Below are 72,089 nucleotides of genomic sequence, written 5' to 3'. Positions count from 1 at the left end.
ACAAAAATTGAAGAACTAACTGCACATTTGGAGGAATTAGAAAAAAAAACAACAAGTAATCCCATAGGAAGAAGAAGGAAGGAAATAACAAAGATAAGAGCAGAACTAAATGAAATAGAAAATAAGAAAACACTTGAAAAGATAAACAAGACCAAGAGCTGGTTTTTTGAGAATATCAATAAAATTGACAAACCTTTAGCGAGACTAACAAAGAAAAAAAGAGAGAAGAAGCAAATACGCAAAATAAGAAATGAGAAAGGACATATTACCACTGACCCCACAGAAATAAAGACTGTCATAAGAGGATATTTTGAAAAAGTATATTTCAACAAAAATGACAATTCAGAGGAAATGGACAAATTCCTAGAAACACATAAGCAGCCTATATTGACAAAAGAAGAAATTGATGATCTCAACAAACCAATCACAAGTAAAGAGATAGAATCAGTCATTAAAAACCTCCCAACTAAGAAGAGCCCAGGGCCAGACAGCTTCACAGGTGAATTCTACAAAACATTCCAGAAAGAACTAACACCAATCCTGCTGAAACTATTCCAAAAAATTGAAACAGAAGGAAGATTGCCTAACTCCTTCTACGATGCCAACATTACCCTAGTACCAAAGCCAAACAAAGACACCACAAGAAAGGAAAATTACAGATCAATTTCTCTAATGAACCTAGATGCAAAAATACTTAACAAAATACTTGATAAACGTATTCAACAACACATTAAACGAATTATACACCACGACCAAGTGGGATTCATTCCAGGTATGCAAGGATGGTTCAACATAATAAAATCAATCAATGTAATACACCATATAGACAGATTGAAGGAAAAAAATCACATGATTATATCTATAGATGCAGGAAAAGCATTTGACAAAATACAGCACACTTTCTTGATAAAAACACTCCAAAAGATCAGAATACAAGGAAATTTTTTGATCATGATAAAGAGTATATATGAAGAACCTACAGCCAATATTGTTCACAATGGATAAATTCTAAAATCCTTCCCTCTACAGTCAGGAACAAGACAAGGATGCCCACTGTCTCCCTTCTATTTAACATTGTCGTAGAAGTACTTGCTCGAGCACTGAGGCAAGAACCAGATATAAAAGGCTTTCAAATTGGAAGGGAAGAAGTCAAAATTTCATTATTTGCAGATGACATGATCCTATACATAGAAAACCCTGAAAGGTCTACAACAAAGCTTCTAGAACTCATAAATGAGTTTAGTAAAGTCACAGGTTATAAGATCAATGCACAAAAATCAGTAGCATTTCTGTACACCAATAATGAGCAAGATCAGGAGGAAATCAAGAAACAAATACCATTCACAATAGTAAATTTAAAAAATCAAATATTTAAGAATAAATTTAACTATAAGATGTAAAAATTTATACACCGAGAACTATACAAGACTGTTCAAGGAAATCAAAGAAGACCTAAATAAATGGAAGAATATTCCCTGTTCATGGATAGGAAGACTAAATATTATTAAGATGTCTATCCTACCAAAACTGATCTACACATTCAATGCAATCCCAATAAAAATCAACACAGCCTTCTTTAAGGAACTAGAAAAACTAACCATGAAATTTATTTGGAAAGGAAAGAGGCCCCAAATAGCCAAAGACTGAAAAAGAAAAACAAAATTGGAGGAATCACACTACCGGACTTCAAAACATACTACAAAGCTACAGTAGTGGAAACAGCATGGTATTGGCATAAGGAGAGACACACAGACCAATGGAATCGAATTGAAAGTTCTGATATAGAACCTCATATATATAGCCATATAATATTCGATAAAGCCACCAAACCCTCTCAACTGGGAGAGAATGGCCTATTCAACAAATGGTGCCTGGAGAACTGGCTAGCCATATGTAGAAGAATGAAAGAGGATTACCATCTCACACCTTATACAAAGATCAACTCAAGATGGATCAAGGACCTAAATATAAGAGCCAAGATCATAAAGACCTTGGAAAGCAATGTAGGGAAACATCTACAAGACCTTGTAATAGGAAATGGCTTCATGAACATCAAACCAAAAGCATGAGCAGCAAAAGAACAAATAGATAAATGGGGCTTCCTCAAAATTAAAGCCTTCTGCACCTCAAAGGAGTTTGCAAAGAAAGTAAAAAGGGAACCTACAGAATGGGAGAAAATATTTGGCAACCATATGTCTGATAAGATACTTAGAGCTTGAATATATAAAGAACTCCTATATCTTGAAAACAAAAAGATAAACAACCCATTTAAAAAATAGGAAAAAGATTTAAACAGACACTTCTCCAAAGAAGAAATATAAATGGCTAAAAAGCACATGAAAAAATGCTCCAAATCTTTAGCTATCAGGGAAATGCAAATCAAAACTACAATGAGATACTATCTTACTCCCATAAGATTGGCAGCTATGAAAAAAACCGAAGAATACAAATGCTGGAGAGGATGTGAAGAAATGGGAACACTCATCCACTGCTGGTGGAATTGCAGAAGGATCCAACCATTCTGGAGTAGTTTGGTGGTTTCTCAAAAAACTAACCATAGATTTGCCATATGACCCAGCAATTCCACTGCTGGGTATATACCCACCAGAACTGAAAACAAGGACACAAACTGATATATGCACACCAATGTTCATAGCAGCATTGTTCACTATCACCAAAAGTTGGAATCAACCCAAATGCCCATCAACAGATGAGTGTATCAATAAAATGTGGTATGTACATACAATGGAATACAACTTGGCTTTAAGAACAAATACACTACAAACACACGTGATAACATGGATGAATCTGGGGAACTTTATGTTGAGTGAAGCAACCCAGGCATTGAAGGACAAATACTACATGACCTCAATGATATGAAATAAGCAAGCTGCCTCAGAGAGCTAGAGACTGGAAGATAGGCTTACAGGAAATCGGGGGGTAAAGATTGTAAGCTGACATCTACATGGGTGAAATCTACGATAAGCTGGAGGTAAGTATGTGCACAAGGAAGAGATAAAATGGGGGCATAGGGTTACCTTTGGGTGGGGCTTTGCGGGTTTGAGGGGTTAGGGATGGGTGGATGGGTAATATTGCCCAAGAAATTGGGGGTAGGGCAACATATGCACATAGGAGATTGTCAGGTGATGGTTGAGAATATAATGCTGAGGAAACCTTTTCAAAATAAAATTAGGAAAGTTACCTGTTTAAGATGCTGAAAAGGGATAATCTGACGCAGGACAGACTCCTAGGGAATATCTGAATGCTCATTTTGCCAGAGTGGGTTATACCATTGGGTAGAGACCCATATAATGAGAGTGAAGGTAGACCCACATCCTGTGGAGGACTAATGCCATCAAATAGAGGGAACTGTATCTCTCAAGAGAAAGGCTGGCTCCCAGGGCATTAGGGCAGTTGAGGAAGTCAAGCCCTCAACACTGTTGCAAGTATCTCTGAACATGGCTCCTCAAGAAATGAAGATTGACTTTCACTGTGGGCCCCAAGGGGAGGGGGAAATAAATATTGAATAGATGGAACCAAAGTAAATGTGAGGGTAAAAGAAGTGTTTCACAAGAGTACACAAGGATGGATATAAAACATGTAATATTACACTAAAAACATATAGGGGATGACAGACTAATAATGTAAACCATAATGTAAAACATAGGATAACTAAAAAATTTAGAAAACTGTATAGCCTAAAGTATAAACCACAATGTAAACACAAATGTCACCTTGTTTGAAAGCTATTGTCTCAATATCTGTACATCAGTTTCAGTAAATATGATATGAATAAGTTAAAAGATTATTGCTGTGGAAGAGAAAAGGTTTTATAATGGATATGTGTGAGTACTCTATATTGTATATATGAATTACTGTGATCTAAGGCTCTTGTGAAGAGAAGCTCAATAATTAGGGAAAAATAAAAGAAAAAGATAGGATGTAGAATTTTTCCAAATCAATATGTATTCTATATCTAACCTTTAAATTCATCTCTATATTCCATTTTACTAGTAGGGGAACCTGACATTATATTGGGCTTCACTTTTCAGGAAGTTTTGGATCACAGAGTGGTTCAACAATGGCAGCGGAGGAATACTGGTATGGTATCTTATTGACAGGCGATATATGTTTGACAGGGAGTTATACAGGGCATGTGTCCAGTGTGCATGGAAATGTTTGCATATACTCATAGTGGAAATAATTAAAAACAACAGCTGGGGGGTACTGGGTTCCTGGCCAGGGGGGGGCTCTGTTGTGGTCCCTAGGGGAGCAGCGGCAGTCCCCCAGGTGCGACAGTAAGGACCAGGAAGGAATGAGGGTCTAACAGTGAGCCCCTGATACTAATGACTATGCTTGTGAGCCTATACGCCTGAAACAAGAACAAGGCCTAGAGCAGCACTGTGCCTAAGAGTTCCCTCCTGACAGCCCCTGTGTTACTCAAATATGGCCAGTCTCGAAACCAAACTCAGCATATAAATGCAATGCCTTTCCCCCAGCATGGGATATGACACCTGGGGATGAGCCTCCCTGGCACCGAGGGATCACTACCAAGTACCAGCTGATGACGTAACTAGAAAATGACCTTGAATTAAAGGTTCAACACAGACCAGCAGAATATCCCTGTCTACATATAATAACAGGAGTTAAAAATGCAGTTTCACCTAAAGTAAAGGGGAAATGGAAAGGACAAATGAGTTTATATGGCTATGAGTCTCTAAAAAAGAGTCTGGAGGTTGTCAGAAGGATTGCCCTTATGCACACCTGAGCAGAGTCTCAGAGACAGATAAAGTAGATACAGCCCCAGGTATTGGTCCTTTTGAGGGCTGAAGAGACCCACAGGTTCTATGGTCATGGCTGATGGGGTTCACTGCCATGTCAGTTGGCCCTTCTTTGGAGCTGGTGTTTCTGCATGATAGAGCTGGACTCAGATGGGATCTCTTTTCACAAGCCTTTCATGCTACTTTACTGGAATTGTAGTTGGTGCTGGGGTTTAAGATATATCTAGGGGATTTGAATCTCTGGACTGACAATATGATAGCCAGGCCCTGAGCCTCAATAGACTTCAGCTCCTACACTCTGATTTATTGGACCTCCCCACTGAGCTATGATGAAGTTGAAGAATGTCAACCACTACACCATGGAGCCTAGAGTGCCTACAACGGAAAGCAGGAGGATTGCATCCAGTATCCATGTGGAATCTAAGCCCCCTCGACATAGATGTGGAATGGACACAACCAAGCCAAGGTCCACAGGAAGGAGGAACACAGTAAGGATTAGAGTGGACTTAATGATATTCTATTCATGAACTATTGTGGCTAATAATTGAGAAAATGTAGCATTGGTGTGGAAAAAGTGGCCATGGTGGCTGCTGGGTGTGTGGAATGGGAGGAAGAGATGAGATGTGGAGGCATATTCGGGACTTGGAGTTGTCCTGGGTGGTGCTCCATGGACAATTGCCGGACACTGTATGTCCTCCCATATTCACTGGATGGAACGTGGAAGAGTGTGGGCTATGGTGTGGACCACAGGCCATGGGGTGCAGCGATGCCCAGAGATGTGCTCACCAGATGCAATGGATGTGTCATGATGATGGGGGAGAGTGTTACTGTGGGGGGAGTGGTGGGGTGGGGGCGGTGGGGGTGAATGGGGACCTCGTATTCTTTGAATGTAATATTTTTAAAAAATGAATAAATTAAGTAGAATTTGGAAAAAAAAAAAAAGAATCTATTGTGAATGGAGTTGTAGTTTAATTTCAATTTGGAAACTTTTTGGCCATGAGTAGGAACACAAAAATTTTTATGTGTATTACTCTTTAACCTATATCTTTGCTGAATTTGTTCATTAGCTCCAGAAGTCTTCTTTTGGATCTATTTGGATAATCTATATGAAATATCATATCACCTGTGAATAGAGATATTTTTAATTCTTTTTTTATTTGGATGTCTTTAATGAATTTTTTATATGTTTTGTTTTGCTTGGCTTAATTTCTCTGTCTTTAACCTGCAATACAATGTTGAATAACAGTAGCAAAAGTAAGCACCATTTTATAGTTTCTAACCTCAGGGAGGTTTCAGTGTTTCATGACAGAGTAGGTTATCTGTCACTTTTTCATGCACTCCCCTTACTATGATGAGAAAGTTCCCTTCAATTTCCAGTTTTCTGATCGTTTCTTTAAGAAAGTGACCTTTACTTTGTCAAAGGACTTTTCTGCATTAGTTGAGATAATCATGTTATTTTTTGCCTTCATTTGATTAATGTGGTGCACCATACTGATTGATTTTTCCATGTGGAACTACTCATGCATTCCTAGGATAATCCTACTTTTCCATTATATAGAACCTCGTTCATATTTTCCCTGATTCGTTCTGTTCATCTTTGGAGAGTTTTTCTTTTTTTAAGAGAGCTATTCCTTTATCTTATAGGCACATATATTAACTACTTATAAAATGAATCAAGTTTACCAAGACTTTTAACATGTTCAATATCCTGCTTATGATCTAGAAGAGATATTATCATATACATTGGGTATATAGGTATAGTACTTAATATTAGTTAATGCACAAATTCCTCTTTGAGTTGCAGTTAATAGATGTACTCTCCAGGTTTGCAAAACCATACATGTTATCTCTCCATAGGAATAGGCCATAATGCCAATTATGTAGGTTTAAGTTCTACTCACATTACTCTGATAATTAATGCTCCACTTGGCATGTCCTCCACAGAGCCAGCCTGTTGCAGCACAGTTGATCCTAGGGAGAGTCCAGAAAGGTAAGGCTCCAGAGTGTCAGTGGCCTGGTACATAGCATCCTTTGGCATTATGAAATACAGTCAGTCTGGAGGCAAAGTCCATTGTACACCTGGGCATATTAAGTCATCACTGGCTGCTGCAGAAATCTGAAGCGGCAACATACTCTCCCTCTGCTTCAGGAGACTAGCCAGAGATATAATAGACACCTTCATTGTTTTAGGAGTCAGAGACCAACCTAGCCAATGACTCAAATGGAAAGGCAACATGAAGTGTCCTGAAGGCCTGGTTTGAATGTACTAGAGAGTTTGACAATATCAAAATTGATCTCTTTTGATTTTTATACACTTTCTAATTTCTAAACACTATCTTTGGAGAGTTTTTACATCACCATTCATGCAGTAAATTTAGTGCATTTTTCTTTTCTTTTTTGTATTTTAAAATTAATTAATTATAATTAATTAAAAAATAAACTGTAGAGTATGAAACGGTTACATAAAAAATATTGGGGATTCACTTGTGCCCCACTCCAACCCCTGTACAGAATTTCCCACAGTAACAGCATCCTTCATTGATGTGGTACATTAGTTATAGTTGATGAACTCATATTGAAGCTTTGCAACTAACTGTGGATTACAGTTTATATTTTAAATATATATATATATTTAATGGTAGTGCTAATTTGAACAGGGACTTCTGCATCAGTTATAAAATCATGTGAATTATTTCTTTCATTCTTTTAATGTGGTGTAGTACATTACTTGATTTTCTTATGTTGAGACATCCTTGCATACCAGGGATAAAACTCATTTGTTCATGGTGTATAATTCCATTGTTGTGTGTGGAATATGGTTAGAAAGTATTTTGTTGAGAGTTTTAACATCCAGGTTCATTAGAGCAATTGGTTTGTAGTTTTCTTTTCTAGTGGCATCTTTATGTGACTTTGGTAGTAGGATGATGTTGGCATTACAGATGCAATGTTCCCTCCACTTCTATTGTTTGGAAGAGTTTAAGCACAGTTGGGGTTTTTCATTTTGAAATGACTGGTAAAATTCACCTGTGAAGTCATCTGGTCCTGGGATCTTTTTAGTTTGGAGGTTTTTGATGACTAATTCAATCTCTTTACATGTGATTGGTCTATTAAGTTAGTCAATTTCTTCTTTCATCAGTGTTGACTCTTTGCATGTTTTTAGAAATTTGTTCATTTTATCTCATTTATCCATTTTGTTGGCATACAGTTTTCTAAATATCCTATTATGAAACTTTTTTTGTGTGGACTCAATGGTGATATCCCCTCTCTCATTTTTTAGTTTATGCCTTTGCATTTTCTTTCATTATTCACTCTTATTCCAGCTATAAGTTTGCTAATTTTATTAATCTTCTCAAAGATACAGCTTTTGGTTTTGCTATTTTTTCTAGTGCTGTTTTAAATACTCAATTGCATTTAGCTCTGCTGTAATCTTTGTTATTTCCTTCTTTCTCCTTTCTTTGGAATTAGTTTCTTGTTCTTTTTTTAGTTCCTCCAGTTGTGCAGTTATGTCTGGTTTTAGCTTGCTCTTTATCCTTAATATAGGCATTTTAGAATATAAATTTCCCCCTTGTCACTGCTTTTGCTGCATCCCATAGATTTTGATAAGGTGTAGCCTCATTATCATTCATTTCAAGTAGTTACTGATTTCTTTTGCAATTTCCTCCTTGACCCACTGATTGTCTAAGACTGTTATTGAACTTTCATATCTTTGTGCCTATCCTGGTTCTCTGCCCTTTATTGATTTCAAGCTTCATTCCATGTGGTCAGAGAAATTATGTTGTTTAATTTCAATCATTCTGAATTTATTGAGAATTGCTCTGTGTCCTAGCATGTGTTCTTTCCTGGAGAATGATCCATGTGTTCTCAAGAAGAATGTATGTCCTGCTGTATTTGTGGGTAATGATTTGTATAGGTCTATAAGTCCTTGATCCTCTAATGCATTATTCAAGGTCTGTTTTTTGACCATCTGTCAAAATATTCTGTATAATGGTGATAGTGGCATATGGATGGAGAAACATCCATATCTTGACTTATTTTTTCATTGTATTTTGGGGAATGCTGTTTAATTGCATAAATGTTTATGATCTTTCTTCTTGATAGATTAATTATTTTATTAATATATAATGTCCTTGTCTTTTAAAATAGTTTTGCACTTAAAGTTGATTTTGTCTGCTATTAGTATTGCTATTCGCACCCTTTTTTCAGTTGTCTATAAAATCATTTCCCAACAATTCACTTGCAAGCACCTTGAGTTCCTGTGTCAAATGTGAGTTTCTTGTAGATTGCATATAGATGGGTCACATTTCCTTATCCATTCTGCCAACCTGTGTCCTTTGATTCAAGAGTTTAATCTAACATTCAATGTTGTTATTGTCAAGGCAGTACTTATATTAGCCATATTATCTTTAGTTTTATATACATCATATTTTGCTTATATTTCTCTTTTTATCCTTTTAATTATTCTTACTAATAATCTTCCTTTCTATACTCTTCTCCAATCCTCTCTGTCCTGTGTTTTCCTTTCAACTTGCAGAACTCCCTTTAATATTTCTTGAAGGGCAGGTTTCTTGTTGACAAACTTCCTTAATTTCTGTTTATCTGTGAATATTTTGAACTATACTTCATTTATGAATGCCAGCTTTGCTGGATACAGAATTCTTGGTTGACTGGTTTTGTCTGCATTTTCTCTTGAAGACCTTGTTTATGTCATACCATTGCTTTCTCACCTCCATGGTTTCAGATGAGAAGTTACAGTTTAATCTTATTGACCTTTCTATTTACATAATGGGTCTCTTTTCCTTTGTTGCTTTCAGTATTCTATCTTTTTCTAGAGTGCTTGACAATATGATAAGTATATGTCATGAGGCAGTCCTATTAGGATTTGTTCTGCCTGGATTGTGCTGTGCTTTCTGGACATGAAAGCCCATATCCCTGAGAAGAGCTCAGAAATTTTCAGGCATTATTTCCTCCAGTGCTTGTTCTGCTCCCTTTCCTTCTCTTCTCAGCCTGGAATGTCTATAATGCATATGCTTGTGCATTTAATGTTGTCATTTTTTCCTCAAGTCCATATATTTTTATATACCTGTTTCACTTTCTTTCTGATTTTAGATGTACTGTCTTTGATTTCCCTAATTCTGCATGTTCAAATCTCCTATCTTGTTCTTCCAGCATATTTTTGTAATTTCTTGCACTGTGCTTTTCATCACCATCAGATCTATTATCTTTTTCTGCATATTTATGATTTCTTCAGTATATTCTGTGAGTTTTTTAATATACTTTATCTCTTCCTTTACGTAATTAAGTTAACTCATGATATTTCTTTGGAAATCCTTGATTAATTTTTCTGCATTATATTTTCTTGTTTATAAGTTTGTTATTAGACAGGGCCATTTCTTCATGTTTTATTGTATGGCTTGTCATTTTTTGTTGTTGGTTTCTAGAAATCTGTTTATCTTAATGTGCTTATTCTGATGATTTGGTCTCTTTCCAATAGAAGTTTTATTTTATTTTGTTTGTTTTAAGTTTCCTTTATAACACCTTTTTCCACTTTTTCTATATCCTTTTAGTTGTCAGTGTTCCATGTATTAGTCAGAGTTCTCTAGGGAAACAGCATCAACAGGAGATATCTTTCAATAGTATGTGATTTTATAAGAGACTCTCACATGACTGTGGTGATGCACAAGCCCAGTTTCCACAGGCAGGCTGCAAACCAGAGTCCCAGTGAAAGTCCAAAGAAGGTCCTTGATGAGTTTCTGGGAGACATTGGCTGTCCAAAGAGGATCTGATATATTCTTCCTGAATGCTGAAATCACTTCCCCTTTTAAAGGATTCAACTGATTGGGTAAATCATCACTCATTGCTGATGGCAATCTACCTGGTTGAGGTAGATGTAATCAGGTCTCTATGTAGTAAAGTCACTGGTCACTAAAATCCATAAATGTCTTGTATTACAATTAGTCAAGTCTTTGGCCAAACAACTGGGCACAATTACTAATCAAGCTGACACATTAGTTTAAAAATCACATCTCTTGAAAAAATATTAAGATCATAGAAAAAGGAATAGAGAAGAAGAGATAAATTACAGTCATAATAAAGAAGATAGACCTGGAACCATAAAAGTTCCAGGAAAATAAGTAAAAAAATAAGTATGAAAAATCATTGAAAGAAAACCCTAAAGGAATATGAATAAAAAAGTTGGAATAAAAAACAAAAAATAGAAAAAATAAAAGACCTGAATGATGAGAAAAGAAGAGATGAAATGAAATCAAATGAAAAAAATAAAATAAAAAGACCAAACAAGATAAGGTGGAATGAAAGGAAGTAGATGAGGGATAAATTAAAGAAAGAAAAGAAATAAACCATGGAGAACATAGTAGAAAAAATGAAAAAGCAAAGAAAGTGTAACAACAATAACAACAAAACAACCCAGGAAAACTGGCTTTTCTCTTTGGCCCCTAGGAACTGCCTCAGGCATCCCATGCTAATCAATGTATCTTGCTGCAGCTTGACCTGGAAGATTTTTTTTTATCTTCCCCCTGCAGCTTTTTGCATGCTGTCTGCTCTCTGTGCTCGTTCACTGTGCATTCTTCTGTGTCTTTTTTATTTTTATTTACCCCTCTTGCTGCTTGTTGTTTTTTTTGCTGTCTGATCTCTGTGTCTGTTTACTGCACACTCTTCTACATTTTTGCTTGTCTCCCTTTTTGTTGCATCACCTTGCTGAGTTGGCTCCCCACAGTGCTTGCAGGCTGGGCAGCACTCATGGTGTGTGGGCAAACCTGCCTTCACTAGGAGGCCCAGAGATGTGATCCCAGGGCTTACCATATGGTAGCTAAGAGCCCAGTTGACTGAGCCAGAGCTGTTCTGGGACATTTTTTATGATTAATTCAAGCTCACTACTTGTACTTTTTTTTTAAGATTTATTTTATTTATTTCTCTTCCTCTCCTCCTCCTCCCACCCCACCATTGTCTGCTTTCTTGTGTCCATTCACTGTGTGTTCTTCTGTGTCCACTTGCACTCTCAGTGGCACCAGAAATCTGTGTCTCTTTTTGTTGCATTATCTTGCTGCATCAGCTTTTTGTGTGTGCAGTGCCACTCTTGGGCAGGTTGTTCTTTTTTGCACAGGGTGGCTCTCCTTGTGAGGTGCACTCCTTGTGCATGGGATCACCTATGCAGGGGACACCCCAGCGTGGCATGGCATTTCCTGTGCACAGCAACACTGTGCATGGGCCAGCTTACCACATGGAGTAGGAGGCCCTGGATTTGAACCCTGGACCTCCTTCATGGTAAGCAGACACTCTATGAGTTGAGCCATATCTGCTTCCCACTACTAGTAATTGTTCTGTTCATTTTATCAGTCTCTTCTTTCATTAAGGTAAGTTGCTTGTGTTTCTAGAAATTTATGAATTTCATCTATTTATCTACCTTGGTGGCATATTATTTTTCAAAATAATTCTATGATAATCTTTATTTTTGTGGTATCAGTGGTGATATCTTCTCTTTCATTTATTTTATTTTTTTGCTTTTATTTTCTTTTTCCCTTTGTAAGTATAACCTAGGGTTTGTCAATTTTATTTATCTTTCCAAAGAACCAGCTTTTGGTTTTGTTCAAATTTTTACTGTTTTATTTAATACTCAATTTCATTTAGCTCTAATCCTTGTTATATTTTGGGGGATTAATTTATTTTTCTTTTTTCTAATTCTCCTAAGTATGTAGTTAGAATTTTTTTTAACTTTTTTTCTTCTTAAATATAGGCATTTATGGCTATCAAATTCCCTCTCAGCACTGCTTTAACTGCATCCCTTAGATTTTGTGAAGTTGTGTTCTCATTTTATTCCATTTCAAGGTAACTAGTTACTTCTTTTGTAATTTCTTACTTGAACCACTGATTTTTGATCATGTATAGCCATGTTTCTCCAAATAATTGGGAAATTTTGACAATTTTCCTGCAACTCTCCTTCTGCTCCTTTTCCCTTCTGTTCTCCCTCTGGCAAGCCCATAATGCATCTAGTTGTGCTTTTCATGTTGTCATTCAATTCCAAGAGCTCCTGCTGATTTTTTTCTATATTTTTATCTATTTGTTCTACCCATGTAATTATATATGTTCTACCTTTGATTTTACTAGTTCTTTGTTCTGCCCATTCACATTTGCTCTTATGTGCTTCCAGTATATTTCTCTATCCCCAAGATGCCTCCTTCATCTGTTTGGTCATTGTTTTTGCTTGTGGATTTTGCTTATTTTTTGCTTGTTTTCTGTTCTTTTTTTCTTTAGGAAGCACTGGGAACCAAATCCATGACCTCCCTTCTGGGAGGTAGATGCTCAACTGCTTGAGACACATGCATTTCCTGCATGTTTGTTTCTGCTTGTTGTCTGCTCAGTGTCTTCTTGTTGGTCCCACATTGTTTGTCTTCTTTAGGAGGTACTGGAAACTGAACCCAGGACCTCCCACGTGGTATGTGTGCACTCAGATTCTTGAGCTATATCTGCTCCCTACAGTTTATTTTTAATTTCTTGAACTGTGCCTTTCTTCACCATGAATCAGTTATGCCAATGTCTTTTTAATATCCTTTATCTCAACTGTCACTTCATTAAATTTTTCTATGATATTTGTTTGGACATCCTTCATTATTTGTACCTCATTTTGTACTCTTTCTGTTATTTAGGTTGTTCTGTAAACTGGGCCATGTCTTCCTGTTTCTTGTTAAGGCTTGTAATTTTTTGCCCTGGTCTAAGCATCTGTTAATATTGATAGACTTATTCAGTTCATTAGCTTCTCTTTCCAGTCTATGGTTTTATTTTATTTGTTTTGTTTTGTATTAAAGGCTTTCTTTGGTGCTTGATTCTATTTTCTTTTATATTTAATCTTTGCTTCCAGAAAACTACTTCAGAAAAGTGTCTTGTGAATTTCTTATTATGCATCTTACAAAAATACTTAAAAAACAGTAAACAAAAGAAAGCATATATTTCTGAATTCAACCCTTATGAGCTATCAATATTCTAGCATTGCATGCTAGTAGATATTTAAAATAAAGAAAATCTATGTTTGCATATAACCAAGTTGAGTCACTATTCTGAAAAGTTGATTGCAATTGTATTTTGTAAGAGGTTTCCTTGGAGACAGATTTCAAAATCATTTTGTTAACAAGATTTATAGAACGTGGGTTTTTTTCTTTTTATTAAGGAAAAAGAAAGCAATTTTGCCCTAAGATAAAATGGCTGGTTATTAAGAAAGAGGATAATATGGGACAAAACCTGAGTGCATACAGAAAGCAAAGAAGGTTCACTGAAAATTTTTGTTGTCAAAGTCGAGTAAGATTTGATCATTTTATCTATAAAATTTTAAAAGCCTTAGTATCAAATAGTATACTGATACAAAACAAAAATTGTGTTCTTTTTATGTTAAAGTAACAAAATTTCTTATATCACTAGTTTGTTTTAGTAAAAACTTATATTCTCCTGAATAACCAGTATACAAAGCAGAATGTGTGTTTTATCAAAACAGCATCTTGTATTTTATATTAACTTTATTTGTTTCTTTGGTTATGTAAGAAACAATACTCACTTTTGAAAAAAACCAAAATGTTCAAATTAAACAACTTTTTGTTTTGTGTTCTCAAATTCAAACCCTAGAAAATTTATTTTTATTTATTACAAACTATTGGAAAAAATTTTGTTCCTTCACCGTGAAAAATGTGAAGTACTAAAATTAGTTAAGTTTTTTGATATGCTACAAATTGCATGGGAAGTACTTAAAAAGTGTATGAAAATTAAAAGGGGCTGTCTAACCTTTGGTTAATCAAATTTACATGAGTAAAATATTCATATAAATACTTAAATATTATGGAAAATTTGTAAAGATTTGATGTTTCTTGCCTAATATTAGTTAAAAGTTTAATGTTTTTAATTATGGATTTATTTATTTTAGCAATGTTATGTATCTCAGAAACAACTTTTCCACCTGGGAATCAAGAGGGAGATTCTCTGGCCCTGTAGCAGCTTATTAACCCCATACTTGTGAAAGAAGCAGTCTTGTGGCCGCACAAAAGAGTGGTGATCAAGATGGATTTCAGTGTTGTTAGATCACCTTGTATATTTAAACCAGGCCCTCAGTACCATGCCTGGTGTCTCTCCATTTGAGTTATTGGTTAGTTTTGTCACTATGACATCTAAATTTAAAAAGGTATTTGCCATATCTCCTGGTCATGCTCCTGAAGTAGATGGAAACACATTGCTGCTTCAGATTCCTACAACTCTGCCAGCTGGCAATGGCTCAATATTGTTAGATCTACATTGGACATTGCTTCCAGTCTGTCTCTTTTCATAGTGCCAGAAGGCATTATGCATCAGGCTGGAGAATTATTGGAGCCTATCTTCCTGTTCACTTATAGACAAATGGTGCTCAGTATGTTGGCTGTGTGAATGATTTATCAAGTGGAGCAATAATTGCCAGAGTAATGTCAGTAGAATCTATAGAAACACAATTAGCAATATGGCCTGCTCCCATAGAGGGATAACATGTATGATATTGCAAATCTAGTGATCATCTATTGATGGTCCATAGCTTAGGGCATTCGGGAGAAAGTTCAACTATTTTGCTTTCTAGAGATTTTCCTATCTGTATACTCACTAAACACTGGTATTTGTATCCTTAGGCTAATCTTCCTGCTTCACATAAGGTCATCCAGTGTCTTCTTCAACTGGGCTGTCACCATGAGAGCGCCCCACTACCAGACTGTTACGTATACAGATATGTTACAAACCTTCTTTGGAACAACCTTCCCTTATCTTTGACTAATTGGAGTAATTGGTTAACAACTGTAAATCAGAGCCTCTCTTCTAGGTGGCAACTCTCAGAACCTCCTTCAGTTAAATATGTCTCTTCTATTGTCCAGGAGCATGTCAACAAAACTAGCATATCTCTGATATCAGTTTGGGATAGACTCACTTGGATGGTGGCAGAACATGGAATCCTAGATGCTCAAGCAGCCTTTTGTCTCAAAAGAAACAATGCCTCAAATCAAAGAACCTATGGCTATATAGAATGGCTGCCATCACAATTGTGTGACCAAGTCATCACTGCCTGGTAGACTGAATGGACTAGATGGCACAATGCAGACCTGTGTGTGGGAGCTTATATACATGTTTCAGCAGTGGGTTGGTAACACGGAACATACTTTTGGCTGTATCTACCCTATAATTGGAGAGGAAGATGTACACTAAATCACCCTTTCCTACTGGGAAGTATAAATAAAATCTTGCCCAGTTTGCTCCCAAATCTCCTGGCTTTACAAAACTGTTTTGGCATGAGCCTAAGTACTTTCTATCAAGGTGGGAGTGGCCACTTAGTATTTTCCTTCTTGGTTCTGGAGCTTTGGATGCTTTAACACAAGTAAAAACCCTGGTTCATTTCACTGCTCAAGCACCTACTGACATTAAACATAATATTAGTTTCTTGAATGAAGAAACAGCTCAAGTGAGAAAAGTTGTATTGCAGAACCAAAGGGTAAAGGAATGGGCCATGTTTTCTTGATTATTGGTATGGTTTGTAATTTTTTGTTACTGTCTGGTCATTTTATCTTGATGGGTTTATTCAGTCGATTAGTTTCTCCATCTAGTCTTGGGATTTATTTAGGTGTTGTGTGTGTGTGTTTGTTAAGTCTTCTTGCTGACACTTTGTTCTTATTCTACTTTCTTGTTGTTGTCTAAGACTCCCGGGATGAGCCTCATTGGTACCGAGGGATTACTACCAATCACTAACTGGTGATTCAACTAGAAAAAGACCTTGAATGAAAAGGGGAAATGATAAAGAAAAATGCGTTTATATGGCTAAGAATCTTTAAAAAAGAGTCAGGAGGTCATCAGAAGGGTCTCACATATGCACACCTCAGCAGGGTCCCAGAGAAAGCCAAAGCAGATACAACCCCAGGTACTGGTCCTCCTGAGGGTTATGGAGACACACAGGTTCTAAGGTCATGACAGATGGCTCTGGAGCTCAGAGCCTTGTCAGTGGGCCCTACTTTGGAATTTGTGTTCCTGAGTGTGATGGTGTTGGACTCAGATGTGAACTTTCTACACATGCCTCTCTGTCACTTTTATTAAACTGTGGCTGGTGCTGGGGTTGGTGTGTACCCAGGAGACTTCAATCTCTGGACTGGCCATGTGCCAGCTGGGCCCTGAGACTCAGCAAAGTTGTAGCTCCTACTCTCCAGGTTGTTGGACTTCCACAGGTCGGCTACCAAGGGGGTGAAGGTGGTCAACCAAGAGTGCCTACAACTCCAAGCAGGAGAATCACATCCATCAACCATGTGGGATCTAAATCCCCTCTCGATGTAGAGGTGGAGTGGACATCACCAACCCAGGGTTCAAAGGATGGAGGAGTAAAATATGGATTAGAATGAACTTACTGGTATTCTACTATAGAACAATTGTGACTAGTAATGGAAGAAACTGTAGCATTGATGTGGAGAAATTGGACATGGTAATTGCTGAGGGCAGGAAGAGGAAAGAAGCGATGAGATGTGGGGGCATTTTGGGGACCTGGAGTTGTCCTAAATGATATTGCAGGGACAGATGCTGGACATTATATATTCTGCTACAGCCCACTGAATATACTAAGGGAGAGCATAAACTACAATGTAAACTATAATCCCTGTGGTACAGCAGTGCTCCAAAATGTATTTGCCAAATGCAATGAATGTGCCACAATGAAAACAGAGGTTGTTGATATGGAAGGAGTGGGGGAGTGGGGTGTGGGGTATGTGGGAAACTCTTACATTTTTTAATGTAACTTTTTTGTGATCTATGTATCTTTTTTAAAAAGACAATTTAATAATAATAAAAAAGAGCCAAATGGCTTTAGGTGAGCTTACTCCTGCACAAGGAAGCACTTGTACTATAATCAGCACTGCTTGCTGTACAATGTACTAATTGAACAGGCTAATATTCCCAATGCTTTGGATCATTTCCAAAATTTACCTATCATATGAAAACTCTAAGCTTATTGGGCTTTCTTTTCTCCTGGCTCACTAACCTACCCTCAAGTTGGAGTTACCTTTTATAGTTTGGTAGTATCAGTGTACTAATCATTTGCTTGTCTTGCTATTGTTTATATTGCAGCTGTGGACTAATAGTACAATACTATCATTTGAACCCCCATTTCACATTCAGGCTTTATGCAGAAAAGGTGGCAGAACGATTGTAAGAGTTGTGGGATGGGGTGGATTGAAGTATACATGGTCTTTGCTTTTTGCCCCAACATTTCCAGTTCTTTCCCCTTCTAGTCATAGCAGCATTTCATTTCTGAATAGTTACAAAGTCAGCCTTGAAAAATAAGTGTTTTTGAGCTTGTGACTAAGTAAAACTTGTATGTTTAGACTTTCTTGCAGGAAGCTCTAGGAATAAGCTAGTCTGTGAACTTCTTGACCACATTCATATCAATAAAAAAGATGTAACAGCTTAAATGACAAACAATGTCTATGATTATTTTATGTAGTTACAATGAAAGTGTAATTTCTGCCCTGCTGGAAAACTCTGTGAGTGCTCAGTCCTTTATTATCTGTCCTGAGCCCTGCACTTTTGAATCGTGCTATCCCCTCACATGCCTTCCCCTTTCACATATAGTTATGTAGTATAGAACACATGCCTTCCCCTTTCACATATAGTTATGTAGTATAGAACACTTCCCCTGCTTTGTGGCAAGTGCAGCTGGAGTCTTGCAAGAGCAGCACTCTGCTCATCACCATGGAATAGGATTTAGGTCCTGACTGAGCTCAGAATCTCCAAGAGAGAGGATCTCCCGTACAAACCATTGAGGGCAAGACCTCATATATGCCCTCTATTAAATGCCTGTGTACACAAACCTGGGATTATCCTAGTCTTTCATTGGTCTGATGTATCCCTCTCAGTTTGGTGGGACGCATTTTACACAACTCCCTCTTATACTTGAAACAGAACTGGATATAGAAAAAATTATTCTGAGCACTCGCATGCCATTTAATATTCATGATGACATTTTGGAAAAGGGTCAATATTTTGTCCTATTTTTAAGCATATTTTTATTGTCTTTTTAAAAAGGATACATAGATCACACAAAATGCCACACTAAAAAGCATAAGAGGTTCCCATATACCCCACTCCTCCCACATCAACAGCTTCTTCATTAGTGTGGCATATTCACCACATTTGGTGAATGCACCTTGGAGAACTGCCATATTGCATGGATTACAATTCACATTTTAGTCCACACTCTCCCTCAGTTCACTCAGTGGACCACGCAGGATATACAATATCCTGTGTCTGTCCCTGCAATATCATGCAGGACAACTCCAAGAAGGAAAGGAGTCCTATTTCTAGGTCACACTGGATGTTTTCATGTGAATACAAGACAATGGTCCAAGAAAATAAAATAGAACATGCAACCAAGTCACACATCTTATTGGATATTTCACCTTAAAAGTGTACACAAGGGTTTCATACTACAAGTTGTAGTGCATCATCAAAAACAATATTTTCTATTATAATACACTGTTTGATTTAAAGTTTACTTCATGGGACTTTAAGGTAGGTAGGTTCTATTACCAAGATCCTATCAAACAAACAAAATTACTGCCATGAAGTCTATGGAACCTGCTAATGCTGTCTTTTCATCAGCCCAAGAACTATCCCTTTAAAGGCTCCATTTTGGAAGAACTTTTTCAGAGCTGCCTTTATGTCTTTGTTCCTCAGGCTATAAATGAAGGGATTTAACATAGGTGTAACCACAGTATACAAAATGGAAGCTGTTGCATTTGAATGTGCACTGTATGAAGCAGCAGAACTAAAGTACACACCTATGGCTGTACAAAAAAATAGAGTAACAACTGAGAGGTGAGACAAACAAGTGGAAAATGCTTTATACTTCCCTTGAGCTGATGAGATTGCACGTATGGAGGAAACAATTCTGGAGTAAGAGTAAAAGATGGCAGTGAGTGCGCCCCCGCCCAGTAGCCCAGCTCCAAAATATATCATTATCTCATTGATGAAGTTATCAGAACAGGCAAGTTCTACCATCTCATTAAGCTCACAGAAAAAGTGGGGAATTTTGAAGTGTGCACAAAAGGACAGCTGCAACATCAGTAAGCTTTGTAGTAAGGAATGCAGGACACTTATGACCCAGCACACCAGAACCAGCAGCCTACATAACCAGGGGTTCATAATGACCATGTAGTGCAAGGGGAAACATATGGCCACAAAGCGGTCATAGGCCATTGCCGTTAGGAGGAACACGTCCAACCCCTCAAAGAGTACAAAAAAGTACATCTGTGTGATGCAAGCTTCATAGGTTATGACTCTGCTCTGTGTCTGTAGGTTCTCCAGAACCTTGGAGACAATAGTGGATGTTAAACAAATGTCTACAAAGGACAGGTTTGAGAGGAAGAAATACATAGGTGTATGGAGGTGGGAGTCTGAGATGAAAGCTATTATGATGAGCAGGTTACCACAGATGGTCACCAGGTACATAGATAGGAACATTCCAAAGAGAAAAGGTTGCATTTCTGGTTCCTCTGATAGTCCCAGGAGAAGAAATTCAGTAATTTGTGATTCATTACCTTGATCCATTTTGTTGATGAGACTATCAGGAAAGAGAAAAATATTTTAACTAGTTTTCACCCTAACAAACATTATGAAATTAGTAGAAATCCTATATATCATATTTTGCAGTAAAAACTGATTTCTATATTTGTGGTGTCCCATTCCCTTAGGGAATTTCTTTGCCATCTCTGATTAGGAATTCTAATTCTACATTCAACTGTTCAACCAAGCATTCATGAATTCTACAGTTTTTGAGGAATTATTTTTGCAAAATGTATATTGAGTTTTATGCAAGAAGTATACTATGCTGAAACACTTTTCTTATATTTTGTTGATGAAGAAAGTATAAGCAAAAATATGTAATCATTTGCTTGTAAAATAATTAGAAGTCCTTTATGGAAAAGAAAGCAGGTAATAAAGTGAAAGTGCAATAAAGTTGTTGCTTTGTTCTCATGGTCATGAAAGAAACACTAACTGATAGAACAGAACTTCAAGGAAAATGAGACAGAAGCCACAAAGATATTAGGACTAGAGTCTGCATTAACAGAGGAAATATCTAAGAAAAAGGCCCTTAAGAAAGGATTTGATTCAAAAGTTCAGTCCAACAAAAAGCAGTGTGTCAGTGAATGAGTAAGACAGAGTGACAAGGGACATGGTGTGGGGAACCAGGATCCACAGGATGGAGGAATAAAATATGAGCCAGAGTGGACTTACTGATATTCTACTATAGAACTATTGTGACTCTAGCAATGGAAGAAACTGTAGCATTGATGTGGAGACAGTGGCCATGGTAGTTGCTGAGGGCAGGGAGAGGAAAGAAGAGATGTCATGTTGGGGCAATTTTGGGACTTGGAGTTGTCCTAAACGATATTGCAGGGACAGATGCCGGACATTATATATCCTGCTATCACCCACTGAGTCTACTGGGGGAGAGGGTAAACTACAATGTAAAATATGCAGTGCAGCATGCTCCAAAATGTATTCACCAAATGCAATAATGTGCCACAATGATGAAAGAGATTGTTGATGTGGGAGGAGTGGGGGTGTGGGGTGAGGTATACAGAACCTCTTATATTTTTTAATGTAGCATTTTTTGTGACCTTTATATCTTAAAAAAAGACAATAAATAAAAAACATTTTAAAAAGAAAAAAAATGACTTTTTGGAAATTTCTCCATCCATTTTGGGTCCAGTTCACTGGACAAAAAAAAAAATCACTTTATATGCTTGAATGTGGTTAAAAGGAGATATTTTAGGTTGTATATGTGTTACTAGGATAAAAAAATTTTTTAATTGAGGAAAATAAACAAAAGACATGATGTCAGAGAAAGATTAAGGTTGAGGTTGTCTTAGTGCTAATAAAACTTCAAAAGACGAGTCATTTATCCACGTTATAGGTCTTGTTTTTTAGTAATTAGGTTGCAAAGGTATCCCACATAATGAAATGGCCCAGCCCTATTTCCATTTATAGGTTTGTGTTGTGGGCTCTGTATTATAGAAGATACCCATTGAATTACCCTTCTCAGGTACCATTGTTTTGAAGACTCCTCACCTCCTTCTGAAATAAACTTTCTCTCTCACACACACAATCGGTCATCACATTCAACACAACGGCTTCCTGGGACAGTGTTACTACCATGCACTTCTCATCCCCACAACCACTAACTAGGTTCACTCAATGAAAGGTAACAATATCACATTGTTTATTCCCAAATTAACTAGAAATGGTATTCAGAAATTCCAGCTGGGAAGTTTCCCCTGGACATGTACACTCAGGATTCAATTTTTTAAAATGTATTTCCCTGTCCTATATTTAAACATACATAAATATCTTCTCAATAAACAGTAAGATTGGAATTAAATAAATATAAATGAAAATAAGAGACATGCACTTTTTCAACCCTGAGATGCAAAACCTTCTGTGGTTCTGGCAGCATTTTCAAGCATGGTTATAACCTCTCAAAATCCAGATAAAAGAATGAAAGAGCAAACAACAAGTCATCTTGGCACTGTATAGAGTGATATCTTACAGATTGAATGTTCCAAGAGTAAGATGAGGAAAGAGGAAAAAGCAAATATTCCACAAAGAAAATATTTCAAGTAAAATTAGTGACATTTTTGTCAAGTGATTAAACGTGTTAATGAGTTTAAATTCAAATTTTTTAGGATCAAAAATGAAAAATCTCAGCATTGTTCCTTTATGTTATTAAGTTATGGTTATCACTCATGAAGGAAAGAGGCTGCTTTTTCATCTCCTTCTTAGTTGTGTCATTCTTTCCTCACCACTCAGTCCCAATACCACGGTCCTATTAACAATCCTTAGGCTCCCTCCCAGGAATATTAAGCTGAGCTCCCTTCTAGATTATGAAAAGGATACTGATGACCTGTGTTCGTTTGGTAAAGAAGAATTTCTTCCAAATGATAGCATATACTGATGCAAATGTAGAAGTAGATCTCACAAAAAAATGCCAGGGTCTTACAGTAAGAACACAGACACGTGGAAATAAAATGTCAATAAGTGTAAAAGGTGATTTATAATCTGAAGGAACCAGAATTTTCAAAGTGTAAAAACCAAGAGGAGAAACTCAGTAAGAAACAGTGATAGATTGGACCAGGGAAAATTTAATATAAAGACTAATATATTCTAATAAGATACATCTATACAGATATTTTTTTAAAATAGCAAAGTTTGAAACAATAAATCTATAGGGGATTCTTTGAAAGAATGTAATCAAAATTAAGAATAAAAATGATCTAATCCCAGTATGTGAAATCACAGATTTGAAAAAAAGCAATTTGCAATGGAGAATGTCAATGTCTAGTAAATGAACATTAACTTCACCAATATAGGTGTGATTGTGTCATGATTTTATGATATTCTTTTCCACTTATCAAATAATTTTTTTCAGGTGTGTATTGTGAAAATCTTGTGTGATGAACTGCTTCTCCAAGCTAAAATCTAACTCCCTTGTAATGGCTCTTTCCAATCAATACAGAAACATGCTCAAATTTGCCTCTCCTCCTTCTCCTCCACCTTTCCCTTCCTCTTTCTCTTCCTCTTCCCCTTCTCCTTTTCCTTCTCTTCCTCATCCTACTTCATAAAAGCCCTCAAAAAACTGAAAAAATTTAAAAATGCAAATAAATGCCCTGAGTTCACTGTATATCCATCCACTTTTAGCACCCCATTTTCTCTGACTTCCCAAATCAGCAAATCTACTTGAGCAGATTTTCTGCTTTTTTGGGTACTACTTTATCTCTCACAGCCATCTTCCAATTGTCTTCATATTCCCATCTTTTAATTCTCAATAATGACTCTGCATTGATAATTCCAATGGATATATTCTTTTTAAAATCATGAATCAATCCGGTCTTTAATTTAGCAAATGGGAAAATAAGCACTGTGATCTCTCACCTCAGGGTTAGGCTGTATTGGCTCTGAGATGACCATAGGTAAAATTCTTGTCTTCAGATCTCACTGCCCCTTTTTGAGCATCTGCTGGGCTCTTTGACTCACTTAGCTGGTATGTTTGATAGAAAGGTCTCTGAGTGGAACTCTGAAATCGTCTCGGGGAGGTTGATGATTGAGACTGAAATTTTGTTCCAGACAAGACAGTAGAATTCGAGTCAGGCATTGATTTCCCAGCCAGACTTGGATTCCAAATGATATAACCATGTTCTGTCCAGCCAATATTATGTAAATTGAGGAGGGCAGCAGAAAAGACATTTATTGCTTTTCTATCAATGCTCATTAGCACTGTTGACTATTATTTCTACAACCACTGGGCCACTGTTTACTTGTGGGACACTACTGTGGACAGAATGGAATTTTTTCTGGCTGATATTCTGTTCCCAAGGGAACAGTGTGTTATGAAGTCAGATGAACCCAGTTTTATTATTCCTTCTCCATGAACTAATTTCTCTTCCACAGAGCTAACCTCTTGGAACTTTTCCCACCTACTGTATTAATTTTTACTCCAAAGTTTAACAAAGTTTAGCTCCATAAACTCACCTAGACTAGGTCTCCTATCTCCAGAGTACTGAGTAGAAGGAAGAAACAGTCTTGAATACCTTTGGGTAATTTCTATTCTCCATTTCAACAAAGTGGAGAACTGTGTTCATTAGTAGTAAAATAATGACCACTACACTACTTTGATTGAAAAAACTTGCAAAAACAATAAGAATGTCATGTTGATTCACAATTAGTATTTGTATTAGTCACCAAAAGGGGTGCTGATGCAAAGTACCAGATATTTAGTGGCTTTCAAAATGGGTACTTATTTGGGGTAAATTCTACAGTTACAAGGTCCTAAAGAGTCCAGCTCAAGGTACCATAAGAGGTACTTTCTCACCAAAGTCTTTGACACATAGTGAAGTGAGATGGTTGCTGATCTCTGTGAAGGTTTGGTCTTTTTCTTCCTTTTAAGGCTTCATGGGCCCAGCTTCTTCCACTCTTAGCTGTAAGCTGAAGGGCTCATTTCTTTCCCAGCTTTCTAAGCTGCTCAGGGCTCTGGTCTCTTCAGCTACAAACTATCAGATGAATAGCTCAATTCTTTTTGTGGCTTTAGCTGTTTGAGCCACATGACAGAACCAAAATAACCAAGCTCTCTCCTCTTCCATGTCTTCTCCTGTGTGTCTTCTTGAGTGAGTGTCCATTTCCATCGTCCCAACAGGGAGCAGGGACACAGACCTGAGTCATGCCCTACTGATGTGGTCTAACCAAAGTCCTAATCTTAAAAGGTAATTTAATCAAGAAATGTCAGTTAAATCTAATACAACCCAGCATGATACAAACATAATTGATATATATTTTGGAATTCATGAATAATCACAAACTGTTGCAAAATTCATTTAAAAATGTTTACTAATAGAAGAAATATACTAAGAACTCTTTATGCACCCTGGCCTTAAGCTAGTGCCCTGTAGGAGTTATCTCATTCATTTTCCTTCAACATGTTAACTATTGCTCAAATTATTAAGTTTTTCATATTTCTATACATTTAAAGACTAAACAAGAAAAATAAACTTCAAATATATATATATTTGAAGTTTTATTGTATTAATATAAATATTCTTTATAATGTCTAAGAACCCAATGTAGGCATCAGTAAAGCAAAAGAAGTTGATAAGTACTGACTTAAATTCATGGAGAGAGGTGAGTTATAGGTGAGGTATAAATCTCAGAAAAGAGAGAAACACAAGGAAAGAGTATACTCTTTACTAATAATCATATACATTCAAGCTGCTAGCTCTAGATGGGGTTTCTGCATTCAAAGCACTCCATTCTGTATGAAATAACATGTACGTTGCTCATTCACAAATTCAATGCCAAGAATTGTCATCATCATCACCTAGTACTGCCAGACCCCATCATGTTTGTCTTTATTTGCCAGCTTTGGACAGCTTCCCTTTGCCTCTCTTCATAAAACATATTTACAAGGAAGCTCAATGCAACATTTTGTGATAGCTACCAAATGGAAGCTATACAAATTCCTGTCAACCCTAAAATTAGAAACATAAGGTGAAGAACATTCATACAATGGAATGCAATACACATATTAACATGGTTATCTTACAACCACATAAAACACTAGCCAGATTCAATACAATATATATTAGTTTACACTATAATTTGCACTTTGCACCACAGAATTATATGTTTCAGCAAAATGTACTCTATCCCTCATTGCAATGTCATGCAGAACAATTCCAATGTCCCCAAGTTGCCCCATGGTTCCCCTATTCTTCCTTCTCCAGCCTGTCAGAACCCCCGGTGACCACTGCCTTTGTATCAATGTTATAAGGTCTTCAATTGCTGGAATAATAATTAGTATACTTTAGTATATATTTTGATTACCCTCTTACATTTGTTCATTTCTCAAACTTAAGGATTTTGGGATTCTGATGCCCACTCTATTTCTGAAAGAAAGGGGCTTAGATCTCATGGGGCAGATGGATGGAACTAACTTGGAGTTGTAGATATTTTCTGTTTTTTCAAATAAACATTGTCCATCATCATCCTTTTGATAGCAGTCTTTGTAGAAGAGCCAAATTAAATTAACAGTAGGTGTTGCAAATCTGCTGAGATTCAGGGCTCAAATGACATGTATAAAGACTAAAGTCTAAGTCTCTGCAACATATATTGAATGAGTATTCTGATAATGATAGGTTCAAATAAAAGGGACAGAAGAGCCATGTGTAAGGGAATTATAGATGAGTCTAACTCTGTTACAGATTTGAAGGACAGTTCTACAGGATATAGAATTATTGAAAGGCAGATTTTCTCTTTTCAAAATTTAAATTTTGCTGCATTCTCTCCTCCACAGAATATATATTCCAAGACAAGAGCCATTTCAGGGTGCTGAATTCCTTAGACTTTCTGCCCTGACTTTAGGGTCTAGATGTCTCTAGAGCTTTCAGGAGCACCCCTACTTGAGGTACAGTTTACTATGGTAGTCAATAAGATCCTCCTAGATGTGCATAATTTTAAGCTCTGTAATGACCTCTTGACTCATTTTGAAACTTCTTAACCAAAAAAAATTAATTTGTATTTAATATTTACCCCTTTAGCAATGCTTCAATACATGTCCATCAATTGTACCAAATGTGCTACAACAATGAAAGCAATTGTTAATGGGGAAAAGAGTGGGAGCGGAAAGTGTGGGGTATATGGGAATCCCTTATATTACTGATGTAACATTAACATAATCTATAGCTTCTTTAAAAATAAAAGTAAACAAAGTAATAAAAGTAATATAGTTTATGATTGATTTGTATAATATACATGACCCAGCAAAACTAATCTATATTGTTAAAATCAGGACAGATGTATCCCACAAGTGAGGAACATGTCTAGAAAAATCAGAGTTCAGGGTGATTGTATGATGTTTATTATGCAGGCATAATCAGTTTGCCAACTTTATTGAGCTATATACTTAAAAATACATTTCTATGCAAGTACTGTATTTAAATAAAACTATTCTCAATATGAACAAGACAATGAATGCCACCAATGAAATAATAGTTAATGACACAGTGATAAGAATCATAATGTATAACAAATATCAGCCATACAGTAGGAAAACCCAGATAAAGAATTTAAAAATAACTAAAATTTGAGCCTAGGAGAGAGAATTTAGAGCAGAGTTAGACTGAGAATGAATGAATGGCAGGAAACTCAAAGACCCTTCCTTAAATAAACATTTCAGAATGTTCTATTGGAAGCCATGCCCATACACGTCCTTCTCTGTGCCTCTGGAATTACTGCAGATAAATCCATCCTTCTAGCTGCCCAGATTTCCAAGCATTGCCTGGGATTCTCTGGATTCCCAGCATTATGCCAGTGAAACAACAGTTCTCTAAATCCATTATTCAGTGAATGGACATGAAGCCTGGACTCAGTGAGCTTTCTAGAAGGAAAAAAAAAATGTTTTTTTTTCCTGCCTAAGAATGGTATCTTGGAGACCGAGGTCAGCAGAAGAGAGTTTATATTAACCGGAACTGAATTTATCAAATAGGATTTCCATAATTGCTTATTAAGTGTATGTACCGACTCACTCCTCCCAGAAATACATTCAGTTGTTATGACTGAAAGAGGAAAGCATCATCATTCTAGCTTCAGTCTTCAAGGATCTGAATAAAAGTTTATTGCATAGAAATGTATACATTAAATAGAATGTTTACAGAGATGGACCAAAATATCCACATTTCTCTGAAGTCATGTCTTTTCAGTATGGCTTTGAATCTCCTATGATCATGAGGTTAATTGACTTTTTCCATTTGGTTCTGGTCTGGAATTAAAATGTCTTATCTGCTTTGTTTAATAGAATATGGAGGAAGTGAAAATTTGCCTACATATTCTGCTGCTCTCTCTAAGTACACTGTCTACCATTTGAATGAGTCCACACTCACCTGATGCAGGATGAGAGAACATGTGGCACAAAGGCCAGGTTTATCAGCCGCGCCTCTTTAATCAAGCCAGAACCCCAATGTGCAAGCGAGTCTACCAAGATTAGCAGACCTCACCAGCTGACTCATATTGTTGACACATTCTTAAGACCCAGCAGAGATAAAAACAACTCTCCACCATAGACTTGTTGTGGTAAAAAAAAGTTTATCTTTTATTTTCTAAAAGAAGTTTTAGATTATATAAATGGTACATAGAAAATATAGTGTGGGAGAACAGATGTGGCTCAAGCAGTTGAGCACCTGTCTCCCACATGGGGGCCTCAGGTTTGATCCCCAGGCTCTCCTGAAAAAAAGTAAAAAATAACAAGCAAAACAAATAAACAACCAATAAAACAACTCAGGGAAGGTGATCTGGCTCAGTGGTTGATCACCTCCTTCTCACATACTAGGTCCCAAGTTCAATCTCTGGCCCCAGGTACCTCAAAAAAAATATATAGGGGATTCCCATGTGCCCTAGCCCCTACCCTTCTCATACCAGATCATTTGTTATACTACAATTTTTAAATGACACAGTAATCTATATGAGCAAAAGTCAGGGAATTCAGCATGTAGTCAATATACTTTAGCTATTATTCTTCTCATATATTGACTATTTGTAGGTTTCTATAGATCTCCTCTTCCAGGGGTGTTGTGTTTTTGCTTGTTTTTAAAATGACTGTCTTCCATACTCTAGAAGGTTATAACAGTACATAAGAATGCTCCTGTCCTTCACATATATATCTGTATGTATCAAGTGCCTTACTAAAATCTTACACTTTAAAATAAATAATAACCTGCCATCTATAATTTGAACCAATATACTGTTTTTAAGGGAGTTTGATTAACATATATGCACATACCATATAATCCATTGAAAGGGTACATTCAATGGCATTTACTATAATCACAGATTTGTTCATTCATCACCAAAATCAATTTTAGAACATTTGCATTACTCCAAATAGAAAACCCTATCCAACTTACCAGTCACCTCTCAATCCCTCTATACTTTCCTGGCACTATGTAACCACTAAACTATTTATATCTATAGATTTATTTATGTTTACATTTTATATAAATGGAAACTTACAATATGTAATATTTTATCTATTTTCTTCAATTAGCATAATGTTTATTATTTTAAATTATTTGTTTTCCTATTAGAGAAATAGTAGGGTTACAGAAAAATCATGAAATAAATGCACCATTCCCATATCTCCCCCATTATTGACACTTTCATTAGTGAGGTGACTTTGTCACAAGTCATGAAAGAATATTAAAATATTATTGCTATTTATAGCAATAGGTTGCATTTTATATATATATATATATATATATATTCCCATATACTACCCTATTGCCACCTTGTGATAGTGTCATACTTTTGATATAATTCATGAAAGACCTTTCTTAAACTTGGACCAGTAACCCTAGTCCATTGTCCACAACAGGATTCATTGTTTTATATTCCCCCGTTTTGCCTTCTTTCTTTCATTCTAGTAGCACACATGCCTCACAACTTCCCCTTTTAACCACATTGACAAACATAATTCTGTGCTATTTATATTCAGTTTAGAGTACAACCATCAGCACTATCCATTTCCAAACTTTTACAATCAACCTAAGGAGAAATTCTGTACAAATTAAGCATCATGTCACCATTCTCTAATACCAATCTATCTCTTCATACCTATATCCTATCTCTATGAGTTTTCTTATTTTAATTAATTCACATCAGTGAGATCATACAGTATTTCTCTTTTATCATCTCGCAATTTCACCTGACATTATGTTCCCAAGGTTCATACATATTGTTGCATGCATAAGGATTCAAACTCTTTTTACAGCCAAATAATAATCCATCATACGTATATACCACATTCAGTTTATCCATTCATTGGTTTATGGACCCTTGGGTTGCTTCTATCTTTAGCAACGGTGAAAAATGCAGCTAGGAACATTAGTGTACAATAAACGTTGAATGCCTGTTTTCAATTCTTCTCAGTATATGCCTCCTAATGAGATTGTTGGGTCATATGGTAATTCTATATCATCTTCCTGAAGAACTGTCCAACAATCTTCCAAAGTGCACAATTTTACAACCCCACCAGCAGGGAATGACTGTCCCAACTCTTGTCCACAATCCCTCCAACTTTTGTAATTTTTTTTCTAATAATAGCCATTCTAATGGGTGTGAAATATCTCCTTTTAAGCATTTTATTAGAGAAGTTGAATGACAGTATAGCCACTTTTTAAAGAAAATAGAATTGCTGCTGCTCTTTCAGTATCTTAAATGTATCCTACCACTACTTTCATTCCTCCATGGTTTCTAATGTGGCGTCAGCGTTAACCTTGATGCATTTCCCTTCTTTGGGATGAATCACTTTTCTCTTGCTGCTTTCAGGATTCTGTCTTTATCTTTGCCATTTGACATTCTGATAGTATGTGTTTTAGTATTACCAAGTAGGATTGTTTTCTGTTTAGACACATTGCACTTCTTGAATATGTATGTTTATGTCATTCATAAGAGTTTGGAAATTTTCAGCCATTATTTCCTCAAATATTCTTTCTGTTCTTTTTCTCATCTCTTCCACTTCTGGGGCACCTGTGACACTTATGTCTGTGTGCTGTGTTGGCATTCAAATCCCTGACACACTGCTCAATTTTTCCCGTTCTTTTTCAATGTGTTCTGTCTATGAAACTTAAGCTGTTGTTTCTTTTAGCTTACTAATTCCTTCTTCTGCCCATTCAGACCTGTTGTTGCGTGTCTCTAGTGAATTTAATATCTTCTATTTTTTCATTCATTCTGAACATTTTTGTTGTTTACCTTGATTTTCTAATTCTTCTTTCTGCTCACACAGAGTCTTCTGATATTCTTTATCTTTTAAAATTTATTTATTTATTTATTTGCTTGTTTTTTATTTTGGCATCTTTTTATTGTCTTTTATTAAAGAAACATATGGGAAGCAGACTTGGCCCAGTGGTTAGGGCATCCATCTACCACATGGGAGTTCAAACCCCGGGCCTCCTTGATCCATGTGGAGCTGGCCCACGTGCAGTGCTGATGCACACAAGGAGTGCCATACCACACAGGGGTGGCCCCGCATAGGGGAGCCCCATGTGCAAGGAGTGCACCCCATAAGGTGAGCTGTCCAGTGCGAAAGAAAGTGCAGCCTGCCCAGGAATGGCACCGCACACACAGAGAGCTGACACAACAAGATGACACAACAAAAAGAAACACAGATACCCGTGCCGCTGACAACAACAGAAGCGGACAAAAGAAGAATACGCAGCAAATAGACAGAGAACAGACAACCTGGGTGGGGGGGAAGGGGAGAGAAATAAATAAATAAATCTTTTTAAAAAAGATACATAGATCACAAAAAATGTTACATTAAAGAGTATAAGAGGTTCCCATATACCCCACCCCTCTCCTTTATCTTTTTAGGATTATTTTCCTTCAACTCCTTGTACTGATTATTTGAATATATCTGATCATGTTTTTTCCAAAATCTGTCTCTAATGAAGTTTTAATTTCCTCCTTTTATTTTTTTTTATTGACTTTGTAATAATATTACATCAAAAATATATATGTGAGGTCCCATTCAACCCCGCTCACCCACCCCCCCTCTTCCCCCCCAACAACACTCGTTCCCATCATCATGACACATCCATTGGATTTGGTAAGTACATCTTTGGGCACCTCTGCACCTCATAGTCAATGGTCCACATCATGGCCCATTCTCTCCTCTATTCCATTCAGTGGGCCCTGTGAGGATTTACAATGTCCGGTGATTGCCTCTGAAGCACCATCCAGGGCAGCTCCATGTCCCAAAGACACCTCCACCTCTCATCTCTTCCTGCCTTTCCCCATACCCATCGTCCACCATGTCCACTTTTCTCAATCCAATACCACCTCTTCTATGTGGACATTGGATTGGTTGTGTCCATTGCACCTCTATGTCAAGAGGAGGCTCAAATTCCACATGGATGCTGGATGCAATCCTCCCATTTTCAGTTGTAATCCCTCTAGGCTCCATGGTGTGGTGATTGTTCTTCTTCAACTCCATCTTAGCTGAGTGTGGTAAGTCCAATAAATCAGATTGTAGGTGCTGGAGTCTGTTGAGGCTCAGGACCTGGCTATCACATTGTCAGTCCAGAGATTCAAATCCCCTAAATATATCTTAAATCCCAACGTTAACTGCACCTCCAGCACATTAGCATGAAAGTCTTATGAAGGGAGATCCCATCTGAGTCCAGATTCATCACACATAAACACCATTTCCAAAGAGGGGCCATCTGACCTGGTAGTTAACCCCATCGGCCATGGCCATAACTCTCATGGGTCTCTTTAGCCTTCAAAGGAACCAATTTCCTCCTTTTAGCACTTCAAATACATTCTACCACTGTATTCTCACTTCCATGATTTCTAATGAAAAACTGGCACTTAATCTCATTGAAGATTCCTTGTAAATGAAGAATGGCTATTCCCTCACAGCTTTCCCAATGCACTCTTTGTCTTTGGCATTTGATGTTATGAATAGAAAGTTTCTTGGAGTAGATCTATTAGGATTTATTCTCCTTGGAGTATCTTGTGACTCTTGAACATGTATATATATGTGTGTCTTTCATCAGAGTGAGGAAGTTTTCAGTCATTATTTCCTCAAATATTATTTCTGCCCCTTTTCCCTTCCTTTCTCCATTTAGGACACCTATAACATGTATATTTGTGTGCATTTTTCTACAGCTCAAATCCCAGAGACAGTGCTCAATTTTTTTCTACTGCTTTCTTTATTTGTTCTTTTGGTTTTATTTTAATTGTTCTGTCTTCTAGTTCCCTGATTCTTTCTTCTACATTTTCATATGTTCTGTTTTAAGACTCTAGTATATTTTAAATATCCACTATTGTGCTTTGATTCCCATCATTTCTGTTATGTTTCCTCTTCTACTTTCAACTTTCTTATTTATGCTCAGACATTTTTTTCCTTTTTAATATCTTTTTTAAAAGTACATAAATCACACAAAATGTTACATTAAAAATATAAGAGGCTCTAATATACCCCGCTCCCCACACACACCCCACTCCTCCCACATCGACAACTTCTTTCATTAGTGTGGTACATTCATTGTATTTGATGGGTACATTTTGGAGCACTGCTACACAGCATGGATTATAGCTTATGCTGTAGTTTGCACTCTCTCCCAGTCCATTCAGTGGGTTATAGCAGGAATATATAATGCCCTGCATCTGTCCCTGCAATATCATTCAGGACAACTCCAAGTCCCAAAAATGTCCCAATATCACACCTCTTAGTAGCCTGTTATTTTGTATCTATATTTTCCTCCTTCTTCTTGAATTGATTTAATTTTTGAAATTCTTTAATTAGTAATTTCAAATTATATGTTGTCTCTGAATTTTTATGTCATCACTTGAGTGAGCCATACATTTTGCTTTCTTAGTATGATATCTAAGCATCTAATTATCTTGATGAGTTAATTCTGAAGGTCACTTTCTCCCTCTTGTTTAGGGTTTTATTGTTGATTGATTTTCTGTTAAGGCTCTTCTTTGATACTTGGTCCAACTTATTCTAGATGTTTAAAATGACCTGCATTTAACAGATCAGGTTGTTGAAGCTCTTTTTCCTCTTATTCTTGCCTGGATATGCAGTAAAATTACTAATATTTCAATTGTTGTGTAATTGTTTCACCTCCAGAAGAGTGCTTCATTTCCTTTCTTCCTTCTCTGGGAATCTTTATCTCTTCTGTTTGTTTCTACTATTTTCCACAAGTTCCTATGATTTGTTTAAATTCTCTCTCTCTCCCATACATGTTCTCTCAATTTTCCTTACACTTTTCACATCTTGAAGACTCCTGTCTTATGCTAGTTAAGTTTGCCTGTCTTTTGAAAGAAATTAAAAGGCTTTTCTGCTACTTTTTTCTTCCCAATTAGGGTTTCAGGGCACAGAGACTTGAAGCGAGTCAATCCACAAAAACGGGTCACTCCAGAGAAGTCAACTTTCACTATGGCATCTACCCAACTGTAACTGGTTTGATTGTTTTCAGCACTTCACCATAGAACTCCTGTGGTTTCATCTAACAGGGAGGTAAAGATGGTCAACCACCGCACCTGGGATCTAAGAGTGCCTATAACTGCAACAGGAGAATGGCATCCATCAACCATGTGGGATCTAAGCCTCTTCTTGATTAAGAGGTGGAGAGGATATCACTATCCCAACATCCATAGTATGGAGGAATAAAATATGGATTAAAGTGGATTAACTGGTATTCTACTATAGAACTGTTGTGACTAGCAATGAAAGAAATTGTATCATTGATGTGGAGACAGTGGCCATAGTAGTTGCTGAGGGAAGAAGAGATGTGATGTGGGGCATTTTCAGGACTTGGAGTTGTCTTAAATGATATTGCAGGGATAGATGCTGGACATTATATATCCTGCCATAACCCACTGAATGTACTAGGAGAGAGTGTTAACAACAATGTAAATTATAATCCATGTAGTGCAGCCATGCTCCAAAATGTATTCACCAGATGCAATTAATGTGCTGCAGTGATGAAAGAGGTTGTTGATGTGGGAGAAGTGGGGGGTGGGGTTATATTTATAATGTAACATTTTTGTGATCTATGTATCTTTTATTAAAAAAGGAAATTGAGAAAAAAAATCCCTAGGAGCAAGTGAACAAAAAAGTTAAAATTTAAAAATCTTTAATGAGATATTTCACAGCCACTAGAACGACTGTTTTTAAAAATTAAACCAAAAAACTACAAATATTGGGAAGGATTTGAAGAAATAGTAATATTCATTTCTGTGAAATTATGAAATAATGCAGTTTCTATAGAAGACAATTTAGCAATTTCTAAGGAAGGAAATTATAGAGTCACCATATGACTCAGCAAATTGCTACTAGGTATATAATTAGAAGAATTGAGAGCTAGGATTTGAATTGATATTTGTACCCCAAAATTCATAGAGACATTGTTCACCATTACCAAATGATGGAACAAACCAAGTATCCATAACCCAATGAATGCATAAAAAGGTGGCATTATACATACAATGTATACAAGGGAACATTATTTACCCATAAAAAGAAATGAAGTCATGATTCATGTCTCAGCATGGATGAACTTTGAAGATATTTTTCAAAGTGAAATAAACCAGTCAGAAGAGAATAAATATTGGATGATCTCACTAGTATGATCTAATTATAATAAAGAAATTCATAGAATTAGTGTCTAGAATATTTTTTTCCAGGAGGTAGAGTGGTGTTAGGCAATGCAGAGTTGGTGCTTAATTTGTTTAGAATTTCTATGTAGGTTGATTATAAAGGTTTGGAAATGGACAGCAGTAATAGTAGCACCTTACTGTGAGTGTAATTAATAGCATTTAATTAGAGTTGAACACGTTTAAAATGGCAAACCTAGGTTATATATGATACTGTAAGAAATGGAGATTAGTTTAGTTTTCACATAAAGGAAGAAAATATTAATTAATGTATCCTGGCAACCTACTATCTCAATCTCCCACTCCTGGGTTAAGAAGGAACAAAGAAAACCAGCTTAAGCCAGTCCTATAGCCAATAAAATGAATGCACAAGAAAGAGCATTCATATTGAGTCAATACCAATTCAGCACTAAATTCTATTCCTTATTTGACAAAAGGAGCAGGTAAAAGCTAAAATGGTTGGAATGTGATGGGGGAAATGGTTAATCATAAACTGAAAAACTTACATGGGAAAGTTCGACTTCTTGGATAGGCTGTAACCTCTGAAGTACCCAGTCTATGGAGAAACAGAGGAAGGGCTGATGTGCTGTACTTAGGGGCATACATTGTGTCATTTTTCTTTGTTCAGAGTGCCAGCCACATTTTCTGGTGGTGCACCCCTTCTTGCAGGATTGAGAATAAATTCTTTTCTTCTCCACAATTGAGTGAGCCTTATTTTCTTCCAGAAGAAGATTTCTTTCTTACAATACTAGAATAAAAATTAAAAGATAAAACAAAGGACCATATAACACAGTGAATCCTGTTATAGATGATGTACTATAGTTAATAGTAAAAGTAAAATAAAAATGTTCTACCATGAATTACGGCAAATATAGAGCACTAATGCAAATTATTAAGATAGATCAGGAGACATGTGGAACTAAAAACCCTAATATAAACAATGGATATTGTAAATAGTACTATTTTAATAATCTTTCATTAATGATAACAAAGGTAAGTACTGTTAAAAATAGTACAGTTACAAAAAAATGTCATCATCAATTTTAAAAATTGTTTCACACTAATGTAAAGTGATTGTGGTGGACTGGTATATGGGAACTATGTTTTTATGCATGAGTCTTCTGTAAATCAACATCTCTTCTGATAAAAAGTTTTAAAAATAATTATTGAAAGACAGAAAAGAAAAAAGTACATGATAACACAGATACAATACATGCCAAGGGCGTATAGGAAAAATTTTGTCCTTATTGGGGCATAGTGAATCTTGCTGACCAATACTGGAAGAACTTAAAAAGAAACACAGAAGGAAAATCTAAGAAGTTATTTGAATATTCCAACCTGGCATCACAAATTATACAAGAGTGTTTTAGGGGCAAAGAGAAAACAGCTAAATAACCAATATCTGCTGAAGTGTATAGTGTAAAAGAAGATGATAAGTGAAATAATCTTCAGGAATGTTAAAATGCCTGTCACTACAGTTAACTCTTCCATATATTCCTTTTATGATGTCTTATCACTTCATGATCTTCATCATCACCACGTGAGCAATTAAGGATCGAATGGCGATTAATCATTTTTGAAAAATTGTTTGATTTATTAATTTTCAACCATAACTGCACATGAGAAACACCTGGGTGCTTTAAGAAATCTTCCTCCCAGTTCACATGAGTCTGGATAAATTAAAATCTCTGGTGGTAGGGCTCGTTCAGCAATATTTTTAAAATGGAACATATGATTCCTAAATACACTCAATTTTTACAATCAGTGATATGCATCCTCACATTTAACCTACATAAGTAGATATGACAGATATAAATGTATATGGTCAGTAGGTATGAACTTTGAAAAGGGTTGGAAAATGTGGGTTTTTAAAAGTGTTGTGCATTTAGTAAAAAGTGTAGTTAGAGAAGATGAATCCAAATGTCTCCATAGGTGTTATCAGACTAAATCAAGCAATGATTAGGACTTATTTTGGTTCCCAGAATGCTCCCACACACCCAACAAGATGTGCCCATAGGGCAATATTCAGATATCAAGAAAAAAACCGTGAGGACTAGAAAAAATTTTATTCCCAAAAGACATTTCTAGATGTCTGGTTTTGATGTGTTTTTAATACACTATCAAAACATTTGGCACAGTAATTGAAATTAGGTGTTCTACTTGCCTTTCACCAAATTTATTTAGCAATTCCTATTCTTCTATTAAAACACCTGCTTTCAGTAAGTATTTCCTAATCTTCCTCAGCACCACCCCCATTCACACGTCCTAACTCTCCTAATGAGACTGTGAAGATCTTTTAAAACAGCTACAGCCTGAGGCTATTTGGACCTTCTAAAGAGATTTAAGAAGTGCCTTGTATGCTGAGAAGGAGCTTAATAAGGGAAAATAACAACACTCTAAAAATTCATGCTATGGACACATGCAGACTTATTTTCTAAAATTGCATTAAACTCTGTTGAGACATCCCTGGAAAGGATGAAAACACAAAAGTAAGGTACCCAAGATGTGGAAACCATTTTGCTTCTTTATTCTGGTGAAGGAAGGAAGGATAATAAATAATTAATGGATCCAATGTGGATACCCCAGGAAGTCACTCTCCCTGGGCTCTGTCCAGGTGGCCCAGGGGAGCACAGGACTCTGCCCAGTGATGTACGGTCCCATTCCATGATGTTGGAGAGGAAGCTGGGCTCAGGCCTGCACCTGCATATTCTTACAGCTTCTCAGTCCTATGGACAATGCCTGAAGAGACAAAGCATGCAGGAAATATATCTCATATTAAAAATTAAAATTCAAAGGAAAAAAATAATAATTAATGGAGATTTTTTCTTATTAGAGAAGTTGTGGGTTTATAAAACAGTTGTTCATAGAATGTAGGATTCCTACATACCATCCCACCAACAACACCTTGCATTGTTCTGGAACATTTGTTACAACTGATAATAAATATTTTTATGATTGTACTGATAAAATCCATGGATTAACCTAGGTTTTGCTATCTGTATATATACTACAGAATAACATTTTTTTAATCTTAATAACTTCAGTGAACCCTAAGTTAAAGATTTTTTGATTGATTGGCTACAATCTATCAAGCATTGTATAGCTCTGGGAATCAGAAATGATTGAGATGATTTGGTTCCCTTCAAGCACTCGATGTGGAGTGGCCGAGGAAGTTAAATGACACGTTGGAATTACTTGGTGCCTTGTGTCTAGAGTCTTACACCCTAGATTCAACCTGGCCTTTCCAATTTCTTTCCAGGACCTGTTAAAAATTAAACACTATGCTCTTTCCTCAACTGTTAAATTATGATAATATGGATTCCTCTTGCGTGGGGATGCTTATGGATATGAAATGACACTAGTTTCATAGATTAATTAGCTCAAAGCCTAGAACTAGGAAGTCCTCAATATGGTTCATGATATCGTGGTTACAGCCATCCCCCTCTTCCTCCTTACCGTGATCATTTTGTGATCATTTTGGTGTGCACATGGACTGGGTTAAAGGGACCTATTTTTTGCTAGGGAGTGACTCTGCCTATGGAAGCTAGGGCCTGTGGTAGAGGAAGCAAAATTCTGGATAAGACTTCTGAATTCCTAACTAGAACTACAAACATAATTCCATAGGCCTCAGAGCTGAGACATTGCTTTAGAGGGATTTCCAATATGGGTAACTCAATGACCATAAATGTATGCATGATTAGGAAATATTCCCAAAAGTCCCCTCTAATTCATACATCTCCCATGACACTCATTGTGGTGCATCTTGTTCCTGCTGGTACATGACAAGGAGTGTGATTGTGATGCCAATACTTGACAGGATGAGATAAAAGGCTGAGGCTCTGACTTTAGGAGTAGCAGAAAGACAGACTCAAGCCTGGGCATCCTGAGACAGATGATAAGTCATGGAGGAGAGAACATCTATGGAGCACATTTTCCCATGACAAGTTGTAGAACACAGGTTAACTATTTATTATTATTGAATGACTTTAGTGCTCAATTTCCAAAGATCTTCATTAGCCAAATTGTCTGTGTCATCCATGTCTGAGGATTTGTTACTATTAATGGAACAGGGTTAGGGTTAGAGGAGTTGTCCTGGGTGGTGCTGCAGGGACAGTTACCGGACATTGTATGTCCTCCCATGGCCCACTGGGTGGACTGTGGGAGAGTGTGGGCTATGGTGTGGACCATTGACCATGAGGTGCAGCGGTGCTCAGAGATGTATTCACCAAGTGCAATGAATGTCTCATGATGATGGAGGAGGTTGTTGTTATGGGGGGAGAATTAAGGTAAGGGGATTGGGGGGTATATGGGAACCTCATATTTTTTGAATGTAACATTAAAAAAAATAAATAAAGACAAAAAAAATAGAACAGGAGAAGGAAATGTCAATGACCTTGATAGAGCTGGGCCTGCCCTTTTCTCACAAAGAAGCTGGCCTATACTCCTCAGATCTGGCTTTCAGCAGAAAAGATATTAATATACAATTTTAACTCTAAAAGATTCTATCTATGTTTTGATATTTGAAAATGCAGTGAATTGCACAAGTACTTTAGGAAGAATAAACACTTTTAATACCAACAATATTATAGTATTTATACTTTCTTATTTACAATTTTTTGTCTCTAAGACAAAAAATTTTCCTTTCTATATACCTTTGATGTGGTTTGGGGTTTTATGCTTTGAGATAGGTAATTTTCCTAATTTGAATTACAGCTGAAGTTATTTTTTCCCCCATTTTAGAAAACAATTGAATTTTATACTTATTTGAAAACTTGGCATTTTACTTAAATATTGAAGGGCTCTCACAAAGTTGTAAACAACCTATCAGGCTCAATTACAATCATATCAATACTGTAGCAGGGGAGGTTATGCCTCTAATCTCCCTGACATGCAGGTTTTCAGAATTCAGTTTCTCGTGGGATGTTAGACAGAGGATTTCTTCACATATATGCCCCCTGGGTCTCTCTGTGGGGGAACTGACAACATAGCAACTGGAGCTATTGTCTGTACAATGATCAGATTCTGAATACCTGAAAAAGTTTAATGCAGAGAAATTCACATGAAAACCAAATACAGAGGTACACGTGGGAAGATTACATCAAACTAAGAAGACAGGTTTCACTTCTCACAAAAATCATGGAGAAAGAACCAAAAGCTTTTGGGGTCAACAGACTAGGACAGTACTACACAACTCCAAGGTGGGTGTGGGACAGAAAAACAAAGACCCTGAAACAACAGAGTTACCAAATGCCCAGAATATCCAGATAGGACAATGCTCCCCCACCCACAAGATATTAAGCTGGGGTAAAACCCATCGCTCAGCACACCTGACTGAGAAGGGAACAGTGCTCCAAAATGTATTCACCAGATGCAGTGAATGTGCCACAATGATGAAAGAGGTTGTTTAGGGGAGCAGGGGGTATATGGGAACCTCTTATATTTTTTAATGTAACATTTTTTGTGACCTATGTATCTTCAAAAAAATACAATTAAAAAATGATGGTGGTGGGGGATGAGGGGTGGGGTATTTGGGAAGCTCTTATGGTTTTTGTTTGTTTGTTTGTTTGTTTTTAAAGATTTATTTAATTCCCCCCCCTCCCCTGGTTGTCTGTTCTTGGTGTCTGTTTGCTGCATCTTGTTTCTTTGTCCACTTCTGTTGTCGTCAGCAGCACGGGAAGTGTGGGCGGCGCCATTCCTGGGCAGGCTGCTGTTTCTTTTCCCGCTGGGCGGCTTTCCTCACGGGCGCACTCCTTGCGCTTGTGGCTCCCCTACGCGGGGACACCCCTACGTGGCACGGCACTCCTTGCGCGCATCAGCGCTGCGCATGGCCAGCTCCACACGGGTCAAGGAGGCCCAGGGTTTGAACCGCGGACCTCCCATATGGTAGACGGACGCCCTAACCACTGGGCCAAAGTCCGTTTCCCTCTTATGTTTTTTAATGTAACATTTTGTGTGATCTATTAACTTTTTAAAAAAATAATTAAAGATAAAATTAAATTAAAAGTAACAAACAACACAACTCAAGTGAGAAATCAGCCTTCAGAGAAAATTCACCAACATATACAGATGCCTAGACATCAGCAAAAAATTACAAGCCATACTAGGAAACAGGAAGAGATGGACCAACCAAAGGGGCAAATCAAATATCCTCAAGAAATACAGGATTTAAGACAGTTATTCAATGATAATCTTAGTAATTGAATGGCATTCTGAAATACAAAAGCTTGGGCCTTATAAGTGCCTGAGAAGGAGGAAAAAAATGGAAAAAGGGCAGAAAAATATTGGAGGAAATTAAGACTGAAATCTTACCTGCCTTTATGAAGCACATAAATATCAATATTCAAGGACAACATGCCACAAACAGAATAAACATGAATAGATCTATCTTGACACCTACTATTCAGAATTACAAATATCAGAGATAAAGACAGGATTCTGAAAACAGGAAGAGAAAAGCAAAGCATCACATACAAGGGAAACTCAATGAGATTGTGTCAACCTCCCAAAAGAAACATGGAAGACAGAAGAAAGTGGTACAGTTACTGAAAGAAAAAAATGACAGTGTAGAATTTTGTATTAAGCAAAACTGTCCTTCACCAATGAGGGTGAGTTCAAATCTTCACAGACAAACAAAAACTGAGAGTATACATTACCAAAAGACCAAAATTACTAGAGATATTATAGGGAGTGCTGCAGCCTGAAAGGAAAAAAACAAGTGAGAGAGGCTTGGAGAAGAATGAAGTAATGAAGATTATAGGATGGTAAATTAAAAAATAAAAAGGACTGATGATATGAAAAGTGAAAGACAAAGGACAAAATGAATGAAGGAAATAATATCATTACAGTAATAACACTGAATGCTAATGACTTGAACTCCCCAATTAAAAGACATAGACTGATAGAATGGATACAAAATATAAGCAATCTATATGCTGTATACAATAGACTCACCTCAGCTGTAAGGATTCAACTTTGCAAAAATGAAAGGTTGGAAAAATATATTACATGCAAATAGTAATAAAAAATGAGTTGAAGTAGAAATACTAATATCAGAGAAGATAGATTTCAAATGTAAAATTGTTATAAGAGATTAAAAGGGGCAATGCATCAAGAAGAAATAACTAACCTAAATATTTATGCACCTAACCTGAGTGCCCCACAATACATGTTGCACACACTGATAAATGTAAAGGAAGAAATAATTGCATGTACAATAATAGTTGGATACTTCAAGACACCATTCTAATAATAGAATAGAACATTTGGAAAGAGAATAAACATAGCAACTGAATAATATGATAAATGAAATAGACCTAACAGACATTATAGAATGTTGCACACCAAAACCGCAGTATATACTTTCTTTTCAAGTGCTCATGGATCCTTCTCCAAGATAGACCATATGTAAGGTCACAAGACAAGTCTCAATAAATTTAAAAAGATTTAAATTATACAAACATAATTGAATGAAGCTGGAGATCAATAATGGGTGGAAAAAGGGAAAATTCATCAGTACTTGGGTATCAAACAACACGCTTAAATAATCAGTAGATCAAAGAAGATTTTGCAAGAAAATTCAGCAAATATCCTGAGATTGAATGAAAATGAAAATACAACATATCTAAAGATATGGGACACTACAGAGCCAATGTTGAGAGGGAAATTTACTAGCCCTCAAAGCTTACATTAAAGCAGAAGAAATACTTTTTTCATTTTTTCTTTCATTACCATAAATTATGTTATCTTTTATGTACAGTTACAATTTCTTCTGTATGCTCCCACAGTGTCTTATTTTTTTCACTTTTTACAAAGAAGCTTTCATTTACAGAAATATTACATAAAAAATATAACAGATCTCTTCACATTCTCCACTATTGATAACATCTTACATGCACATGACATATCTGCCACAAATGGTGAACAAATATTGAAACATTGCACCAACCATAGTCAGTAGTTTATATTATGTATTACATTTTGCATCACACACTTTCATAGGTTTTACAAAATTTATGAAAGTTCATATACATTATTTCAAGATCATGCAGAACAATTCCAATTCCCTAAAAATTCCTATGTTCTATCTATTCTGTTCTTCACTCCCCCTCCCCTCAGGACCTATTGTAACCACTAAATTTCAATTTTTTAAGAATATCATCCATATTTACATGCATTAATATTGAGGGTTTGACACACTGTTCTGTTTTCTTTTATTATGCACTGACTTTGTTTTCAAAATATATGTGCTGCTCTAAATGAGAATGTAGCAGGGACCCGCAAGATGGGAGTTTCATAATTTCTTGCTTATTTTGTGGGTCTCCACCTACTCTGAAGACAGACTATGACAGGATGGACATTTTCCTATTCCATAGAAACCTGGCCCTGGTGAACCTTATACCGTATATCACCCCTTCCCCACCACCCTGCATCAGTAACACTCCCCTGCCATATTTACCAGAAGAACCTCCCCACCATTGTAGCTTTAAACACAGTTACAAATCTCCAGAGTTCACCTGCTGCTTCCTCCAGCCCTATACCCAATTCCATGGATAATCCAACCCTACTCCCACTCCACTCCCCCTCACACTCCAGCACCACTGACTCCCTCACATCCTTGCACCATCATCATCCTCACCCATTGCCAAACCACCCCCTTCTGCCTTCTTGATTTTGCCCATATTGAGCATCAGATCACCACATTCTCTTCCCTTTCTGTTTCCTGATAACCTGTCTTCCAGATTAGTTCTAAGGGTCTTCACAATTTGTTTAGGTCATAATAGTGAAACTATGTAATATTTGCCCTTCATTCAGTAAGGTCTTCAACATTCATCCATTCTGTCCCATGTGTTAATAATGGACTCCTTCTTACAGCTGAGTACTATTCCATTTAGGTATATACCACATTTTGTTTATACAGTCATCTGTTGATGGACACTAATGTTGCCACCTATTGGCAATAGTAAATAATAATTCTGTGAATGTTGATATGCATGTATTTGTTCATGTCACTGTTCGCAATTCTTCTGTGTATATACCCAACCATGGGATTATTTAATCATATGCCAGTACTATAATTAGTTTCCTGAGGAACTGCCAAACTGTCTTTCACAATGGCTGAACAACTCTACTTTCCAACCAGAAGTGGGTGAGAGATCCCTTCCCTAAAAACCCTCTCCAAAATTTGTAGTTCTCTATTTCTTAACAGACACCAGTCAATAGTTGTAAGATCATATTTCATTGAAATTTTGATTTGCATTTCCCTAAGAGTTAGTGATGTTGAGCAAATTTTCATGTGCTTTTTAAAAAGATTTTTTAAAATATATTTTTATTTATTTTTAAAAGATATATAGATTTCATAAAATGTTACATTAAAAATATATAGGGGATTCCCATATGCCCTACTCCCACACCTCCCACTTTTCCCACATTAACTTCCTTCATTAGTGTGGTACATTCATTGAAACTGATGAACACATTTTGGAGTCATTTTTTATTTCTTCTTTGGAAAAGTGTCTATTCAAATCTCTTACCTAATTTTTAAATGGATTGTTTGTGCTTTTATTTTCAAGATCTAAGTTTTGGTTTAATATATGCTGGAAAATACATGCTTATTAAATAAGTGCTTACCAAATATTTTATACCATTGACTAGGCTGCCTTTTCACTTGCTTGACAAAATTCCTTTGAAGCACAAAAATAGTTAAACAGATCAATTTTATTGAAACAAATTAATAAAGCCTAAAATTCATCCAAGATGTACTATCAGTGGCATTTGGCATAGTTACATAGTTGTGTGTTTATCACTTCCATTATTATTAAAACATCATTATTTCAATAACAATAATAAACATAAAAAGACAAATAAACAAGAAAATGCCTCAACTCTGAATCTGTTTCCCAAGCTGTACATAGCCACTATTTCTGGCTATTCTTGAACAAATTTTTTGTTGTTTAAGCAGTTTCATTGGAATAGATTCACACACCATATGATCTATCCAGAGTTTAAAATCAACGGCTTCTTTAGCTGTTAAAATTCTGTTATTATAAAATATATAGAAAAATAGACTGAAATAAATCACAAATTTTAAAAGAAACTTCAAGATCTGGTTAAATTTAATATAATCAGTTATAACAAATGGATAGCATAAAAACAAACCTTATGAAATATAAATAATTCAAATATAATAGAAAATAATTATAACAATTCTTACGTTTTATATTCCAGTTCTAACTATTTGACTTAATCTCTAAGAATGAAAAAAATATTGGTTTGATTATTCAATTCCAGTTTAGGCCATATTCATTTATTTATTTCTAGGTAATCAAATTCCTCTTTGGGAATTCTCCACTTCTTATTGGAATGAATAACCACAGATAACTATTAACCAACTCATAATTTTATGGGGCAGAAAAACTCCAAATCTTATTCAATAGTAGTCATGTTAAATCATTGTTAATCTATTTTAAAGTATATGAATTAGAAATGGTATTATTATTATTTTAAAGTATATGAATAAGAAATGGTAAAAGAAAAATGAAGTATCCAAAAATATCTCTTCTCCAGTCCTTCTCAATTAAAAACAAGGGTTTGTTGTGTATGAAAAAAAATTACAGAACACTGATCACTGGAATAATTTGCCAGTTCCACTGAGTATTTTTCATATATTATGCACATTGCACCTCGTACACTTTATTAAAGCAAAGCTTTCCCACAAATAGTCACTCCTATTTCCAGCTGTAGTTTTACATCTAGACCCTGTTTTCTGGAACATTTACACTGGAATTTATGAGATCATTTATTGCTCCTCTAGGATTACTAATACCGCACTTAAATGCAAACACACACTGACACTAGGAAAAAGAACATACAATGGCCTGCTGGATCGCCTCTCAGCCTTTTGGCTAAGCTCAATTGTAATGGCCTGCTGGGGAGGGGTTCTTACTGTGTTCTCAACCACAGCCTTATGATTTGGTCAGGAGTGATTACAATTCAAGCTGACAGCACCAGATTGTCCATTCCCAAAACAGTTGAAAATGGTACCCAGGAATTCCAACTGCCATACCTGCAATGGACATGTAAACAAGGGGCTTCATTTTTTGTGGTCATTTTCTGATGTGTATTTTAAAAAATATAAAATCTGATCAATAATCAGAGGGATACAGAGAGCACTTAAATGGACATGAGGATTAAGGAAAAGTTTTAAGCTCAGGTCAAACTTCAAAGATTGTGATGAAGAAAACCTTACTTGGTTTTGGCACATTCCAATTCAAGTTCTATTCTCTGGACATCCCAAAAGACAAATGAAACATCAATGTTCAAAAGCAGTGATATCTTGTTTTTTTTAAAATAAGATTTATTTTTATTTATTTCATCTCCTCGCCTCGCAGCTTGCTTGCTCTCTGTGTCCATTTGCTGTGCGTTATTCTGTGTCTGCTTGTCTCCCTACGTTGCATCACCTTGCTGCCCCAGCTCTTCGTGGGCACAGGCTGTCAGCTCTCCACAGGCGGGGGCCATCAGCTGTCTGTGGGCATGGACCAGCTTGCCTTCACAAGGAGGCCCTGGGTTCACTTCCCACGTGGTAGATGGGAGCCCAGGCACATTTGAGCCACATCGCTTCCCCCAGCAGTGATATCGTTTTACAGCGTCAGAATCATACAGATTGCACAGCCCAAAAGTAAAATGAGCAAAGGTAATATACCAACATTTTACAAAAAAAAAACACAAGTACCACATATGATGGGATTTTTTTTTGCAATAGAAGAGTTTTAAAATGATATTTAATATAAAAATACTGTAATCAGGTAAACCTGTTTTAGGATCTCTGATAACCACATAGTACGTGATGAACTGTTATAGGAAGCCAAATATCGTGTCTTTTTAAATTTTATTTTAAAACACATTTATTTCATATTTTTTACTCTGACATCTGGGATATGTATTTCACAGGCTGTGGTGTCACACAGGTACCATCAGAGAGGTTCAGCTGACTTGGACAGAGCTGTTCATTTTGCCATCAACTGGCTTTTGTGCATTATGTTAAATGTATGGAGTTTAATTGCTGTTTAAAATGTCTTCAAAGGATGCCCTGTTATGTGGTTTGGCATGAAAATTTAAGATTAGCAAAACAAATATTCATCACAATAAGAAAAGCCACTTTCATGTTTCTTGCAAACAACAAGAGCTTTCTGAGACCTAAAACAGGAGATACCCACAAGTAGGTGATACTGTGTTACACTTTGTTTCTGAGACATGTGCAGTGTAAAACAGAAAAAACTGCCCAATCTCTTAGAATAGATGAAATAAATTTCAAAGCACAGGGAGGTGGGTATCACTGATCTCTGTACTTCACAGGGTACTGTTAAGATATTATACCATGGTCTAAATGGTGGTTTCTCTTTCTTATTGGTCCATAAAACTGTTAATATGTTGTTCAACATAGTAGATATTATGGCTTCCATCATCCCAGGAAGGTTGACAGACTTAAACAATACCTCTAAAAACTTAGCATTGTAGTTTACATTCTCATTCTTTCCTGTAAGTAAATGAATGTCTTTCACTGGTGATGAGATGAGGTTGTTTTTTCTTATACTTCAATTTTCTCATTCTTTCTGCACCTACCTATCCCAAATACATGTTCCTATTTCATTTCCTTAGCATAACTACCAACAATTGCAAAGTGAGCAATCTTCTAGCTCAGGGATTCTTAACCAGGAACCCATAAGCTTGAATTAAAATTAAAAAAAAAAAAGAACATCATTCTTGTGGGGATGTGTTGGTGCTGGTGTGTTGAATTGATTAAATAATAGGCAATATAATGTAGACTTAGTAAGACAACCAGATATTCTCCTACCTGAAAATGGTCCATGGAACAAAAAAGGTTAAGAACCCCTGCTCTAGCTAATATTCACATTGAACCTGAGGGATCTTTCTACATGAAAAAAGGAATGTTCAAATTCCACACCTTAAAATGTCTGTGATTTCCATCTGACAATGAAGTCAAACAACATCGTTACAAGGCAAGCTTGACCCTCTCTGGTCAATTTACTACCATCCCCTCACCCTGTAGGGTGCTGTCAGTGTCACTGATCTCCAAGATCTTGAACCTGACTAGTACTTTCACCAGATCTCCATATTTTCCATACAGTGAGGATTTATATAGATTCCTCCCAGTGTATAGGTCTCTGTGACAGTTTCACCTAGGATTTTTCACTCCCTTTCCTTCCACAAACTCCAACACCCATTCAGGCTAGCCTGGAGTTATCACCTTTCTGAAACTTATCTTTAACATCCCATTATTAATATGACATTCCTTTATCCACCTAATTTGTGTTGTGGAGATTGTAGCTTTGTGTTACTTTTATTGAACTCCAAGCATTTTCTTCCTGCTAGATTGATTACATGAGGGATGTACAGATGTTCTACATACATTTTATTCTGGTGACCCTGATCAGGTGGTGCCTGGTTTATAAAGGAAACAAAATAAATATGTGGTGTGTTAATGAATGACAGAAGGTACTTCATAGTTATTAGAAATAATGAAAGAGAAGAAGCAGGGAAATATTAAAGACCTATGCAGACATGGTATGGATACACACACACATTTGGAAATGAGAAACCATATGTAGTACCAAACTACAATTTTCAAGAATTATAGAAGAGAATAAATGAGACACCATAAGAATTGGAGTGCCTCAAACATAGTATGGGTATATCCATTGTCCTCTCTGATCAGTTCTGTCTGTGTATGCACTGGGGATCACAAGGCTAAATATATTTATGACATTATTTTATATTAATGTCCTTTCTAAAGATACATAAATCACAGAAAATATTACATTAAAAAATATGAAGTTCCCATATACTCCACTCCCACATCCCCCACTCCACCCACATCAACAACTTATTTCATTAGTGTGGTACATTCATTGCATTTGGTGAATACATTTTGGAGCACTGCTACACAGCATGGATGATAGTTTATGTTTTAGATTACACTCTCTCCCAATTCATTCAGTGGTTTATGGCAGGATATATAATGTCCTGCATGTATCCCTGCAATATTATTCAGGACAACTCCAAGTCCCACAAATGCTCCAGTGTCACACCTCTTTTTCACTCCCCTTGCCTTCAGCAACTCGTATAGCCACAGTCTACACATCAATGATATAATTTCTTCCATTGCTAGAGTCAAAAGAATTCTTAATAGAATACCAGTATTTCCACTCCATATTTTATTCCTACATTCTGAGGACCCAAGAAGGACAATGTGCGACGGCTTGCTCGGTCGGTAGAGGTGGGGTCTGGCTGCGGACGAGGGGTCGGTCCAGCTCTGGACGAGGGGTTGGTCCCGCTTGGGACGAGGGGTCGGTCCCACTTGGGACGAGGGGTCGGTCCGGCAGCAGACGAGGGATCGGTCTCACAAGGGGTTGCGCGGTTTGGCTGACAGGGTCGCCTGGCGAAGCCGGCGACGAAGGGGTCGCCCGGAGAAGCAGGCGACGAACTGGGGACAAGGGAGGCCAGGCCCTTGTCAGGGGCTCTCAGGACTGGAGGGCGCACGGCAGAAGAACTACCGCGGAGACAAGGTAAACACGCAAGTCCACTTTATTGAGGGAGAGGCAACAGTTTTATAGGGGCTGGGGAAGGCTGATTGGTCGAAGCCACGCCCCATTCTGATTGGTTGCCGGTGAAAGGTCAGTGGGCGGTACTGGACGGGGGAGGGGTGGTGGTTAGGGATTGGCTGTTGCTGTTGCTGGGGGAAGGGCCAGGGTTTAGGGATTGGTGGCTGCTGTTGCTGGGGTGGAGGGCAGACTTGAGTTTCCCGCCCACGCCTGGCTGTTGCTGCTGTCCGGGGAGGGGAAAAGGGCAGACTGGAATTTTCCGCCCTGCGCCTGCGCAGGGAGAAAGAAGAAGAAGGGTGCCGCCCTACAGGCATCGTGTGGTGCCATCTGGGAGGAGGGGCGGCCGCGGAAGCATGGCTGCCGAGAAGGGGAGACCCGAGGGCACTCTGCGCCCATGCCGAGCTCCCTTCAGGGGTGGCGGTGAGTCCGACCAGCCACCCTATTATGGGGGCAGCTGCTTGGCCTGCCGCGGCTGCTCCCCCGCCAGGCCAGCAAACCACACTCAGCCCGAGGGGTGACCGCAACAATGCCCACTCCACCTCTAAATTGGGAGGGGGTTTCAATCCCACATGGCCAATGGATGGGATTCTCCTGCTTGCAGTTGTAGACTCTCTGAGTTCCTTGTTGTGGTAGTTGACCATACTCACCTCCTTGTTAGCTGACCTGTGTAGGACCAACGAACTTAAGTGTATGTGCTTCAACTCTGTTGAAGCTCAGGACCTAACTGGCACATGGAATGTCCAGAGAATCAAGTCTCCTGGGAATACACCAATCCCAGCATCAACTATAGGTTCAGTAAAAGTGACAGTAGAGGAATATGTGAAGAAATCATGTCTGAGTCCATCTCTATCACAATCAGGAGGACAAATTCCAATGTAGGGCCCACTAGCCAGACAATGAATTCCAGAGCCATCTGCCATGATTATAGAACACGGGTGACTCCACAGCCTTCAGGAGCACCATTACCTGGGGTTGTATTTTTTTGGCTGTCTGAGATTCAGCTGAGATGTACATAAGTGCAACACATCTGAAGACCTCCCAACTCATTTTAAAGTCTCTTAGCCATATAAATTCATTTGTCTTTACTATAACCCCCTTTTATTCAAGGTTGCTTTCTAGTTGCATCACAAGCTGGTGCTTGGTAGTAATCCCTCAGCAAAAGGGAGGCTTATCCCTGAAAATCATGTCCCACTCTGGGGAGAAGGTAATGCATTTATATGCTGAGTTTAGCTTAGAAAGTGGCCACATTTGAGCAACATGGAGGTTTTCATGAGGTAATTCTTAGGCACCCTGCAGCTCTAAGCATAGTTGAAATTTCAAGCACACAGGCTCATAAACATAGTCATCAGTATCAAGGGTCTATCATTGGACCATCCTTCTTCACTGGTCTTTGCTTTTATACTTGGGGGATTTTTGCTGCTCCATTTGGGAGTGTGACAGAGTTTCCTGGAATGGGAACCCAGCACTCCCACAGGCGTCACGTGAAATTCTATCCCCTATGTCAATACCCAATGAACATATGAACTATATGTCACTCTAGCAATGGAAGAAATTGTATCATTGATGTGGAGATGGTGGTCACAGGAGTTGCTGCTGGCAGGGAGTGGGAAGAAGAGATATGGGGGCATTTTTGAGATTGGAGTTATCCTGAATGATATTGAAGGAAAAGATGCAGGACATTATGTATCCTGCCATAGTCATCTGAACGGACTGGAAGTGAGTGTAAACTACAATGTAAACTATAATCCATGTGTCGTAGCAGTACTCCAAAATGTATTCATAAAATGCAATGAATGTCACCCTGATGAAAGAGTTTGTTGATGTAGAAAGAATGGGGACATGGGGGTGTGTTGAGTGGGATATAGGGGAACCTCTTATACCTTTTAATAACATTTTGTGTGATCTAAATATCTTTTTAAAAAGACAATAAAATAAATATGAAGAAGAAAAAAGAAAATATAACAAGTAAGGGTTACTGGTATAAGCTGTTTGCTGGGTATGCTGTCTTTTCACTTTCTTGATAAACTCCATCGAGATGCAAAAGTTTTTAATTTTGAGGAGGTCCCATTGATCTATGTTTTCTTTCACTGCTTGTGCTGTGCTTGTGATGTTCATGAAGCCATTTCCTATTACGAGCTCCTGTAGATGCTTCCCTACATTGTATTCCAAAATCTTTATGGTCATGGCACTTATATTTAGATCTTTGATACATCTTGAGTTGATTTCTGTACAAGGTGTGAGACGGTATGCCTCTCTCATTCTCTTGCATATGGATATCCAGTTCTCTGTGCACTATTTTTTGAAGAGGCCATTCTCTCCCAGTTGAGTGGGCTTGGTGGACTTGTGAAATATCAGATGACTCTATAGGTGGAAATCTACATCAGAGCTCTCTATGCAGTTCCATTTGTTAGTATGTCATCCTTGTGCCAAAACCATGCCGTTTTTACTACTATAGTTTGTAGTATAACTTAAAGTCAGGTAGTGTGATTCTCGTGATTTCATTTTTCTTTTTCAATATGTCTTTGACTATTCAGGGCCACTTTCCCTTCCAAATAAATTTCATAGTTAGCTTTTCCAGTTCATTAAAAAGCCCTGTGTTGATTTTTATTGGAATTGCATTAAATGTGTAGATCTGTTTGGGTAGAATAGACATCTTAATGATGATTAGTCTTTCTATCCATGAGCAGCGAGTGTTCTTTCATCTATTTAAGTCTTCTTTGATTTCCTTTAGCAATGTTGTGTAGTTTTCTGTGTATAACTCTTTTACATCTTTAGTTAAATTTATTCCTAGGTACTTGATTTTTATTTACTCTTGTAAATGTTATTTTTTCTTGATTTCCTCCTTGGATTGCTCATTATTGGTGTACAGAAATGCTACTGATTTTTTGCGCATTGATCTTATAACCTGTGACTTTACTGAACTCATTTATAACTTCTGTAATCTTTGTTGTAGACTTCCCAGGGCTTTCTATGTATAGGATCATGAGGTCTGATAGTGACATTTTGACTTCATCTTTCTCAATTTGGAGGCCTTTTATATCTGTTTCTTGCCTCAGTTCTCAAGCATGTGCTTCTAACACAATGTTAAATAGGATGGGTGATAGTGGGCATCCTTATCTTGTTCCTGATCTTAAAGGGAATGATTTTATGATTTCACCATTGTAAATGATGTCAGCTGTGGGTTTTTCATATATATCCTTTACCATGTTCAGGAAGTTTCCTTCTATTCTTATCTTTTGCAGTGTTTTTAGCAGAAAAGGATGCTGTATTTTTTTTGAATGTTATTATTGCATCTATAGATATGATTGTGTGGTTTTTCTCTCTCATCTGTTTCTGTGGTTTATTACGTTGTTTGATTTTCTTATATTGAAACTTCCTTGCATACCAGGGGTGAAACCCACTTCATCGTGGTCTGTAATTCTTTTGATGTATTAATGAGTAGGATTAGCAAGTCTTTTGTTGAGGATTTTAGCATATAGGTCATTAGAGCTATTGGTCTGTAATTTTCCTTTCTTGTGGTGTCTTTGTTTGGCTTTGGTATTAGGGTAGTGTTGGCTATCAGAGAATGAATTAAGCAAAGTTCCTTCTATTCCAATTTTTTGAAAGAGTTTAAGCAAGATTGGTGTTAGTTCTTTCCAGAATATATGGTAGAATTCACCTGTGAAGCCATCTGGCCTGGGGCACTTCTTCTTTGGGAGGTTTTTAATTACTGAATCGCTTTACTTGTGATTGGTTTGTTGAGAGCATTAATTTCTCCTTTCATCAATGTAGGCTGCTTATGTATATCTAGGAATTTGTCCATTTCCTTTAAATTGTCTTTCTTTTTGACATATAGGTTTTCAAAGTATCCTCTTTTGATAATCTTCACTTCTATTGGGTCAATGGGGAAATCCTCTTTTTCATTTCTCATTTTGTATATTTGTATCTTCTCTCTTTTTCTTTGATAGTCTAGCTAAAGTTTTGTCAATTTCATTGATCTTCTCAAAGAACCAGCTCTTTATTTGTTTATAGTGCTTTCTTATTTTATATTTCATTTAGTTCTGATCTGATTTTTGTTATTTCTTTCTTTCTTCTTTCTTTAGGGTTAGTTTGCTGTTGTGGTTGTTGTTTTGTTTTGTTTTGTTTTACTATTTCCTCCAAGTGTGCAGTTAGATCTTGAACTTAGCACTTTCTTCTTTTTTAATATATGAATTATGGCTATGAATTTCCTTTATTCGAGATTTTGCTGCATCCCATACATTTTGATATGTTGTGTTTTCAAGATAGCTACTGATTTCTTTTGAGATTTCCTCCTTTACCCACTGTTTGTCTAATAGTGTGTTATTTAACTGCCATATCTTTGTGCCTAATCTGGTTCTCTGGCCCTTGCAGATTTCCTGTTTTATTCCATGTGGTAAGGGAAATTATTTTGTATGATTTCAATCTTTCTGAATTCACTGAGACTTTCTATGTGTCCTGGCATGTGGTCTCTCTTGGAGAATGATCCACGTGTTCTTGAGAAGAATGCATATCCTGCTGTATTTGGATGTAGTATTCAGTATATGTCTATTAGGTCCAGAACTTCTAATATGTTATTCAAAGTCTTTGTTTCTTTTCTGATTCTCTCTCAAGATATTCTGTTTAATGGTGATAATGTTGCATTAAAGTCCCCACTATAATTGTAGGGACATCTATTCCTCCACTTAGTTTTTCTAAGGTTTGCCCCATCTATTTTGAGGAACCCTGATCAGATGCATAAATATTTATGATTATTCTTTCTTGTTGAAATATTACCACTTTTACTAATATATAATGACCATCTTTGTCTCTCACAATAGTTTTGCATTTAAAGCCTATTTTGTCTGATATTAGTATAGCCACCCCTGCCCTTTTTTGGTTATTGTTTGCTTGTAAGATTGTTTTCCAGCTCTTCAACCTCCTGGAATTCCTGGGTCTAAAGTGGGTTTCTTGTAGAGAGCATATGGATGGGTTATATTTCCTTATCCACTCTGTCAATCTGTGTCTCTTGACTGGTGAATTTATTCCATTAACATTCAGTGTTATTACTCTCAAGAAGTTACTTACTTTAGTCATATTTTCTTTGTATTCGTATATGTCATATCTTGTTTTTATTTCTCTTTTGGTCTTTTTACTTGTTCTTATACTGTCCCCTAATTCTGCCTCTCCTATTTTTTCTTTCAAGAGATGGCAATGTGTATGAAAAGTGATTTATAATTTGAATGATGAACACTTTTCTATGCTGAAAAGAAGTTGAAGCAATAAAATATGTAAAACTGATTTGATTATTCAAAATTTTAAAACTTGGGAGTCAATGTGGCTCATTGCTTGAATGCCAACTTCCCAAATAAGAGGTCCTGGTTCAATCCTGGCCCCAGTACCTCAAAAAAAGTTATGAACTTTCACGCATTCCTGCTACTACATCTATACAAGTATAAAAGATCTAAAAAGAAGACTAAGAAGTCAGTGATGAAACCTGCAGATTATGTTTGACAGAATGCAAATATAAACAAGAATAAGAACTGAGACCAAAATTTAAAAAAAAAGAGAACAAAATTATGCAGCGAAGAATATGAACGGATAACAGGCCTATTTAACAGCATGAAAAAAGGAATATTTGCTAGGTAAATTTTTATGTGTAAACTCAACCTGAGAGCTTATGTATCAGGAACTGATGTAGCAAGGTAAAATCTGCCTCCATTAGATTGGATCTCTCCCATCAATACAGAAACATGCTCCTATATATGTCATCTTAAAATTAAAACATGAATTGCCCTCACTTCACTGCACATCCCTCAACTCTGATACCCACTTTCTCTAATCCTGTAGAAATGCATAGCTTCTTGGACAGATGTTTTACTTTTCCTAGAATCATTTATAGTCCCATTCCTACTTCTAATTCAGCATCCATTTGCATCACTTAATTGTCAGTGGAGATCCCTGCATGCTGAATCTAACAGATATCTAATTTTAAAAAATAATTTGCAAGAATTTATTGCAGTATTTGAGGACATCGACAACTGTATAATAAGGCATTCAGCAATATTTGCATCTAACCAATAAATGCTGTAATTGTGTTTAACTTATATGTAAGATATAGTATTGCCTTAAAACAACAGAGACAGAGACAGAAACAGATTTTTTTGAAGAATTTAATGCTCCTTTTTAAGAATCAAACTGATATGTCTATGCAAGGACTCTATAAAAAAGTATGTTACAATGGACGAAATATGCCCAAAACAAACACCATATTTTTTAATTGGATACATTCTTAGAGAACATGCAGTCATTTATAATGATGATTAAATAATAAAATAAGAATTTATTTTATTTTTTATAAAGCAATAGTTGCTATATTCCCTTAGTAGGTAATGAGAGATGTAAATGTACCATAATGCATAATACATCAGTTAATTAGGCAAATGGGAGAAGAAATATGAGGATGTTTTTGCTCTGGGTTAGTCTGTACTGGCTCTCAAATGACCTTTAATATCTCAAACCTTTGATTCTCCCCCACATTTTGCTGCCTTATCTTTTGGGCTTTCTGGTCCCCTGCATTGCATCTCTGAGTGGAAGGTGTCTGAGTGAAAGTCCACACTTTTCCTTGGATGGATTATGATACTGAAGCAGATCCCCATACAAGAAAGCTGGAAGGGTTCAGGAATCAGTCCCCTAGCAGGACTTGGAACCTCAAGAGAAACAAATATGACCTGGCCAGCCTAAGGTTGCACAAGTTGAGAGACAACAGCCAAGGAGATATTAAAACTTTCCCTATAGCATTTCATTAGGCAATTTTCTCCTGTTTCTCCATAATTTCCTGGTGGGATATTAGTCTCAACAGAAAGAAAATGTTTCTCCTGATTCTGTGTTCCCAAAAGACCATATTATGAATCAGGTAAATCTAGTTTTTGTGAATCCTCCTCTGGGACTCTCCTGCTTTCCATATGTCTAAACTCTTTGGACATTATAGCATCATTCAAATTAAAGGTTACTCCAATGTTTAAGACTCAGGAACATGACCTGACCAGGACCTTGGATATCAAAGCCTTGACTTGGTGTGAAAATAGAAAATATTCCATTTATAATAGCATCTAAAAGAACCAGATATCTAGAAGTGAATTCAACTAGGAAAGTAAAGCACTTGTACTCAGCAAACTAAATGGCACTGTTAAAAATTCAGAAGAGACCTAAATACATGAAATGATATTCTATGTTCATGAATTGAAAGGATAAATATCATTAATATGTCAGTTCTATCCAACTTTAATTACAGATTCAATGCAATTCCTATAAAAATTTCGACAGCCTCATTTGCAGAAATGGAAAAGCCAATTATCAAATTTATTTGGATGGGGAAGAGGACCCAAATAACCATGGACATCTTGAAAAAGAAGAACAAGGATGGAGGACTCGTGGGTGGGGTGAGCACAGGCTCTCAGGTGCCCCTGAGACCCCACTCTGACAACCCCACAGACTCAGACTCCTAGGACCACCCAGCATCACCCTGGCACATGCTCAGGCACTTGGCTGTCACCCCGAAGTTCCATACCCAACCTCCAAGGACCCCAAACTCCCCTGCAGTCACCTCTCAGCACCAGCATTTCTTCCATCGCAAACCAAAGCCCCACCCCACCCAGTCTACCGCATTGGCTCTTCCAGGCTCTTGCTCTGACTTGCTGCCCCAAGGACTCCCAGAGCTCCCGGCCCTAAAGTTTCCAGGGGAGCAGTCATGGAAGGGAGGTTCCCTGGGCTCAGAGGCCCAGGAGGGATGGGTGGGAGGGGGACCCCATCCTGACTTGGAGGCCACCTGCCTTGGCCCCCGGCATGAGCCACACTCACCCTTTCCTGCTGCTGCTACTGCTTCTGGGCTCTGTTGGGGTTCATGTCCAGGGTGGCAAACTCGGGGTTCTCCTCCTGCCAGGATTGAGCAGGTTAGGGTCAGTGAGGCCCTCAGCCCTCCCCGTTGCCCCTGGGGTCGTGGACCCCTGGGCCAAGTGGGCAGGTGGAAATCTGCAAAGCCATGGACCCCAGGTAGGTGGGGCCAGGGCCCACCTGCTGCACCAAGCAACATGCAGCCTAGGGACTGTGCAGGTCCCTAGTGGAGAAAGGTCCTCGGACTTCACACTGAACCAGAGGTGAGCAAATACCCAAAAGACAAGATCCATGACCTGAAAGGGTGGGTGTCTGGAGGGTCCTTGGGGGAGAAAGACCCCTGCAGGCCTGAGGGTCTGAGCAGACCCTGGGGAACTGCAGACTCTCCTGGTCAGGAGACGACCTTCTGGACTGCACTGTCACAGGGCCAGAGGAACAAGTTGTTGCCGTTTGCCACCCCAACCCCACATCAGGACAATGAAGGGAAATGCAAGGGCCAGGTCCAGGAGCTGCAGGGACGCACCCCCCACAGACAGCCGGTAGTCCCCTACTGCTGCCCCTCCACGAGGTCAGCTGGCCCTCGCTGGAGAAAGGGAGGTCTGCATGTCCTCTGCCCAGTCGTCCCTTTCCTGGAGCCTCTGCCAGGGCCGGGAGGACCACTGCCTGGGGGCCTGTGGGAGATGTCCAGGGCAGCAGAGTTGGCAGGGTCCCAGGACAGGATCTTCAGTTCCAGCATCCCCGAAGGCCAAAAGCCTGCTCGGTGCCGCCACCTTCCTGGAATCATGGGCAGCCAAGGCAGGGCCCAGCTCCTACCCGGGAAGGTCAAGGGGGCGGTTATGGGAGACGGCGAGAACCCTCCTCAGCAGGAGAGCTGGACAGCTCGGAGCAGATGGGCAAGGACAGTCACGGAGATGCCGCCGGGGACCTGGGGCTGAGGAGGGGACTCGCAAACACAGCAGCACAACGCGCACGTGCCTGCGGTGCGCTCACCCTCCAGCCGACCCTGAGGGGAATCCTGCTAAAGACCCTCTCCCGCCCCTCTCCACGTGTGCAGGGACCTTCCCCCGTCTGTGGAGTGGCAGTGTGCTGGGTGACTGGTGGGGTCCCAGGTTCCTCGGGAAGCGGGATATGGGGCCACTTGGGTGTGAAAGCCCTGAAGAGCGCGCAGGCAGTGGCCATGGTGGAACATGGCCCTGGGGTGCTCCCCGGCTGCTTTGGGTCCCCCATCAGTGCCTGCTCTCACCTGGAACCAGCGCTGGCCCTGGCCAGGGCCCCAGTGGGCCAGCACCTTCCTCAGAGAGACGGTGTAGACCAGCCCCTCCTCCAGCTCCTCGCCGACCACCTGCGTGGAGCTCTGCGAAAATAGTGCCTGGCAGCCATGCCGAACGGCGTCAGCGAGGGGCCTGTCCTCCCCGCAGGGGAAGCTGGCCCTCCATCGGGCTGGAACCCAGGGCAGGTCCAGATAAGGTCTGCCTTCCCCTCCAGCCTGGTGGAGAGGAGAGGGGAGCTCGAGGCTCAGGACTGACATGGTCCACATGTATGCCCCCAAGCTGCCTCCTCCCACCCCCACCCGTGACCTGGCAGGGGACAGGGAAGGCCCTCCAGGTCCCCAACCCTGATGGCCACTCCTGCCTGCGGTGGTCCCCCTGTCCATACCCCTACACCCTGGGAAGAGGATGGAGTGGGGCTGCCCAGGAGGAGCACAGTGGTGGCCTGTGCTGAACTGGCTCCCCTGGGCCACCCCCTGTCACCTCTGGGTGCCTCCTGGGTGCCGATGGCCAGCGGCTCTGTGACTAACGCCTGAGCCAACATCAAAAGCGGAATGCAGCAGGGGAACATGTTGCTCTCACAAGTGTCTCCTGCCAAGAGAGCTGGGAAGGGGCTGCCTGCGGAATCTGGGTGCCTGGTTACCAGGGTTCCAAGTTCTGTTGGGGCCTGTCACCAAGGAAGTGAGGTCACCTCCTTAGATCATCTCCCCTGGGCCCCTCAACTGTAAGACTCCACCAAAGTCTCTCTGCATGGCTGTCTGTCCATCCCCTCTCCTGGATCACCTTGTTCCCTGGATGCAGTTCTGCCAACACATCCCCCCCAACACACAGCTCCCTGGGAAGGCTGTGGGCAGCTTGGGCCCCAGCTAGGGGCAGACCCAGCTAGGTTCAGAGCCTGCTGCTCCATCCTTTCAGTTTTGGGAGCCCAGGCTAGTCACTGAGCCCCACCCCCTCCCCCACCCCCCCAGTCTCCTCACCACACAGTGGGAACCATTCTAGCATCGGCATCCTGGGACAGCATTACATCCACGTGGGGTGGACACTGCAAGCCATCTACAGCAAGCCTACAAAGTCCACTCAAATGGGACAGAACAGTGTCTTCCACAAATTGTTTTGGGAGTACTGGATATCCATATCCAAAAGAATGAAAGAGGACCCCTACATTAGACTGTATACAAAAACTAACTCAAACTGTATCAGTGACAAACTGTAAGAGCTATGACCGTTAGAGTCCTAGAAGAAAATTTGGGGAAGCATCTTCAAGGACTTGGGGTAGCCAGTGATTTCTTAGAATTTACATGCAAACCATAAGCAATGAAATAAAATATAGATAAATGAGATCTCGAACATAAATACTTTTAACTCAAAAGAATTAGTCAAGAAAGTAAAAATGGGAGAAAAATTTGGAATACATTTCCCATGTCCAATAGGGTTTAATTTCTAAGATTTATATAGAGATCATATAACTCAAAGACAAAAAGACAAGAAGCCCAATTTAAAATTGGGCAAAAGCCTTGAATAGACATTTTCCTAAAGGAAATACAAATGGCTAAAAAGCACATGAAAAGATGCACAAAATCATGATTATTTGGGAAATACAAATCAAATAAGCTATGAGATATCACTTCACACCTACTAGAATGGCCACTATTAAAAAATAAAACAGAAAACTGCACGGATTGGAAAAGATGCATGGATATAGGAACACTTAAGCATTGCTAGGGGAATGTGGAATTGTACAGTCAATGTGGAAGACTGTTTGACTGTTCCTCAGGAAGCTGGGTATAGAACAGTCATATTATATAGCCATCCTGCTACCAAGTATAAACTCAGAAGAACTGAAAGCTGGGAGGTGCACAGACCTCTGCACATGAGTGTTCATAGTGGCTTCATTCGTAATTGCCAAAAGATGGAGAGAACCTAAGTGTCCATCATCTAAAGAACGGATAAATGAAAATTTGCATTTATAAAGGATGTAATATTATTCAGATATGAAAAGGAATGAAATCTTGATGCATAAGGCAAATTGGATAAACACTGAGGACATTGTTTTGAGTGAAATAAACCTATTACAAAAGGACAAATATTGTATGATCTCACTAATACAAAATAATTATATGAATCCAATTAATAGACAATATCTAGAGTATAGATTACCAGGAGATAGAATGAGGGTAGAGAATGGAAAACTTATGATTAATGTGTGCAGAAATGTAATAAGTGTTCAGAAATGGATAAAGGTGATGGGAGCACATTATAATGAGAGCAATTGATAGTACTAAATTGTGTGTATGACTGCAGTTGAAAGGGAAGTTTAGGGCCTTGCATATCACTAGAAGGAAAGTTAGAGGAAGAGACATGGGACTGTATAACATAGTGAGCACTCTGGTAGATGATGAAAATGTTTAATAGCACAAAAAAGATTGTTCTTCCATGAAGAGAAACAAACTTATGTCATTATTATAATGTATAAATAATAGTGTGGTATATGGAAAAATACACATTATATATACCAGTAATATTTTAATATTCTTTCATCATTTGTACCAAAGGTACCTCAGTCATGCTGTGTGTTAAATAAAAGGGGTATAATTAAATCCTGATTTTAATTCTTCCAGGTGCACAGTTAGGTGTTTGAATTTAGCTCTTTCTTCTTTTTTTATTTTTATCTTTTAAAATATATACATAAATCACACTAAATGTTACATTTTAAAAAATAAGAGATTCCTCCCACATCAACAACTTATTTCATTAGTGAGGTGTCTTTTGAGGAATACATTTTGGAGCACTGCTACACAGCATAGATCATAGTTTACATTGTACTTTATACTCTCCCAGTCCATTCAGTGGGTTATGGCATGATATATAATGTTCTGCATCTGTCCCTGAAATATCATTCAGGACAACTCCAAGTCCCAAAAATGCTCCAATGTCACCCCTCTTTTTCCCTCTCCCTGCCTTCAGCAACTCCCACGCCACTGTCTCCACATCAAGATATAATTTCTTCCATTGCTCGACTCACAATAATTCTATAGTAGAATACCAGTAAATCCACTCAAATCCATATTTTATTCCTCCTTCCAGAGGACCCAAGAATGGCAATACCCTCTCCACCCATAAATTGAGAGGGGGTTTAGATCCCACATGACTGATGGATGGGATTCTCCTGCTTGCAGTTATAGACTCTTCTGTTCCTTGGTGTGGTGGTTGGCCATCCTCATCTCCATGTTAGCTGAACTGAGTAAATTCAATAAACTCAAGAGGAGGTGTTGCAACACTGCTGAGGCTCAGGGCCCAGCTTGCACACAGGCAGTTCAGAGATTCAAGTCTCCTGGTCATGCACCAACCCCAGCTCCAACCACAGGTTTAGTAAAATAACAGAAGAGGCATGTATAGAGAAGTCACATCTGAGTATATCTCCACCAGACTCAGGAGCACAAATTCCAATGCAGGGCTCAATGGCAAAACACTGAACTCCAGAGCCATATGTCATGGCCATAAGGCCTGTGTATCTCCATAGTCCTCAGGAGCACCACTACCTGGGGTGTGTCTGCTTTGGCTGTCTCTGAGATTCTGCTGAAACATATGTAAGCACAACCCCTCTGATGACTTCCCAACTAATTTTGAAATCTCTCAGCCATATAAATTCATTAGTCTTTACCATTTCCCCCTTTTATTCAAGGTCTTTTTCTAGTTGCATCACCTGCCATTTCTTGGTGGACTCATGTCTCACACTGGGGGGAATGGGGAATGTAATGCCTTTAGAGGCTATTTGGCTTAGAGAGTGGCCACATTTGAGCAACATGGAGGTTCTCAGGAGGTAACTCTTAGCCACCTTGCAGTTCTAGGACAAGTTGAAATTTCAAGCACACAGGCTCATAAGCATAGTCATCAGTATCAATGGCCCATCATTGGACCATCCTTCTTCACTGGTCTTTGCCCTTGCACTTGGGGGTGGTTGCTGTTCCACTGGGGAATGTGAGAGAGCTCCCCAGGATTGGAAATCAGCACTCCCTCAGTTGTTGCATGTAACTTTATCAACTATGACAATACCCAACGAACACTGAACATACTTATATACCCTATACGCATGCCCTGGAGAACTCCCTCCCATCCAGGCATCCACCATCAATGACACCTAACACCTATGCTCCTCCCCTGTCATAGTTGAACCCCTCTGTGATCCAAAACTTCTTCAAAAATGAAGTCTAATATATTGTCAAACTCATTTAAAAGGAAAATGAAATAGTGATGATAGGTTTAAACACTGGAAATAAAATACGTAATAATTTAGAAAAACTAAAAGAGTAAAAAATAAATTGGGGTATTAGAAAAATGAAAAGTATCATAAAATTTTTTGGATGTTTTGCTTTTCATCACTGTAATAGGTGTTATCCTGTATGTACAGTGGTAAGGCTATCTCTTCCATTTCTCTCTCAGTGTTTTATATCATTTTTAAGGCTCTAAATTTCCCTCTCTGCAATGCTTTTGCTGCATCCCATAGATTTTTTCATATAATTATTTTTCATTTTTAAGGAAGCTTTAGATTACATCAATATGACATAAAATTGTATCTGCCTATTCTGGTTCTCTACCACTTATTAATTTCCAGCTTCATTCCTTTGTGGTCTGATAAATTATTTTGCATAATTTCAATGTTTCTGAATTCATTGAGAATTTTTATTTACCCAGCATGTGGTCTGTCCTGGAGAATGATCCACTTGTGCTTGAGAAAAATGTATATTCTGCTGCATTTGGGTTTAATGTTCTGTATATATCTACTATGTCTAGATCCTCTAATGTATTTTTCAAAGTCTCAGTTTCTTTATTGACTCTCTGTTGAAATGTTCTGTTTAATGGTACTAATGGTGTATTAATATTTCCCATTATATTTGTAGAGTTGTCTATTTCACCTTGTAGTATTTTCAATGTTTTTCTCATGTATTTGGGGGTAACCTGGTTAGCTGCATAAACTTTTTTAAGCATTTATTTTTTATGATATTTTTTAAAGATATAAAAATCACAAAAAATGCTACATGAAAAAATTCAAGAGGTTCGCACATACCCCACACCCCACCTCCCACACTCCTCCCACATCAACTACCTTGTCCATCATTATGGCACATTCATTGCATCTGGTGAATACAATTTGGAGCACTGCTGAAAGTGACCACTGTAGTTCTGAGGGCAGGGAGAGGGAAGAAGAGATGTGATGTGGGGGCATTTTTGGTACTTGGAGTTGTCCTGCATAAACTTTCATGATTGTTATTTCTTCTTGATAGATTTCCCCTTTTATTCTCTTTATTTTTTTATTTTTAAAGAAGTTTTAGATGAATAAATGTTGCATAAAACATGTAAGGGATTCCCATGTGCCGCACCCCCACGCCCTCCCATATCCACAACATCCCTCATTGGTGTGGTATATTTGTTGCAATTGATGAGAACATATTTAAGCACTGCCAAAATCCATGGACTAAATTCCACATCACACTTTACACTCTGTCCCACAAAATTTCCTAGGGCATGATTAAATATATAATCACCTGCATCTGTCATCACAATATCTTGCAGTACTACTCCAAAATCCCAGAAATTCCCTTATATTACACCTATCCCTCTCCCTCAAATCTCTCAGAAACTCTGGTGATCATTGCCTCCATATCAATGATAAGACCTCTTCCATTGCTAGAATAATAATAAGTCTATAAGAGAAAAACAATAAGTTTATTTTAGTCCATTGTTCACATAACGATCTTGATAATTCTGGGATGGTAATGCTCATTCTGCTTCTAACTGAGATGGAGATTAGATCCCATGGGACAGATGGATGGGACTGTCTTGCTTGCAGTTACAGACACTCTCTGTTCCTTGGGAAGGGGTTGTCCAACATCATCTCCATTTTAGTTGTCCTGGGTGAGTCCAGTGAACTGGGGAGTACATGTTGCAACTCAGCTGAAATTCAGGGCTCAAATTGCACATGGAATGACCAAAGATTTAAGTCTCTGGGACATATATCTATCAAATATAGTGTGAATTATAGGTGCAAGTAAAACCAACAAATGATTCTGTGTTCCACTGGGTAGCATAAATTCTAAGCTCCCTCTCATTTAGAAGCAGAGTTAGCATCACCATCTCCAAATCCTTAAGATTTGGGAAAGAACAATGGACTAAAGTAAAATTAATATTCCACTATACACTTATTATTATTCCAGAAATGGAAGAAGTCTTATTTATATAAATGCAGTGTCCTCCAAATGTTCTGAGAAATGGGAAAGGGGAGAGTAAATGTAATATGGGGGCATTTTTGTGAAAATGGATTTGTCCTGCATGACATTCTAATGATGGATACAGGTCACTGTATATTATGTCATAACCTAAAAAATTGTGTGTGACAGAATGTAAACTATAATGTAAATTGTAATCCATGGTTAACAGCAATGTTTCAACAGGTGTTCATCAGTTGTAAGAAATGTACCACACTACTGAGTGATGTTATCAGTGTAAGAAAGTGTGAGAGGGGCAGGGATTGGGGAATGTTGGAATCCTTTATTTTTTTTTTAAGATTTTTTTAGAAATTTATTTGTCTTTCCTTCCTCCCCCCCTCCCTAGTTGTCTGCTTTCTGTGTCCATTCGCTGTGTGTTCTTCTGTGACTGCTTCTGTCTTTATCAGTGGCACTGGGAATCTGTGTTTTCTTTTTGTTACATCATCTTGTGTTAGCTCTCTGTGTGTGCGGCACCATTCCTGGGCAGGCTGCACTTTCTTTCGCACTGGGTGGCTCTCCTCACAGAGAGCACTCCTTGCGCGTGGGGCTCCCCTACGCCGGGGACACCCCTGCTGGGCACAGCACTACTTGTGCGCATCAGCACTGCACATGGGCCAGCTCCACACGGATCAAGGAGGCCCAGAGTTTGAACCACGGACTTCCCATGTGGTAGGCGGGCACCCTATCCATTGGGCCAAGTCTGCTTCCCTTCTTATTTTTTTATATAATGTTTATGCAATCTAAATCTTCTTTTAAAATAAAAATTAATTAAAGAAATGACAACAAATAAGATGAACAAAATGTTGAGCAAAATAAGTAATACACAAGTTATTATTCATTATTTTATTTCATTTATCAAAAATCAAATTGTGAATATAATTAATACAACTGAAGTATATACTTTTAAATCATTAAAATTGGAAATTTTTGGGAGAGATATGAGCAGTAGAATCACATTAAATAAAAGACAAAATGTAGTCTATGCTGATAGAATTTCAGGTAACAGTGATCTAGATGAAGGGAGTGGTGGTTAGATTTGAGCACAGAGGTAGCTTTTAGAGCTCATCATGTCCTAGTTTATTGTTTCGGTCCTGGCAATGTGGAATATATTCAGTTTGTGAAAAGTCCCTCAGATTATGATATGGCATTTTTCCACATATACGTTATACTTCAATAAAAGAATCTCTTCACAAAGATCATCATTCAATCCATTTGGAGCATGTCATTGTTTTTTCCCTGAGTTTTCCTCAATGGGATATGGATTCCACATCTGGAGGTACAGCCCATATTCTCTGATCTTGTGAAAGAAAACCAGATGTTGAGGAAAGGTCATGAAAACCTAGTTTCTTGCATTATCCAGGAAATGCTGTAATAGCCCTGGACATCATAACTCTAGATCTTTGATGTGTGGATTAACAGAACCTTCATTTCCATAAAACACTGTTTTCTTTAGACTTTCTTTTACTTGAAGTGACGGCTGTCTCTGACTAAATTTACTATTCATGACATAAGTTAGAAAGATTTTTATTTTACCACTTATAAAATACTGACATTTGGTTTTAGAAATGATTATATCCATGTCTACTTAATGATAATTGTCAATTTTTACTGAATTTTGATATTTTAATATTTGCTGATTTCTACACATGCAGAAATTCCTTAACAAATTATAAGTCCTCATAGGAAAGCTACTAAAATAGAGAAAAATCCAAACTTCATGAAGAACAAGAAATTTATTTTCTGCATAATGTAGGAGTGTCCATGAAACCAATATCCAAATGCACAAAAAGCTGGCAAAGGTAAAGCAACATTATATCATGCCATCTCTCTTGGTTACTAAGTAATGTGAAAAGACACCCATCTCAGCTCATCTCTCACATTTAAGGAGACAAGACTTTTAAAAGAATAAACTTAATGCTTTAAAACACCCTACAATTCCCAATTTCTGATTCCGTTATATTTGCATTTGAAATGTCTCATCTACAAGTAAGAGCCAACACCCATAGCTACCAGTATTAGAACTGATAAAGAATATATTAAAGAACAAGTCAATCAAAGGAAAGTCTATATAGACAAGAGGATATCAAGATAGCAGCAGAGGAGGAAGAGGTTTCCAGCTCTGGTAATCAATGGGCCAGAGATGAGTTTCCTAGACTCAGTGAGGTACCGGCAATGAAAAAAAGCATTTTGTCTTAATTTTTTCTTAGCCTAGGAATGGTGAGTTGAAGATGAGGGGCAGATAATGAACATTTACATTTTTAAAAAATTTTTTAAATGTTACATTCAAAAAATATAAGAGGTTTCCATATACCTCTCACCCCCCTCACCCCACTTCTCCCTCATCAACAACCTCTTTCATCATTGTAGCACATTCATTGCATTTGGTGAATACATTTTGGAGCATTGCTGCACCATATGGATCAGAGTTTACATTATAGTTTATACTCTTCTCCAGTCCATTCAATGGGTTATGGCAGGATATATAATGTCCAGCATCTATCCCTGAAATATCATTTAGGACAATTTCAAGTCCCAAAAAATGCCCCCACATCATATCTCTTCTTCCTTCTCTGTGGTTTCTCTTCAGATCGCCATTGATATATAAGAAGTGGTCACAGTGTTTCTGAAGGAGGGAGGGGAAAGAATATGTGTAACATAGGGGTATTTTGGGGATATTGGAATTGTTTTGCATAGCATTGCAATGATAGATACAGATCATTATACATTTCATCAGAACCTACAAAATTGTGTGGGGCAAAGTGTGGGCGTGCCCCTGGGGCTGTTAGCTATACAGCTGGCCGGGCCGTTAGCGAGACGGCTTTCGCCTCGGTGAGGTGAACTTCTCGAACGGGTTGTGAGTGATGACGGGGCCCGGTATCACACAGCCAGGTTAAACACACAGTAACCACCCCAGAGACGCAGGCTCGTGCCGCAGGTCTGGTTTATTGGGGAAGGGGCACAACTTATATAGGCAGGGGTGGAGGCTTGAGGTGATGTGTCAATTACAGATGGGCTAAGGGGATTGGGATAATATGAAGCAGCTACTTGATGGGATGAGGTAGTTTTGAAGTTGGTGCATGCAGGCTTCTCTGGCGGGAAGCTGGCTAGGAAGAAGGGAGGTGCCTTTTGTGATAGCCATTGTGTATGCTTAGCGGCCATTCTGGCTACATGTTATTTGCCAGCAAGCTCACCCACAATACCTCCATTTTTGTTTTATTTCAAGACTGCAATAACTGTGCCTGTCTTAGGTTGTTCTCCCTTGAGAATCTTACCCATCTTTGGCTACCAGTTACGAGTCATTTATGCCACGCAGTTGCGCCTGTCTTAGGTTGCCTCCCTCTGGAGGTCTTACCTGTCTCTGGCTGCCAACTGAGCTTTGTGGCTGGAGGAAAGGTGGCTGTGCACTAGCTACATGGCTACATGGCAGTGGTGGCTTCAGGTTCTTGTGTTTCTTCTTGCACGAGCGGTTGGTACTGACGAAGCTGAAGTGAATAAATGGTGAAGGCTGAAATGTTTTCTATTCTTCTCTGTAGCCACTTAATGAGACAAGGAGCTACAGACACAACACAGATGATTAGCATTAAAGGACTAATAAGTGGTGTAAGCCACTGTACGAGGTGGGAGGAGAGCCAATTCATGAATGGGGGACTGAATGATTGAGTTTTAGTTAAATTTTTATGCAGGTCTTTTAATATTTGGATATTTTGTTCTACTATACCAGAGCTATTAATGTAGAAACAGCATTCTTCTTGGAGGAATAAGCACGTTCCTACTTTTTCGGCTGTAAGTAAGTCTAGGGCCCTGTGGTTTTGGAGGGTTACGCTAGCTAGGGAGTTGAGTTGCTCTTGAAGAGCTTGAAGGGAGGCAGTTGTGGAATCAAGGGCTGCGGCGGCTTGCTCGGTCGGTAGAGGTGGGGTCTGGCTGCGGACGAGGGGTCGGTCCAGCTCTGGATGAGGGGTTGGTCCCGCTTGGGACAAGGGGTCGGTCCCACTTGGGACGAGGGGTCAGTCCCACTTGGGACGAGGGGTCGGTCCGGCAGCAGACGAGGGGTCGGTCTCACAGGGGTTGCGCGGTTCGGCTGACGGGGTCGCCCGGCGAAGCCGGCAACGAAGGGGTCGCCCGGAGAAGCAGGCGACGAAGGGGTCGCCCGGAGAAGCAGGCAACGAACTGGGGACAAGGGAGGCCAGGCCCTTGTCGGGGGCTCTCAGGACTGGAGGGCGCACGGCAGAAGAACTACCGCGGAGACAAGGTAAACACGCAAGTCCACTTTATTGAGGGAGAGGCAACAGTTTTATAGGGGCTGGGGAAGGCTGATTGGTCAAAGCCACACCCTATTCTGATTGGTTGCCGGCGAAAGGTCAGTGGGCGGTACTGGATGGGGGAGGGGGAGGGGTGGTGGTTAGGGATTGACTGTCGCTGTTGCTGGGGGAAGGGGCAGGGTTTAGGGATTGGTGGCTGCTGTTGCTGGGGTGGAGGGCAGACTTGAGTTTCCCACCCACGCCTGGCTGTTGCTGCTGTCGGGGGAGGGGAAAAGGGCAGACTGGATTTTTCTGCCCACGCCTGGCTGTTGCTGCTGTTGGGGGAGGGGAAAAGGGCAGACTGGAATTTTCCGCCCTGCGCCTGCGCAGGGAGAAAGAAGAAGAAGGGTGCCGCCCCACAGGCATCGTGTGGCGCCATCCGGGTGGAGGGGCGGCCGCGGAAGCATGGCTGCCGAGAAGGGGAGACCCGAGGGCACTCTGCGCCCCTGCCGAGCTCCCTTCAGGGGTGGCGGTGAGTCCGACCAGCCACCCTATTATGGGGGCAGCGACTTGGCCTGCCGCGGCTGCTCCCCCGCCAGGCCAGCAAACCACACTTCAGCCCGAGGGGTGACCGCATTTCCCCCTTCTTTTCAAATAAGGGCCAGGATGGCAGCAGCAACAAGTAGCCGAGGCCCAAGAGGCAGTAAGCAATGAGGGAAGCGGGGCTGAAGAGGGAGGTGAGTATGACGGGTTATAAATGTACAATTTAGGGGGCAGTATCTTACCATTGCAAGCAAGGGTGGCCAATGTCCAATTCTTGTTGATCTTGGCGGCTATAAGGTCTATCTGCTGTTAAAAGTCCAGGGTGACAGCACGTTACAGGTAGTTGATCTCTTCTTGGCGGCGAAGAGCGGCAGAGGCAGACTGTGTGATGGTCTGGAGGATCACAGCTGTGAGGACAAGTCGCGTCAGGGCACCAGCGACGGTGGTGGCGGCAGCGTTGGGAGTGGTGGAGACGTAGGCGAGGACAAGAAGGCCAAGGTCTCCACGGGCACGAGAGAGGCCGATGTTAACGGGGTGGGCCGACATGGGGCGGCCCAATCTGCAACGCAATGGGGGTTCAAACAAAAAAGGAGGGGGGCAGGGGACGAGAAAGGACACTTTGGATGGCTGAGAAGAGGAGTGAGGTCAAGACAGGAGGAAGCTCCGCAGAAGAATGGGGAGGCAAAAGCAGAAACGTTATTGGATGCTAAAAAGCAGGCCGCGGGCTGGGGAAAGTGGGTTGTGGGACGTTTAGCGGGGCTGGAGCTGCTTGAGAGTGATGGCGGCATGGGGGGCCGCGGTTACAGAAGACTTGGGGCTGTTTCAAAGAGATCTTACACCGGTGAGTGTCTAGGAGACCGGCAAGGGCCCGAACTTGCGGGGCTTGCTTAACAGATAGGATGTTACCCATTGCTAATGGCCTTTTGGAGCTGATAAGAAAAGGGGCCCTTACCTTGAGAGTGCAGCAATGGGAGCCGAGGTGCGCGGTGAGACGAGGGGTCAGAGCCGGTGGGGCTCCGACGGTGGTCGCGGGCCAAGAGAAGGCCCCGACGAGGGGAGGGCGGAACGACGAGCAGTGGAGCAAGGCAAAGGGGAGCAAGCGTGGAGGGGAGGAGGCAGAGGTGAAGGCAGGGGTGGAGGTGCTCAGGCACGCGCTCCTGAGAGTTTTATTGGCGCCTCTTAATCATAGCGGGTCGGTATAAGCCCCTGACATGAAAGGAGAAAGCCATCCAGCGATTCTCCCAGACCGCCGTGGATCATATGAGGTCGCCAGGGTTCAGGAGCAGCAATGCAGAGCGAAAAGATAGGGGTGAGAAGAGAGGAGGGCATAGGGCTGTGGGAGGGTTACTTCAGACGTGCAAGCGCATGCTCCCGAGAAATCCAAGGCTCCTCTTAATCATAGCGGGTCAGTATAAGCCCCCGACATGGAAGGAGAAAGCCATCCAGTGATTCTCCCAGACCGCCGTGGATCATATGAGGTAGCCAAGGCTCAGGTAGCAGCAATGTTGCACGAGAGAAGCCCCACGGTGAGAAGGGGGGGGTCACCAGGTTATGGAGTGAGGCTGTGGTGGAGTTGCCTTGCCCCACGTTGTGCTGTGGTGGGGTTGCCTTGCCCCACGTTGGGCGCCAACTGCAGTGGCTTGCTCGGTCGGTAGAGGTGGGGTCTGGCTGCGGACGAGGGGTCGGTCCAGCTCTGGACGAGGGGTTGGTCCCGCTTGGGACGAGGGGTCGGTCCCACTTGGGACGAGGAGTCGGT

At 38.9% G+C, this 72,089-nt stretch overlaps 1 protein-coding gene, 1 long non-coding RNA gene and 1 other non-coding gene across 3 annotated transcripts; 1 reads left to right on the top strand and 2 right to left on the bottom strand.

Moving 5' to 3' along the window:
• Nucleotides 1–19,406: 19,406 nt before the first annotated feature.
• On the bottom strand, nt 19,407–20,375 carry LOC105747193 (olfactory receptor-like protein OLF4). The gene has a single exon (XM_012529372.2). The coding sequence runs from the start codon at nt 20,373–20,375 to the stop codon at nt 19,407–19,409; it is 969 nt and encodes a 322-aa protein (XP_012384826.1).
• A 17,685-nt stretch (nt 20,376–38,060) lies between these two features.
• LOC139437444 (uncharacterized) lies at nt 38,061–59,359 on the bottom strand. The gene is made up of 3 exons (XR_011647248.1): nt 59,265–59,359; nt 57,989–58,063; nt 38,061–38,273 (listed from the first exon to the last, which is right to left on the bottom strand). It is a non-coding gene; the product is annotated as an uncharacterized lncRNA (long non-coding RNA).
• On the top strand, nt 38,103–38,303 carry LOC111766790 (small nucleolar RNA SNORA73 family). The gene has a single exon (XR_002798757.1). It is a non-coding gene; the product is annotated as a small nucleolar RNA SNORA73 family (small nucleolar RNA).
• Nucleotides 59,360–72,089: the final 12,730 nt, after the last annotated feature.

Source organism: Dasypus novemcinctus, chromosome 23 (genome assembly GCF_030445035.2).
Source record: "Dasypus novemcinctus isolate mDasNov1 chromosome 23, mDasNov1.1.hap2, whole genome shotgun sequence".
NCBI lineage: Eukaryota > Metazoa > Chordata > Mammalia > Cingulata > Dasypodidae > Dasypus > Dasypus novemcinctus.
The sequence above is the reverse complement of the archived record's forward strand: the minus strand, read 5'-3'. Positions and strand labels throughout refer to the sequence as shown.

Bases quoted from the DNA above. Each gene is read 5' to 3' on its own strand.
- LOC105747193 (XM_012529372.2), bottom strand. From the start codon at position 20,375: ATGGATCAAGGTAATGAATCACAAATTACTGAATTTCTTCTCCTGGGA.